The sequence below is a fragment of the Meles meles genome, chromosome 15 (genome assembly GCF_922984935.1).
Source record: "Meles meles chromosome 15, mMelMel3.1 paternal haplotype, whole genome shotgun sequence".
Lineage (NCBI taxonomy): Eukaryota > Metazoa > Chordata > Mammalia > Carnivora > Mustelidae > Meles > Meles meles.
The window spans coordinates 49,100,235-49,172,323 of NC_060080.1; the positions used below are offsets into that span (position 1 = coordinate 49,100,235).

Genomic DNA, 72,089 nt, shown 5'->3' on the forward strand with positions numbered 1-72,089 from the left:
GGAACACAAGCAGGGGGAGTGGAGAGGGAGAAGCAGGCTTCCTGCCTACAGGGAACCCAATGTGGGGCTTGATTCCAGGATACTGGGATTATGACCTGAGCCAAAGGCAGCTGCTTAATGGCGGAGCCACCCAGATGCCCCTGGGCCAAGGCATTTAATCAGGCTCTGTTGAAAACTTGCCTGAGAGCAATCATTTGATTTCTGCTTATTTATGCATCTGTCATTTATGTGTAGATTTTACTGTTTAGCTTTCAGAAGCAATCTCTCCAAACACACACCCTCTTCTGATTTTTTGTTTGTTTTAATTCTTTGTTTGAGAAAATTTTGCTCTCTCCGTGGCACTCAGCTCCAAGAGCCTAACGGACTCTTTCCACAACAATCGCCACCAGCACAACCTGCCCTCGGAAAGAGAACGCTTTGCAACTCCAGGCCCCGCCCCTGAAACTCAGCTCCGTAGACCAGATCGGAAAGGACAGAGCACGCATGCGCAGGGCGAAGGGGGCGCGGACGGCGCGCAGAAAGCACACCGCCGCCTGACCGTGAGCGGGAGCGTGCGTCGGAGGGGACGCCATAGACCCGGCCAGCGTGCGCAGGGAGGGAATGTGCGCATAGGGCCCGGACCTCGGCCATGGCTCATAGGCCGAAGAGGACCTTCCGGCAGCGCCGGGCCCACTCTAGTGACAGCGACGGCGCAGAAGAGCAGTCTTCTGAACCCGGGGCCCCGGAGGAGCAGACGGCCTCGGGCCTTACGGAGGAAGGGCAGCTCTCTGGAGGGGGACGCGTAGAGGCGACGGCCCGGCGTCTTCGGGGCCGGGGCCGGGGCCGGGTGTGGGCAAGTTCCCGGCGCGCGGCAAGAGCGGCTACGCGCACTGGAGGTGGCTTGAGCGTCCCAGGTGAGGCAGGGCATGGGGAGCCGGAGGTGACGCGAGGTAGGGGGGCGGGGAGAAGCCCTCGGGGTTCCCGGGAAGTTCCTGTGTCCCACTGCTGACCGCGAGCAGTCGCAGCGACCGTGAGCAAGACGGCCCGCCTTCGAGCACTCGCCCGCTGTTCGCAAGTCCACGTTGGGGGTGGGGGGGTTCGAATGGGAGACCAGAAAGAATCCTGAACGGTCTGTGGCTCGTCTGTGTTTGCATCATCAGGAGAACTCTGACCAGTTGTAGCTTTAGTGCAGTACTTGGCTGTTGTGAAGAACCTAAGTTGTCCCAGAGGTTTAAAAAAAATTCCTAATACTTTCAGGTAGGGTAAAGTTTTATGTACTTTTGAAAACATCCCAAACAATCAGAACAGTACATTAGACGAATCTAGGTGACAGACACTTGGACGTTTTCATTTGCTTGTTTTTGTTTTTCATCAGTTATTTGCAAGAACGGAGATTAGAATAACGCTGTATGTCCCAAAGTAGCATAATGGGTTGACGACCTTGTAGACTACCAATAATGGCTTTAATTAAGTACAATGTAATAGTATTGAAGTACCCTTCCGTTTTTAAATACAGAATTTAAGCAGCATAAAGTTGTTTGCATAAAATATGTTCTATTTTGAATTGGAGCTTAATAAAAATGCAGTTTTCGGTTAGTATTGAGGTAAAAAAAATTATCTTCCACTATTTTTAGTACAAGTGATTTTGGTGATTTCTTAATTATGACTTATATTTGTCTAAAGCTTTTTGTATTTTCCTACTCTGGAAGTCACCTGTTCAAACTTTAATAGGGAGAACAGAGTCCAGGAGTTGCCCCCCAACCTTTTTTTTTTTTTTTTTTTTAAGATTTTATTAGAACAAGTTGGGGAGGTCCTGGGAAGGCAGAGGGAGAAGGAGCCCCCACCCCAGCAGGGAGCCCCATGGGGACTCTCCCAGGACCCCGAGATCATGACAGCTGCTAAGGCAGCTGCTTAACTGACTGAGCCACCCAGGTGCCCCTAGGAGTTCCTTTTTGCTTACATTCTAAAACAGTGGTTCTCAAAACTTTTTGGTCTTAGTATCCCCTTTATAAAGGTATCCCAAACAGCTTTTGTTTATGTGTATTATATTTATTGATATTTACCATGTCAGAAATTAATATAAATTTTTATTCATTTTTTTCTAAATTTAACCATTACATGTAACGATAAATAACATTTTGTAGGGGGAAAAAAAAACTTTTCCAGAAAATAGAGTGACATTGTTTTCAGTTTGCAAATCTTTAATGTCTGATTTCATGGAAGACAGCCAACTTCTCAAAGCTGCTTCCACATTCACTCTGTTGTGATGCATTGTTTCATTTGAAATATGAAGGAAACCACAGGTATGTGTTGTAATAGGAATACCTTATAGCCTTTTTAGATCATTGAGGGTGTTCTGCTTTGATATGACAAAAAAGGATCAGCAAATAGTAGCTTGCTTCTTAAAGGTAGTTTGCAATGGCAGCTGAAACCATATCTGTCAGTTTTTTTATACTTCATTAAAATCCATTGGTCTGTTTGCACTTTCAACGGAATCTTTTATTCATGCATGATTGGTAACATCATGAATTGACTATTGGAAAGTATTGGTTCACTGAGTTTGCAAATGTTGGTACGTTTTATTACATAATATCCCCCAAAAATTCTGTTAATGTTACTGTGTTACTTCTGATAATGATCAGTGGTTTAGTGATGGAAAGATACTGAGTTCACAGTACAGGATGTAACTTTTCCAAAACTCTAGTTTTCACTTGAAATCTCTAATTCTTGACGTGATAGGCATGCTTTTGCTCATTTTTGAGAAAATTTGTTACTTATACATGTAGGAATAACTGGAGTTTGTCATTCTCTTAAGTAAAACAGTGTTGCTCCTTGAAGGCAGTGGCTAGTTCAGCTTGCAGCTGATCATACAGATGCTTCAGTGAGGCAACCATTGTGTTTCACTATGCCCCAGAAGTGCTGTATACACACTTCCATTTTGTCCTATAGAATATTTAAAAGATGTGGGGCGCCTGGGTGGATCAGTTGGTTAAGTGACTGCCTTCGGCTCAGGGTCACGATCCTGGAGTCCCAGGATCAAGTCCCACATCAGGCTCCCTGCTCCGCAGGGAGTCTGCTTCTTCCGTGGACCTCTCTCCTCTCATGCTCTCTCTCTCTCAAATAAATAAATAAAATCTTAAAAAAATATATATATTTAAAAGATGTGTACTCCAAGGTCAAAATTTGATAAAGTTAATAACTTTTTATCGCTTCATTTAGGATGGTAAATACAACTGTTTTTTTGGGTTTGTGGGTTTTTTTTTTTTTTTCCTGGTAATGCTTGGTGATGAAGAATACAGTGGCTGCCAGTACAGATTGCTGTCACTGTCTTGATCCATACTAATAAACCAGTTTTACCCACCACTGCTTTTGCTGCCTTATGTAAATAGCAACAGACTAAAAAGGGCAAATAACATGATAATATGTGATGAAAGTAGTTTTGAACTCACACACCCTCTGAAAGGGTCCTAGGGATTTCCAGGGGTTGGTGGACCATGATTTTGAGAACCGCTGTTCTGGTGTTAATCCACTTTGAGAAGAGGTAGGAGTTGTCATAAATAGTAGCAAAAAAAGATGTAATCTGTAGTTATATTACTTTGTATTCTAAGTTTTGATCTTACTCCAGATTTTTTTAATTCTATATAGGTATGTTAATTAATTCACATTTTGTTTATTCAATTCTCACAGTACCCTTATGGGTGTTAATCTCTTAACGTTATCTTTGCTTAATAGATTATGGACAGACCGTCCTTCCAAGTCCTTCCCAAATCTCACAGTAGAAACAAAGAGATCCATGATTTAATGGAGACCACAGTGCTCATTACAGTACTGTTTGCCACTAGCCATTGAAATATACCATAAATTTCAGAGTTGAATAAAATTGGATTAAAAGCCCTGCTTCTGCACTTAATAACTTTGTGAAACTGAGCATGTTATTTAGCCTCTCCAATCCCTAATGTCCTCGTCAACAATAGCATTTACTTTATAGTATTGTGAAATTCTGTAATTGTGTGAAATAGAACTTGTAAAACAGATTAAAGTGTGCCTAGAGTTATTAAGTGTACATCAGTTTTTTTTTCTTTTTGAACTTATTCACTACCACTATTTTTCTTCTTTGTTTTAAATTTTCCTTCACTTTTTGATGCCTTTTTCTCTGCCGTTCTCTTCCCTTTTCTCATTGCATCTTTTAAGAGAATATTTTATTAGATAAGTAGATCATATAAATAGGGTCAGTCTGTGCATTTATTAGATCATCCCCAGGTTTCAGAAAGAAGGGAAATGGAGAAAGATACTTAAAATACATGGAGAGAAATTAAAACACTATACATGTATAATGCTATGTGTTGTGTAGAATTTCAGTTACTAATTCCACTATCTTGACTCTTTCTTGTTTTATTCAAAAAATGTCCTGTTAGAATCCAGAATGGTTGATCTTTCAACAGATGAAGAGGATGAAACAGCTCATTCCTTAGAAAATAAGGATGATCAGAGTTCATCATCCAACAGCTCTAGCTCTCTGGAAGAAGAATTTTCATCAGTAGGTTGGTAAATTTTGTAATTGTGATTACCTTTATTTCTAATATCGGTATTTTCTATGCCAGTGATTCTTAATTATTGGTAACACAGCTGTAGTGAAGTATGGAGCAAGTAAATCATTGCCAATGATTGTCAAGTGTCAAAATTGACTGCTTTTTTCCATTACATGACATGTGCAAGGTCAGACACTTTTTAAGACCCAGAACTAGGATTCAGACTCAGGTAGTCTGCTCCAGAACCTGTTCTTAACCACTGTGCTGTACTTATGAATCACATGCCAGTATCTGAAGAATGGTAAGAATTTGTTACTGAGGATGTTTTGGGTATAGGATATAGCAAATGTAAAACTCTAGGGAAGTTAACATAGCATATGCAGAGAACTAAAAATAGTTGTTGCAATGAAAATATTTAGTTGGAGTTTAAGAAGGAAGAACAACAAAAACAGACAAATTGGAGTCAGATAATATAGCGTTTGGGAGAACTACTGAAAATTTTTTGCAAATAAACGACATGACCATTTTTAGAGAGATCAGTCCAGTTCAGGGGTTGGCAAATTACCACTTGTGAGCCAAATGTGAACCATCACATGCTTTTGCAAGTAAATCCTTATTAAAACACAGCCACTCTCATTCAATTATATATTGTCTATGGCTGCTTTTGCATTACAGTGACAGAGTTTAGAAGTTGTGACAGATACTTTATGGCCCACAAAGCTGAAAGTTTTTCTCTGGGCTATTACTTAAGCTCAGGTTTTTGTAACTTGTTTTGTGCTTTGGACTCATGTCACTCTCTTGAAGTCTGAAGGCTTCTTGAGAAAAATACGTAGCGTTATAAAAGAAACAAATTAACTTGAAATGTAATTGTTTAAATACATTTTTAAAGACTTGTAATAGGCCACCCAGGTGGCTCAGTCGTCTGCCTGCAGCTCAGGACATGATCCAGGGATTCTGGGATCAAGTCTCACATCAGGCTCCATGCTCAGCAGGGAGTCTGCTGCTCCCTCCACCCTTCCACACATCACATAATATCTCTCTCTCTCAAATAAAATCTTAAAAAAAAAAAAGACTTGTAAAATAGTGAAAGTGCTTTATTAACTTATTAAATAGCAAGAACTAGTAGCTCTTATAATTTTTTTTCTTATACAAGTTCACAAGGTACAGAAGTCCTTAGTGATGAAAACAAAATTAAGAATCGAAGCCTGGTAGATATGTGATGCCTTGTCTAGACTCTAGATATGGTGCTGTCCATTAGAACTTTTTGCAGTGATATAAAAATTTTATATCTTCATATAAAGAAGAGCTCTAGAAATGTGGCTAGTGCAGCTAAGGAACTGGATTTTGAATTTGGCTAAATTTAAATGGTCACATAGAGCTAGTAATCACTGTATTGTACAGTGCTGCTTTAGAAGATGAATTAGACAGTATAAGCCAGTAGTTGTAAAGTGTTGGCAGCTTTGCACACCTAAGGAGAGAAGACAGTGTTTGGCAATGCGTGAGATACTTTTTAATTATTTTATTTTTAATTTTTTTAATTATTTTTAATTATTGCTGTGACTGAGGTGTTGCTGGCATGTAGTGCCCTGGAGATAAGAGATGATAAATTTCTCAGAGTACAGGACAGTTCAGCACAGTGAAGAATTGTCCCTCCCCAGAGCTCGTTTCAGAAGTACTGAAAGTTGAAAATTTGTCCTGTTTTTCTTTCTTCTGGAAAAGGAAAGATGAAGGAATGTGAGAAGCTTGGGGATTGGTTTGTGGATCAAGGAGTGCATTTATTTTTGGTTCAAACAGTGCAACTATTAGAATGATCCAGTATTGGAATATCTGTCTTGAGATGTTGTAGATAGTGCATGTTACACGTGGGGCATGATAGTAACCTGTACTGCTTAGATGAGATGATGTATATGAAAATTATTTAACTTACAAATCTGCATGTTTTTATTATAAAGCAGTATGCTAACTTAATTCATTCCATGTTTGGCCAGCATCTGCTACGAGGTAATGTTGGATATAGATAGGACAGGATAATAACTGTTCTCTTGAACTTTTTTTTCTTTATTGTACCTTGAGAGAGAATTAGCTTTTTGTAGCACTGGTATTTTATTAGTGAGTCCATTGCCTGTGATTTATTAAACCCCATCAAGTCTTTGCAGATGAATCCCTTACACTTCCAGAATTTCTGCTTTTGTATTCATACAGTTGAATATTTGAACCTCCGTGTATCATCTTCCTCCTGATTTTACATTAAAATTTCCTAGAAGGCTATAAAAACATAGTGCTGCTCAGCTCCACCTCAGATCAACAGTCTGAATCTCTGGGATGGGGAGCTTAGGTACCAGTAGATTACCAAGCTTTCCAGGTGACTCTAATGTGCAAGAAGTGTCAAGAAATGCTAGTGGAACCTGTTGTGAAGGTTTTGAGTCTTAATTCTGCTTCAGGTTATATTTAGCTGTCCCTCCCAGCTTTAAAGACATGTCTTTTTAGCTTTGTTCACGTCACATTAAGATCATTAAACCAGGCAGGACAAACCACAGAGCCCTTAACAGATCTTTACAGGGCTTTGTAATCAGCATATTTTTTTGGAGAAATAATTCAACTAGTTAAGAATCCAGTGCACTATGTGATTTTCCCCACACATTTTAACATTATCCACAAGGAAAACATGCAACTGTTAAATTCTTTGGAAAGATGAAGAAACATCTCACCTGCATCATTTCCCTATACTAATCTATAAATTTGTACTAGTCCATAAAAACTAAGTCACTTGATTTGATATTCCTTGTTCTTTTTTTTTTTTTTTTTAAGGTTTTATTTATTCGAGAGACAACGCACACGAGTGGGGAGAGGCAGAGGGAAAATGAAAGAATCTTAAGCAGACTCTGTGCTGAGCACAGAGCCCAATGCAGGCTTGATCTCACAACCTTGAGATTACGACCTGAGCCAAAACCAAGAGTTGGACATTTAGCCTATTGAGCCACCTAGACACGCCTGATATTCCTTGTTCTTAATGAACATATGTTGGTTTTTAGTGATCACCTGTTACTGTTTTATAATTCAAGGGCTTGTTTTCCTTAGCACCAATGTCAACATCTCCAGGGATAAGACATCTTTTTATTTCTCAAAGAATTTGGAATAGTTTATGGTAAAGTTTAGAACATTTTACTTGGGCCTTGGTAACTTAACGTCCTTAATTATAATTTTGAAGTGCTTGAAATAGTGAAAAGTTCCTTTAATGTTTGGTTTACCAAGTATTTTGCTTAAGAAACTATTTTTTTCCAGGGCACCTGCGTGGCTCAGTGAGTTAAGCTTCTGCCTTTGGCTCAGGTCATGATCTCAGATCCTGGTATTGAGCCCCGCATCCGGCTCTTTGCTCAGTGGGGAGCCTGCTTTCTCCCTCTCTCTCTGCCTGCCTCTCTACCTACTTGTGATCTCTCTCTCTGTCAAATAAATAAATAAAATCTTTTAAAAAAAAAAAGAAAGAAACTATTTTTTTCCAGAAAGTAAAGATAAATTTCAGCTTAGATCATGCTTAAGAAAATTGTTTTGAATTAGAAGAGTACACATTAATATGGTTTATACACTATAAAGAAAAACTAAAACAAGGATGTATTAAAAGATGTCACTTAAATAGTTTTCACCTGGTAAATGAACCTGAATATTTTCTTTACACTTTTTAACTTCTTACATTTATTCATGTGGAAATCACCATAGGACCTTGGAGACTGATTTAGCTGTATGCTGGTTTTAGTCACTTTCTCACTCTCTCTATGCCTGGATGCCCTAAGGGGAGGGGCATCCTCTCCCTCTTCTTGAGTCAGACTGGCCTGTCCCCCTTCATCCTGACCTCAACAGTTCTCACTGACTAAGCCATCCGCAACTCTCTCCACATCCCCACCCTCACAATCTCAGAGCTTCTAGAAATGAGAAATAGTCCTCAACAAAAAGCCAGCAACATCTGATGTATAAGGGAGCTAAGAGATAAATTGAAGTGATATGAGTACATTTTCTGATACTTCTAGATTAGATTCATTTTCTAATTTTCTATTTTAATCTCTATAAAAGTAATTTTCTTTCATTATTGATGTAGGTTTTGAGCTGTGCAGTAACATTATCAGAATATGAAAAAAACTAGACACTGCCTTTTTTTCTATTTAAATATGAAAACTATGTATTTCTGTTACTGTTTGTTTTTCATTGTCTTCCTCTTTGTTCCTTTCAGTAAATATCCCTGATGCAGCTTTTATTCAGGCAGCCCGCAGAAAACGTGAATTGGCCAGGGCCCAAAATGACTATATTTCTTTGGATGTAAAACATACCTCTGCCATCCCTGGGATGAAGAAAAACAGTGGTGAAGATCCTGAGAGTGAGCCTGATGACCATGAGAAGAGAATAGCATTTACTCCAACGTCTCAAACCCTTAAACAAAGAATGGCTGAAGAAACAAGTATATACTTAATTTATTTACAATGTATTAACATTAAGGGATTTTTCACTTGAATATAATATTATGTTAAAATCTCCATAAAAACATAGTGTAGTGTTTACTTTAAAAGTGTTAGAAGTTGGTTTTTATTTAATACCAGTTTGGTCAGTGACATAATAGTCTCTGAAAGACATGTCTATTAAAATACTATTATCAAATAATGTGTAATAACGTTTACTATTATCTGACCTCCACTTGATCATTTTTGGCAGATTAAAAAAAATTGTACAGTGTCTTATTTTTGCTATTGAAAACTTTCATTGTCATCTTTATAAAGATATTTTTAACATGGAAGCATCTACAGGGATTTTACTGTCATTTATTAAAATCTCCCCTACTCTAATAAAATATTTCCTCTACCAATAATCCTTAGGTCTCAAAGGACTTTTTTCACATTTCACATTTATAAACAATATGTTTTACCAAAACTTTTGTTACTTCAAATAGGAATTTTTCAGAATGAGACTTTTGGTTTCCTTATAACCCAGAAATTATTTTTCAGTATTCAGATTCTAAAGTAGAATTTATAATCTCTGATAAGGAATAGCAAATGTTTCTTTTTTCCAAGGTTTTTTTTTTTTTCCCATATGTGAAACTGTAGTGTTTTCAGTGGGACGGTTTGGTGATGAGTACTGATTCCAGGATTCAAGACTCAGCTTCAGCACATTCCTCAGACAAGTTATGTAACCTCCTGATAGGAGTTCCCTCATTATTTTTAAAAAAAAAAGTGATAATAGTGCTTTCTTCTAGATTATTGTGAAGAATAAGTTAACACATGTAAAGGAACTAAGCCAGCGTGTTATAAGCCTCCCAAAAAGGCTACCTGATGCTATTAGAATGGAAAAATACGGACTTATTCTTGAATTTTTTTTTTCCTAGCACCCAGAAATGAAGAAACAAGTGAAGAAAGTCAGGAAGATGAAAATCAAGATATTTGGGAACAGCAGCAAATGAGGAAAGCAGTTAAAATAACAGAGGTAATAATTTTTTATACCAATTGTATTCATTTTCTGTGGCTGCTATAACAAATTAATCACAAACCTGATGGCTTAAAACAAGAAACATATATTCTCTCCTAGTTGTGGAAGCTAGAAGTCCAAAAACAAGGTATTAGGAGGGTTGTGCTCCCTTTGAAAGCCTAGGGGAGAATCTTTTTTTGCCTTCCAAATCTGGTCACCCGAGATGTTCCTTGCTTTGCACCTGCATAACCCCTCTCTCTGTCTCCTTCTTTATATAGTCTTCTCTGTGCCTCTACTCTCATTTTGTAAGAAAATTTCTCATTGCACTTAGGGCCCAGCTGGATAATACAAGATTTCTCATCTTGCAATATTTCACTTAATTAAAACCACAAAGACCCTTTTTCCAAATAAGGTCATATTCACAGGTTCTGGGGGTTGGGACATAGACATATCTTCTGTGAGGCCGCTCTTCAACTTACTATACCTTTTATATTATGTTCTTTTCCTACTAGATCATAAACACCTCCCACATTTTATAGGCCATTTGAGGGGACCATATTTTATCTTTAATTTTATAGTAACTGTGACATGGTAGGTACGTAAATGTAAAATTTAAACAAATAAATAGATTTAAAACAAAACTAATTAAAAAATACTGTTCTTGAAGTCAAAAGTCCTAGATTTGGGTTCTTACTGTACCACTAAAATATATGCTCCGTGTGGTCAAGAATTATTAACTATTCAGTCATTCCATTGTGTGTGTGTGTGTGTATATATACACACACACCACATCTTCTTTATCAATTCATCTGTTGATGGACATCAAGGTTCTTTCCATAGTTTCACTATTGTGGACATTGCTGCTATAAACATTAGGGTGCAGGTGCCCGTTCGGATCACTATGTTTGTATCTTTAGGGTAAATACCCAGTAGTGCAATTGCTGGGTCATAGGGTAGTTCTATTTTCAACATTTTAAGGAACCTCCATGCTGTTTTCCAGAGTGGTTGCACCAGCTTGCATTCCCACCAACAGTGTAGGAGGTTCCCCTTTCTCCGCATCCTCGCCAGCATCTGTCATTTCCTGGCTTAATTTTAGCCATTCTGACTGGTGTGAGGTGATATCTCATTGTGGTTTTGATTTGTATTTCCCTGATGCCGCGGGATGTGGAGCACTTTTTCATGTGTCTGTTGGCCATCTGGATGTCTTCTTTGCAGAAATGTCTGTTCATGTCTTCTGCCCATTTCTTTTTTTTTCTTCTTTTTTTTAATATTTTATTTATTCATTTGACAGAGAGAGACCACAAGCAGGCAGAGCAACAGACAGAGAGGGGGGGGAAGCAGGCTCCCCACTGAGCAGAGAGCCTGATGTGGGGTTCGATCCCAGGACCCTGGGATCATGACCCAAGCTGAAGGCAGAGGTTTAACCCACTGAGCCACCCAGGCGCCCCTTCTGCCCATTTCTTGATTGGATTATTTGTTCTTTTGGTGTTGAGTTTGCTAAGTTCCTTATAGATTTTGGACACTAGCCCTTTATCTGATATGTCATTTGCAAATATCTTCTCCCATTCTGTCAGTTGTCTTTTGGTTTTGTTAACTTGTTTCCTTTGCTGTGCAAAAGCTTTTGATCTTAATGAAATCCCAATAGTTCATTTTTGCCCTTGCTTCCCTTGCCTTTGGCAATGTTCCTAAGAAGATGTTGCTGCGGCTGAGGTCCAAGAGGTTGCTGCCTGTGTTCTCCTCAAGGATTTTGATGGATTCCTTTCTCACATTGAGGTCCTTCATCCATTTTGAGTCTGTTTTCATGTGTGGTTTAAGGAAGTGGTCCAGTTTCATTTTTCTGCATGTGACTGTCCAATTTTTCCAGCACCGTTTATTGAAGAGGCTGTCTTTTTTCCATTGGACATTCTTTCCTGCTTTGTCGAAGATTACTTGACCATAGAGTTGAGGGTCTATTTCTGGGCTCTCTATTCTGTTCCATTGATCTATGTGTCTGTTTTTGTGCTAGTACCATACTGTCTTGATGATGACAGCTTTGTAATAGAGCTTGAAGTCCAGAATTGTGATGCCACCAACTTTGTCTTTGTTCTTCAATATTCCTTTGGCTATTCGAGGTCTTTTCTGGTTCCATATAAATTTTAGGATTATTTGTACCATTTCTTTGAAAAAAATGGATGGTGTTTTGATAGGGATTGCATTAAATGTGTAGATTGCTTTAGGTAGCATAGACATTTTCACAATATTTATTCTTCCAATCCAGAAGCATGGAACATTTTTCCATTTCTTTGTGTCTTCCTCAGTTTCTTTCATGAGTACTTTATAGTTTTCTGCGTATAAATTCTTAGCCTCTTTGGTTAGGTTTATTCCTAGGTATCTTATAGTTTTGGGTGCAATTGTAAATGGGACTGACTCCTTAATTTCTCTTTCTTCTGTCTTGTTGTTGGTGTAGAGAAATGCAACTGATTTCTGTGCATTGATTTTATATCCTGACACTTTACTGAATTCCTGTACAAGTTCTAGCAGTTTTGGAGTGGAGTCTTTGGGTTTTCCACATATAGTATCATATCGTCTGCGAAGAGTGATAGTTTGACTTCTTCTTTGCCAATTTGGATGCCTTTAATTTCCTTTTGTTGTCTGATTGCTGAGGCTAGGACTTCTAGGACTATGTTGAATAGCAGTGGTGATAATGGACATCCCCGCCGTGTTCCTGACCTTAGCGGAAAAGCTTTCAGTTTTTCTCCATTGAGAATGATATTTGCGGTGGGTTTTTTATAGATGGCTTTGATAATGTTGAGGTATGTGCCCTCTATCCCTACACTTAGAAGAGTTTTGATCAGGAAGGGATGCTGTACTTTGTCAAATGCTTTTTCAGCATCTATTGAGAGTATCATATGGTTCTTGTTCTTTTATTAATGTGTTGTGTCACTTTGATTGATTTGTGGATGTTGAACCAACCTTGCAGCCCTGGAATAAATCCCACTTGGTCATGGTGAATAATCCTTTTAATGTATTATTGAATCCTGTTGGCTAGTATTTTGGTGAGAATTTTTGCATCTGTGTGATTCTTTTTTTATATTATTAATAAGAAATAGAAGGGTCACCTGGTGGTTCAGTGAGTGGAGCATCTGACTCTTGATCTCAGGGTTATGAGTTTGAGCCACACGTTTGGTGTAGAGATTACTTAAATAAAACTTCAAAAGAAATAATAAGAATTGGTAAATATTTGCTTTCCTTTTTTTCCTTCCTTTTCTTTCTTTTGTTCAGATGTATGTTATCTTAGGATAATAGGATAATAATATTATCTTAGGATAATGGCCAAGAGTGGTATTACGAATAAAGGACATGAACATTTTTATGGCATTTACTACATTTTTCCCTGTTGCTTTCTAAAGAAAATTTAGATGAGTCTGTAACGCCACTGATATTATGAGAATGTTTCATAACAGTCTTGCCAACTTAGGTGCAAGATTAGTTGCACCTAAAAAATGGAATCTCAAGCTGTTTGATTTGCATTTTTTATTATTAACTGTGGGTGTATTTACTGGTTCCTTTATTGAAGATCTACCCTATGCTACTGTGTCAGTTTCCTGTGATTGCTGTAACAAATAACCACAAGTGTTGTGACTTAAAACAACAGAAATTTATTTTCTCATATTTTGGGAGATGAGAAGTCTGAAATCCAGGTATTAGTAGGGCTGTACTCCTTCGAAAATCTCTAGAGGATAATCTCTAGACTCCTTGACTGTTCTAGCTTATGGCATCTGTTGACATGTAGCTACCTCTCTCTGTCTGCTCCATCTTCACATCACCTCCTTCTTTGCACCCCAGAATTCCTCTCCCTCTCTTATAGGATATGTGTATTGCATTTAGGACTCATCTGGATAAGCTCCTTCTCTCCAGATCCTTAATCATATCTTTTGCCATGTAAGGTAAAATTCACAAGTTTTGGAAATTAGGACATGGACTTATCTTTTTGGGGTTGCTCTTCAGCTGCTGCACCACTTAATAATGATAGACACTAGAATGTACAATCTTTATAGGGGAGAAACAGCTAAACAAAATAATTGTAGTGAAATCTTACAGGTTGTCTGACAGAACTTGTACAGGATCCTGAGATGGCACATAGGAGCAAGTGAGTGGTCAGTTTCATGAGTGAATAGGGAGACTTGGAAGAGCTGCTGCAGAAGTCAGTCATACTTAGATGGGTCTTTGAAAGATGCTTATAATGTAAGGGATTGGAGACAGTATATCAGGATGTGAAGACATAAGATGTGAAATAGTCTGACTAGTTTGAGGAGTTGCAGGAGTGATAGGAGCCGGATGGGAGGTTTGGTTAAAAATTAACATGAAAAATGATGATGCCTTGTGGAAAATATAAGAATAGTTAAGCCAGTGGTTTGGCTAATTATCTGGTCTACTTCTTTGCATATTCTTGTCTAAAACGCATTCTTCAGAACTCTTTTCCATGTTCTGTGTATGGTGGTGATAAGTTATGATTAGCCAGAGGACAGTAATATGAAATATTATGAGATGTACTAACTAGAACATGGTCCTCAACCCAATAACAAACCCAAATAACAATAATAGCTTAAACAGAACTAAAAGCTTTCCCGGAAACCCGCCAGAAGACTTCCATTTACTTTTCTTTGACTAGAGCAGTTAAGTGCATACTTCTGGAAAACATAATTTTCTGGGAGTACGTTAGATCATGAACAAAACTAGCTTTAAAAACACTGAGAAGCAAGGCGCTGGGGTGGCTCAGTGGGTTAAAGCCTCTGCCTTCAGCTCAGGTTATGATCCTAGGGTCCTGGGGTCAACCCACATCAGGCTCTCTGCTCAGCGGGGAACCTGCTTCTCCCCTTTCCCCCACCAACCCCACCTGCTTCTCTGCCTGCTTGTGATCTCTGTCAAATAAATAAGTAAAATCTTTTAAAAACAAATGAAAAGCAAGCTTTTGTGAAAAGTAAGATTTTGTAATTTGCCTCTTGCATGCAAAAATGACATTTTATTTATTTTTTATTTTTTTTATTTTTTAAAAAGTGTGAACGGGAAGTGGGGGACGGGGTGGGCCGGGGGGAAGATAGGGTGGTGCAGAGAAAGAGAATCTTAAGCAAACACTGCCCTGAGCCCAACAGAGGGCTCAATCTTGTGACCTGTGCCGAAATCAAGAGTTGGATGCTTAACCGACTAAGCCACTGAGGCGCCCCTAAAATTCTGTATCTTAAAACTGAGAATTGTAAAAACATTTCATTATAACTATAAAAAATGTCAAAGGCATGGAATTTTGAGCTGGTGAGACACTGGAATACCCAGTCTGTTTTCATGCTATTAATGTTTATAAGATTAATGAGTCTTTTAAAACAATACAAATTTTCATATTTTTAGGGACGAGACCTAGATCTTTCCTACAGCAGTGAACCTCAAACAGTAAAGAAGTTTGATACTTCGATTTCATTACCACCAGTAAATTTAGGAATTATAAAAAAGCAATTAAATACTAGGTAAGTAATTGATTTTAAAATATATTTGTCTTAGACATTTAATAGTGGGGGGAAAAAAAACTATGTTTTTCCTAATTAAGTACAAATATTAATATTAAACAGATTTGTAGGGAAAAAATAGCATCACCTGTATTATCACACTAGCACAACTGATTTTCTTTTCTGTGTGTGTCTTTTTTAGTATTTATAATAGATACATGCTACATAGTTAAAATCAATAAATATCAAATTCCGCTTTTTTTACTATTTTATAAGCCTTTATCAGTGTTGCTAAATGGCCTTTAATTCTTTTTTTTAATTTTTTTAATTTATTTATTATTTTTTTAAAAAACATATAATGTATTTTTATCCCCAGGGGTGCCGGTCTGTGAATCACCAGGTTTACACACTTCACAGCACTCACCATAGCACAATGGCCTTTAATTCTTAAAAGTAGTAAGTTGGGAGTGATATCAGGAAGATGGCATCATAGGAAGATGCCAGACCTCATTTCCTCATAGAGATACCAACTTACTATACAGTCTAAAAAGCCTTTTTGAGAATTCAGAAACCATTTAGCTCAAAGCCAAGAATAGCCACATTGAAATGGAGGAGAATCCATTTCTTTCTTTTTTTTTTTTAATTTAAATTCAATTAATTAACATATAATATACTACTAGTTTCAGAGGTACAAGTCAGTGACTCATTAGTTTTATATAATACCCAGTGCTCATTACATCACCTGCCCTCCTTAATGTCCACCACCAAAGCCATTTCATTTTAACCGCATCAACCACTCTTACAAGCCTGTACTGCTTGTGAGAGAGAAAAGGCCCAATTCACAGCTTCTCCATTGAGAGGGAAAAAAGAAGGGTGGAACAAACCTCCAACATTTTGGCTTTTGGAGGGACTGCCTAAGGGACTGTTTCTGTCCTCTCTGTCTCAGCTATAATGGGGAACTGTCACACCGTGGATGACTGGGGGCCACAAGGAGCAAAGGACAGCTCTGTTGTTACAGAGCCAGAAAGCGTGCCATACTACAGATGAACACCAGAGGGACCAAGTGACTACAAATGCCTTAAAAAAGAAACCCACAACCCTTCTAATAGGGAAATTTCATATAGAAGCCCAAAGAAGATACATCCCCCACAAAAGATTGTGCCTGCCCCCCAGGTCTCCAGCCAGGCTGATTGGTGATGTCCCTTCCCCATCTGAAAGTTTTTCCCTTAAGTGCATTTCCAAATGCATAAGACAACAACAAACCATAACAGGAGGCATAAACAAGGAAAACCTGGCCAAACCAAAGGAGCAAAATAATTCCCCAGAACCAGCCTTAAAGAATTATCAATTACTTGGTAAACAATTCAGAAAAATCTGATAGAAGCTGAAAGTGCTATAAGAGAGCACACACAACTAAAGAAAATTACAGAAACAGTATATAAACAAAGTGAAAATATCAACAAAGAGAAACTATAAAAAAAAAACCTGAGATTCTTGAGCTAAGCAATATAATTAGTGAGCTGAAAACTTCACTAGAGGAGATCAGCAACCTATTTGATCAAGCAGAAGAAAGAACCAGTGACCTCAAAGACTGGTCATTTAAAATTATCAAGTCAGAGGAACCAAAAAAAAAACCAAAAACAAAGATGAAAAGTGAAGAAAGCCTAGGGGACTTAAACAGTATCTGTCAAACAGAACAATGTATACATTATGGAAGTCTAAGTAGGAGAAGAGAGAGTGGGGCAGGAAGCTTATCTGAAGATATCATGGTCAAAAACTTACCAATCTGAGGAAGAAAGTGGACATCTGATTTCAGGCTTAAAAGATCCCAAGAAGGTTGAACCCAGAGAAGCTCACACTGAGACCCATAATCAAACTTTTAAAAGGCAGAAAGAGAATTTTGAAAGCCACAAGACAAAAGCACCTCATCAGATACTAGGGAGCCCCATAAGATTATCAGTAGATTTCTCAACAGAAACATAGGCTAGAAGGAGTAGGATGATATATACAATGTGCTGAAAAAAACTCCCACCCAGGACTATTGTAACCAATAAAAATTGTCCTTCAAAAATGAAGGAGAAATAAAAACTTCAGATAAAAGCTGAGGGTGTTCATTACCATTAACCTGCCTTACAAAAATTACTATCAAAAGTTCAGATTGAGAGGAGGCCAGCTGGTAATAGGAACAATGTCAAAACAAAATATAAAGCTGTCTGATAGGGACGCCTGGGTGGTTCAGTGGGTAAATAAAGCCTTTGCCTTCGGCTCAGGTCGTGATCCCAGGATCCTGGGATCGAGCCCCACATCCGGCTCTCTGCTTAGCAGGGAGTCTGCTTCCCCCCTCCCCCCCGCCTCTCTGCCTACTTGTGATCTGTCTCTCAAATAAATAAATAAAATCTAAAAAAAAAAAAAAAGGCTGTCTGGTAAATATATAGACAAATAGATATTCAGGTTCTACTGTAAGGGTGATGTGAAAATCAGTTTTAGTTCAGGTATAGAATTTAAAAGATAAACACAAAAAACTATAATGCTGTTAATACAAAATTTTAAAATGTAATTTGTGACCAATAAAAAGTGGAGGAAATAAAAGGGAATAAGTATAGTTTTTTATATGTGATTGAAGTTATCAGCTTAAAATAGATTAGAACTATAAGATATTTTTTGTAATCCCCGTGGTATGTACATATACACATGCACACATGGAGAGAACCTATAGAAGATGCACAAAAGAAAATGAGAAAAGACTGAGGACATGTCTCTATAAAGAATCCACAAAATACTAAGGTAGCAAGAGAAGAAAAGGCAGAAAATAACTATAAAACAGAAAACAGTTTACAAAATGGCAATAAGTAAGTCCTGTATTAGTATTACTTTAAATATAAAAAGATTAAACTGTATAATCAAAAGACATAGAGCAGCTAAATGGATAAAAAAAAATTAAGATCCAGCCGCATACTGTCTGTAAGATACTCATTTAGATTTAAGGATACATATAGACTAAAAGTGAAAGGACTGAAAATATATTCCATGCAAATAGTAAACTAAAGAGCAATAGTGGCATAGTTAAGAACTATTACAAGAGACAGAGAATGACATGGTATATAAAGAGATTAGTTTATCAGGAGTTATAATAGTAAACAATTATAAATATGCATCTTAACATTACAGTACCTATATAAAGCAAATACCAACAGCTGAAGAGAGAAATATAGCAATACAGTAATAGAACAAGACTTCAGTATCCCACTTTTCTATAATGGTTAGAACATCCGAACAGAAAATCAAGGAGGAAACAGTGATCTTGAACAAAATGGACCTAACCATACAGATGGAACATTCCACCTAATTGCAGCAGAATGTACATTGTTTTCAAGTACACATGGAATACTCTTCAAGAAAGATCAAATGTGAGGTAACAAAAGTCTTAACAAATGTTAGATTGAAGTCACACTAAGTATCTTTTCCAAACACAATGCACAATGGAAGGATGATGTTCATAAAGAACATTTTCATTGCTTTTTTTTTTTTTTAATACTTGGGACTTTTTTTCTCCCATCCAAGTACTAACCAGGCCCGACCCTGCTTAGCTTCCGAGATCAGACGAGATCGGGCGCGTTCAGGGTGGTATGGCCGTAGACTTGGGACTTTTTTTTCTAATACACAGTAGTACGTTCCAAGTTTTCTTCCCCTGTATCTTTGGTGTAAATCAGCTTTAAAGTAGTTTCATTCCATAATCATATTGCACCTAAGAAATGTCATAGTTGCTCATTTAAATGGTTAGATATAGAAAAGGACATTTTTATAGCATTGTATTGTGAAATAAATATAAACATATATAGATGTACCAGTTTTAGATACTTGGCTATCTATATTATAGGGAGTTAGCAAACTACCAGCCCACTCTCTATTTTTGTAAATAGAGTTTTATTGGCACACAGCCATACTTACGCCTTTATGCATTGTCTTTGGCTGCTGTTGAGTAGTAGCAATAGCAACCATCTAACTCCAAACCCTAAAATATTGACTGTCTTGACCTTTAGAGGAAAAGTTTGCCAAGCTATGTTCTAAGTCATTGTTTTTCAGTGGTGATATTAAATGAAGATTGCCTTGATTCAAGCCTTTTTGTAATAACCTTACTATTATTTGCTGTCCTGATAGTCCCTCCTTAATTGGAAGAATAGAACTAGAATTATACTCATTGCATCAAAAATTAGATATAACTCAGGACTTGGGGGTTTTTGTTTTTTGGCTTTTTTGACATTGTGTTGGAAACCGTTGTCTTGCATGAATTATTTAATAGTAAAAAGGTAGCAGACCACTGATAGAGATTAGCATTTCACTTTATCTGCATAGATTTTATTTTTAACTTTAGTATATTTTTTTTTAAGATTTTATTAATTAGAATGTACGAGAGCAAGGGGAGGATCAGAGGGAGAGGAAGAAAGAATCCCAAGCAGAGTCAGCTGAGCGTGGAACCTGACGCAGTGTTTGATCCCATGACCCTGAGATCATGATGTGAGCCAAAATTAAGAGTCAGATGCCAATCCAACTGAGCTGCCCTATTTTATTTTATTATTAACTGGGTTTTTTATTTTAATCAAAAAGTACAAAAGATACAAAAAGTACAAAAAGATACACAGAGAAAAGGAAGTCACCTTCCCCAGAGAAAACCTTCCTCTCAGTTTCCTATGTTTCATTCCAGAAGTAGTCTGTATATCTATACAAGCACATATATACTTAGATATTGCCCATATTTTAATACAAAAATGAAGCACACTGTATACTCTGTATACCTTGCTTTTCTCATGTAATATGTATTTATGAGCTTGTTATAGCCAATAATATTCCACTCAAAGCATTTTATTCATAATGTTTTCTGTCCATTATTGTCTTGACTTATTTCTTAACTGTCTCCATTCTTTACATAAAGCAAAGAAAAACTTTGAAAGACAAAAGCATTAGTCATTGTTCCAGGGAAATGGATAGATGACATTTGGTCTAAGCAAGTACTTACTGACTTTTCATTATACAGCAGGTTAGCTGGAGAAGTTGAATTTTTGGGAAAAAAAAGTTCAGTTGAAGACCACGTACTACAAATTTATTTCATTTGTAGTTATTTCTCTAATTATAATGTACTCACAGTGTTGAATATTAGTGGAAAACACATTCCAGATATTTTTAACCAACTGACCCAACCAGGCGCCCACATTCCAGATACTTTTAAAGAAAGAGTGTTTCTGGGGCGCCTGGGTGGCTCAGTGGGTTAAAGCCTCTGCCTTCGGCTCAGGTCATGATCCCAGGGTCCTGGGATCAAGCCCCGCATCGGGCTCTCTGCTCAGTGGGGAGCCTGCTTCCACCTCTCTCTCTGCCTGCCTCTCTGCCTACTTGTGATCTCTGCCTGTCAAATAATTTAAAAAATCTTAAAAAAAAAAAAAAAAGAGTGTTTCTTACTCCTCTGCGCCTGGGTGGCTCAGTGGGTTAAGCCTCTGCCTTTGGCTCAGGTCATGATCTCAGGGTCCTGGGATCAAGCCCCGCATCAGGCTCTCTGCTCAGCAGGGAGCCTGCTTCCCCCTCTCTCTGCCTGTCTCTCTGCCTACTTGTGATCTCTCTGTCAAATAAATAAATAAGATCTTAAAAAGAAAAAGAAATATGCCTCAACATGAAATTCTAATGGTAGATAAAACCATTGAATCAGGGGCGCCTGGGTGGCTCAGTGGATTAAGCCGCTGCCTTCGGCTCGGGTCATGGTCTCAGGGTCCTGGGATCGAGCCCCGCATCGGGCTCTCTGCTCTGCGGGGAGCCTGCTTCCTCCTCTCTCTCTGCCTGCCTCTCTGCCTACTTGTGATCGCTCTCTGTCAAATGATTAAAAAAAAAAAAAAAAAAACCACTGAATCACAAAACACGTTATACCAAATCATAACATGCTCAAATGGTTTTAATACCAGCTTATTCAAATGTTCTAAGAAGGACCACAAATTGTTCTTACAGTAACTCCTGATGGACTCCTGAGTTTCACATAAAAGACTTTGGATTGTTCTAGAAACTCACTAGTTCTGATCAGTCAACACTTAACAGCTTTCACCCTAAAATTACCCTCTGATTAGCTTGAGCACCTAAAAACCTGTAAGTGTCCTTTCATTCCTTTTCCTTTGAGACCTCTTTCATTGTGCCCTTCTCCTTTGCACAGAAAGTCTCATAGACCCAGGTTTATATGATTGTCAGTTTCCTTTTTGGTCTCTGTAAGGTAGCTTTGAAAAAATTTCATTAGACTGCTGTTTATTGTAGTAGAAATAAAAGTTGGAAAAACAGTTTTTAGTTTTCATTTTTCTTTATTTTGTTTACTTAGATTAACATTGCTACAGGATACTCACCGCTCACACCTGAGGGAATATGAAAAATATATACACGATGTCGAGAGCTCTAAGAGTACCATCCAGAACCTAGAGAATTCATCAAATCAAGCTCTAAATTTTAAATTCTATAAAAGCATGAAAATTTATGTGGAAAATTTAATTGACTGTCTTAATGAAAAGGTAATGTGGTTATAAATACAGTATTTCCTTTTTTATATAGAAATCCCCTCACCACGAGATTTTTTCCAAGTAAATCCTACAATTAAACTCTTTTCTCTAGGGTTTTCCTATACATTTTTTACATACCGCAACATTAAGTATATCCCCTCAGTGTTGGACAGTTAGGTTTTTTGCAGTTATTTTGGTATTATAAAGTTTTGTTTATAAATTTTTGTGTTAAAATTCTATCTGTTTAAGAAAAATTTCTAGAAGGGGAATTATTAAGTCAGTGTCTAAACATAGGCTTTCATTTAGGCTATATATATAGGCTTATATCTAAATATAGGTTTATAAAACATTGTTTAGTTATTTACCAAAAGGATTGTATCAGTTTTATTTTTAGCTTATTTCATTTAAAAAATGGTTGTTTTTACATATTTTTTCTTTTTTTCCTTTTTTAAAATTTTAAATATAATTCATTAACATATAGTGTGTTATTAGTTTCAGAGGAAGAGTTCAGTGATTCATCAGTCTTATACCCAGTGCTCATTACATCATGTGTCTTCCTTAATGTCCATCACCCAGTTACACCATCCCCAACCCCAATCCCTGCAGCAGTCCTCAGTTTGTTTCCTATGGTCAGGAGTCTCATGATTTGTCTTCCTCTCTAATTTCATCCTACCTATTTATTTTGATCTGAAACAACCCTTTGTTTTATTAACACTTGTAGTCTTTTTTTCTTGGGAATTATTTGTTGTCTGTGCCCTATTGTCTTTTTAGTTCATAGTGGGGATTTTTCTTTTTCTTTTTTCCTTATATGGTGAAAATTTCTTACTGCTTAGAATTTTTAAATGTTTTATCCTACTTGATGTAGAAAACAGTTTGTCTTTTGATTTCATTTGCAGTGTTTTTTTGGACATCCTGATGTTTTGAAATTTTTGCATTAATCAGATCTGTGAATCATTCTTTCCCTTTATAATTTCTGGTTTTGTTCTCTACATACTAAGTTCTTACATTAGGATCTTGGGTTGACTTTTCCTTTTTAAGTAGATGAATCACTTTAGAAAAAATACTTTCTACTTTCTTCATTGCTTTTTATTTATATTTAAAATGTTACCTAACAATTGGATTTTTTTCTCCTATTGTTTCAAATTTACTTTTTACTGTCCCTTGGTAGTTACTTTTTGAAGTATTTATTGTAATACCACTTTTTTCATTGATCCTTGAAGAATGATGCTGTTAAAATCTCTTGGCCTACACATTGATGTACCCATGGGTATGAGCTATTATGGAACATCATTGGATTGGGGGGGAATTGTTGCCCAAGAAATAAAAGAAACACTGATTTTAAATAATCACTTATTTCTGCTTAATAGCTTTTTTACCTGTCTTGTTAGGTCTCCTCCATTCTCCATTTTTTCAAATTAATCAGTTTCATCAGTCTGCCCCCTCAGCTCATGAAAAATAGCTGTATTCCTCATTTTCTCCTGCTCCTCATATCTCAGATAAAGAATCCTATTTCTTATCTATCCATTCTTAACCATGTTCCTGACTCTAGCCCATTTGCTTTCATTATTTGTGATATTTATAGCTGTTTTAGTACTGTAAGTTGATTTTCTGGTTTCACCAATATTAAAAGCATTGACAGCCACATTTGTATCTCACAATATTTTTTTAATTAAAATGTAATAGAATTGAAAATATTCCTTTATATAAGAATTGAGCATAAACACATGCTTATGTATTACTTTTTATAATTCATTATTGATGACCTACAAAATGTTACTTATATGTGTATTTCAGATTATCAGCATCCAAGAAATAGAATCATCCATGCATGCACTCCTTTTAAAACAAGCCATGACCTTTATGAAACGCAGGCAAGATGAATTAAAACATGAATCAACGTATTTACAGCAGTTATCACGTTAGTGTCTTTCATGTTCAATATAATTTATTATTCATTAAGCTGAATTATCAGCTAAAGAATAAAATATTTTTATTCCTGTACAAAAATATGCTTTTTGTGTATCTTCCCACTAACCTTTACCTACCCTTTCCTAAAAACCTCAAAATATTTAGAGCTAGGGCTTCAAAATGTCCTAAATTAAGTCTAAGACAAAAATTATAACTTCTAATCACTTAGTATTTGAGACAAGATATATGGTCCAATAATGACTGTTTTGAGAGGAGTTGACGTAAACCTATAAGCCTGTAGGATTCTGTAGAGTACAGAAATCTAACTTATTAAAGATTTCGTGGTCCTTCCACAGATTAGTTGTGGAGGTTAAAGATGTTTTGGTGGATTTCAGTAATTATCTGTGAGATTTCAAATAAAATTTGGATGCTACCTTTTAGTTCTCATGCTGGTTTTGTATTTTCAGAGATGGCTTCTTTGGATTAAAGTGCTGTCCAGGGAATAGTGAAAGAGATGAGATCATAACCAAATAGCTAATGAAAGCAAAGTGACTCTCAAACACATGACCTGTAGTTGGTTATAAATTATGGTACATTCTAAAGTAGAAAATAATATGAATAACATATTGGTAATACAAATAACTGTAGCAATTTAGGGATAGAAAAAAACTGGTGAAAACTACCGAAAAAGAGTGTGAGAGAGAGAAACTTGGTAGAATTTCGTCAGTATTCTCAAGTGCTAAACTATATTCACCAGCCAGGGTATCAGGCTAGCAAGCTCAATGCCTATTAATATTGTGATAGGGAGCTAACACTGAAATTTCATTGCATGATGAAATATGCAATTTAAGCATATTAAGTGTATTTATATATATCTATATGTATAGACACCCAAGATACAACTTTCGTTTAATAGTTTCTCACTATATTTCTTTTAAGAGTTTTTAGTATGAAATCAATTTTAATCATTAACAGGCAGAACTGAGACATCAACAAATGAAAGCTTGGCTGTAGATGAAAAAACTCAATGGATTTTAGAAGAGATTGAATCTCGAAGGTAACTATATAGCCTGAAGACTTAAAGCATCATTGAGCCTTTATTTTTCACTACTTAAACATAGTAAACCCATATGGTATAATTAACCATAACTGAACGTTAGCTTGTGAGAATGATATAAAACCAAAATTAAGTTAAACGGTGCTCACCCCCCAGGGTTTAAAGACACACTGGTGTTTTGGGTCAGTCAAAAGGAAAAGGTAAGATGGCATGTATTGGTCCAGGAATTTCTCATAACTACAGCCAGTCATTATTATATTGTTACTCCATCTTTAAAGTCTGGGTAGCCCATGGGAATGTCCTGTAAGAAAAAGAGGGAGAACCACCAATTCAGATTAATCCAAAAATATTAGCATAAAATTGTGTGATGTATATTCTGGGAATTCTTTTTGTTTTAAAGCATTTCTTTTTAGCAGGAACTGTTTGTTTTTAATTTGTTCTTGGTGTATTGCAAAACATAGATCACAAAGAAGACAAGCAAGGGCACTTTCTGGGAATTGTGATCATCAGGAAGGGACATCTAGTGATGATGAACTGTCTTCAGCAGACATGAATGACTTCCAAAAAACCCAAGGTCAGTTATCAAGTTTCTAATATGTCTTAATTTGAAATATTAAAATGGTAGGAAATGCTTTACTGTGCTTTCCCTTAAATACATAAGGGCAATATATATATAAAATAGCTGGGAAATTTCAGGAAAAAAGAATACATTTTTTCTTCCTTTTTAGACTTTTCTTGGGGTACCTGGCTGGCTCAGTAGCACATGTGACTCTTGATCTTGGGGTTGTGAGTTTGAGCCCCCCTTTGGGATTAGCATTTATTCCAAAAAAAAAAAAGACTTTTTCTGTCTCTGATAAAATGGGATAAAGTGGAGGAAAAAGTGAGTGTTCTGCATCTTTACAGTTTTTTCCCTCAGTCTTCCTCATCTTTTACAAAGGAACCATGGACATTTTTGGTTTTGTTTCTTTACTACATACTTTCTATATTGTCATTTTTTGAAAGTTAAATTTAAGGGCTCCTGGCTGGCTCATTCGCTAAAGCATGCAACTCTTGTTCTCAGGATTGTGAGTTCGAGTCCCACATTTTGGGTAGAGGTTACTTAAAAATTGTAGTGATAAGAGAAGGTAAAATATTGTGTATTTGTAAGAATTTGGGCCTTAGAGTTAAATAGATAGGTTTGAAGAAAGGCTGTATTCTGTGTGATCTTAGGCAGATCCATTGACCTCCCTGAGTCTCATGTTGCTTGTTTCTTGTCTGTAAATAGGGTGGTAATACCTGCTTTTGTAGAGAAGATGCTAACGTAACAGGGACTCTATAAGTGGTGGAGTTTCTTAGTGTCGATATGGCTATTAAAGTGTTTTTCTTATAAAAACTAATTTATGTTAATATCAAAGGAAAGTTTTCAGCTCAGTTGATCATATATATCGTTGACCATGACTGTTCATAGAAAACAAAGGTCACAAACTTAAAATGTATTATATACAGAGATTCATTTTGTTTACAGATGACATTTCACAGGATCATAAGAAGATTTTTGAAGATGTACATGATGATTTTTGTAATATCCAGCATATTTTGTTGAAATTTCAACAATGGCGAGAAAAGTATCCTGATTCTTATTATGAAGCATTCATTAGTTTGTGTCTACCGAAGCTTTTAAATCCCTTAATCCGAGTTCAGCTGATTGATTGGAATCCTCTTAAGGTATTTAAGCTTAACATATAAAGGAAATAATTCTGTTGTGTTCATTATTTAAATGCCCTTGTTATCAGGTTAGCTTTAAAATACACAGAGTTGGAATTGATAATTAGGGCTTTGGGGTAATAGTTTGCATTCATCTTTTTTATTTTTGGTTCCCCCTTTATTTTTAAGGCTGAATAGCACTAAACATCTGCAAAGGAAACTTTTTTGTTTTTTAGCTTCTTCTATGATAAGTTTAATATCTTTTTAAATTATTTTAAAATGTAAAGGTAGTGTTAGCTTTTGGCCTGAGGAATTTGACATACGTACCAAGAGTTCTGAAGTTGGAGATGATATATTGGTAATAATTTGGTTTGGAAAGCTGAATTGAGGAGGGGGAGTGGAAATGAGGATTGGAAGAGTAAAGAAGATTTAAACAGGAGACAAATTTTTTTCTAAAAATGAGTAAGGAGAAATCGTAGTTCAGGAGCTAGAGACTACACAGAGATTCAAATCCTAAATTAAAAGATAGGAACTTATCTTGGTAAATAATGGGAGGAGTAACATTATGAGAGTAATGTTTTAGGAAGCCCTAGCAGCAGGCTAACTTGGAGAGAAGGGAAATAAGAGGTGGATGTAATACTGAAAGGCTACTGCTCTACACCAAGTCCAAGGTAATGAATTCCTCACACAGAATGGTAATGACAAAGGAGAGAGAAGGGTTGATTATACAGAGAGAGAAACACCAAGAGTCATAACCATGGAGAAGAAACTGATGGTTACCAGAGGGGAGGGGGACAAGGGAGTGGGTGAAATAGGCATGAAGATTAAGCAGTGCACTTGTCCTGATGAGCACTGGGTGATGTATGGAGGTGTTGAATCACTATATTGTATACCTGAAACTAAGACAACTCTATGTTAACTATATTGGAATTAAAATGAAAGAATTAATAAAATACTGAAAATAACTCTGACACATCATCACATCAAAAGGTTGCCCCAGTGTTTTGATTCTGGGTTATTAGAACAGTGGTAGTTCCATTAATAGGAATGGGGACTTTCCAGAGGGAAAAAGATTTTGAAGGAAGTTTTACTGATAGTTTTACTGATAGTAGAACATCCATGTGAATATATCTAGTAAGGAAACAAATGAGAAAATGAAGGAATAGAGAACCAAAGATAAAGATTGAACAAATTAAAGGAGACAGAGCCATGTCTTTTTATCTTTCTCTGTCCTAGTCATGCATGCCTGTTGCTGTGTTAGGTTCAGGTCCAGGCAGTCTTCATAGTACAGGAGCTAAGCTTATCCCTAAGAAAATAAGTAGTTGGTTGGACAGCAGCATAGTTGTTAACCGCTCAGCTGATCTGTTCATTCATTCAACAAATAATAATTTGCCATCTGCCACTTGCCTATTAAGCTAAACCACCTGTAAAAAACACATTTGTGCCTATGAGAATTGAGGGAGCCAGAAATGAATTTTGCATGAGGTAAATGAATTTTTATAAACAAATTCCAGGTTATTTTAAGTACTATTCTTACAAATGTATATTTTGTTCCCAAAAGTAAAGTGTGGCAGGTTCTGAACACAGTGGGCATTTTTGGAGAATTTGTCATACAAACAAGGGATAGAATATAGTTTCTTGTCATACTGTTTAGACATCATGTCTTAGTCATGTCATCCTGCCTAGTCTTGGTGGTCTAGTGCTAAATACAGGGGCTTAAAATGTGGAATTAATCTTTTTTGATTCTCAGAAAGGCACCAATGATTACTCAAAAATATAACTATTCTAAAGTAATGTTTAAGAATGTATTGATAATTTTGATAATTTTATTTATAAGTGTGATGCCATAGGTTTAAAACAGATGCCATGGTTCACATCTATAGAAGAATTTATGGCTAGCAGTATAGAAGATTCAAAGAAGGAAGATAGTTCTGATAAGAAAATCTTGTCTGCTGTCATCAACAAAACAATTATTCCTCGACTTACAGGTACTACTGCTTTGTAATCTTGGTAAAATTAAATTATTCTCTGGTAGAGTCTAAGATCATTAATTTCTGTTACATTCACAGATTTTTTTTTGAAGTTTTTGAACACAGGGAAATGTAAAATGCAGTAAAAATCAATAGATGTCATAATCGAAGGTAATTAAGCAGTGCTTCTTTGCACAAGTGATTGGCTACCAGACTGCTAGTATTTTTCAGCCTTTAGCATTTATGATATTAGTGTTACTTTAATAACATCTGAGTCATTTATTAGTGATATACTTTCATTCCTACTGCAGTAGGATTTCTTCCTTTCGCTTGACTTCACCCCATTTCTTCTCATTTCTTTCTTTAAAAAACCTTACTACATCTCTCTCACATCTGCACTTAGCATTGATGCTTGTTTGTGCTTCAGTCTGAAGACTTGTTTCATCTGAAGTTGTACTTGATAAGGAACTGTTTCACCATGTCCCTGAGAACAGATTCAGATAGCAAAGGCTGCAGAAATCTTAAAAAGTGAAACAACCACTTTTGTATTGCTTCTTAGCCAATTTGGCTAACTTTAAAGATTCTCCTCCATGTATCTTGCTGTACCGTCATGGTTGTATTAGAAAGTTACTACTTTTACCTAGCTCTGTTAATGGTAGCACAGACTATGTATGCCTCATATAAGTACTCTTTTAAAAACTCCAAATACATCACTTAAAATTAAACAGTCCCTCAAATAAATGGAATTAAGAGAAACTAATATTATATATTTATTCTCAAGCTCTGTCCTGGATCCTCTTGTACTCTTCATGAGTCCCACGGGTAATCTCATGCACTCCTTTAGTGACATCTCTATCTGTGCTGTTCCAGGTGGTAACTAGTAACTAAATGTGATTATTAAAATTTTCAACTAGGTAAAATTAAAATTTACTTGCTTGGTTACACTAATGACATTTTAAATACTTAATAATTGTATATATGTAGCTCATAGCTATCATATAGTACAGATATAACATGTTTTTTCCATCATTCAGAAAGTTACTTCAGATACTGCTGCCCTATGCAATTTTAAATCCAAAAGAACTGGAGGAAGTCAAGATCTCTCTTATCAAAGTACCTTCCAAGTACATCCACTTGGTGGTCCAGCAGTCACCTCGCAGTGCACATGTGAAGTCATACTTACCATCTTTGCTGCAGATATATTCCTCTTGTGTTCTTGTCGAGAAAGTGGCATCTCCATCTACCCATGTATTCAAACCAGAATTTTCGAGTCATTTACTCTTTCCTTTTTCTTGCTTCCTTATATAAGCAATAGCCACATTTGGTTTGGGTCCCCCCAGCCATTTTCTAATCTGTTTTCTAATCTATATAATTTGTGAGTCTAAAATGTGAGTCTGGTTCTGTCATAACTCACTTAAAACACTTTCATCATTCTTAACTCCCCTTGGGATGAAGCCTTAACTCTTTAACATGGCTTTCTTGGCCTTTCAGAATCACATCTCTGCTTAGTAATTCTCTAGCCCCATCTCTTGCTAAGCTCTATTCCTTCTTTTCCTCATCCTTTCCTCTACTACATTTTAGCTATATTTTTCCTAGGCCTTTGTATCTTCTATGTTCCATCCATTAGGCAAACCTCCCAGCCCCACCTCTTCCTCCTGGCTAGTTCCTCTTCATCTTTCAGGACTCAGTTTAGACATCACTTTTAGGAATTGGTTTACGCATACCTTTCTGGGTTCCTGTAGCATTCTGAACTCATACTTACGGTAACACCAACACATTGAATTATAGTTGCTTATATAAATGTATTTGTCATGAGACAAAGTTGTTCAAAGGCAGCTACCTACCTAATCTTATTCATTGCTGTGCCTCTTGTATTGAACACTAGGCACATAGTGGGCTCTCAGTATTAGTTGACCAAATATTTCTAAGGTTATTTGAAACCTAAACTTCTACGGGCTCCTGGGTGGCTCAGTCATTTAAGCGTCTGCCTTCAGCTCACATCATGATCCTGGGTTCCCGGGATCAAGCTGTGCATCAAGCTCCCTGCTGAGTAGGGAGCCTGTTTCTCCCTCCTTCTGTAGCTCCCCCTGCTTGTGTTCTCATGCACTCTCTCTGTCAAATAATTGAATAAAATATTTTTTAAAAAGAAGAAGAAGAAACCTAACCTTCTAGATGCTTGAAAAATCAGTATATTGTCTTTTTTTTTTCTTTTTACCTATTTCACTTTTTCTATTATTTAACTTCTATTTTACAAAGGTCTGCCTGGTATCATGCACTGTTATTGACTCAGCACATACATTAGTGAACAAAATAATAATCCCTTTCCTCCTGGAGCTTACATTCTGCAAAAAAAGACATAACAAATAAAATATAGAAAATGTTAGTTATGAGGGCTGAGATGAAAAAGTAAGAGAAAGGGATACAAATTATTGAAGAGGAGTGCAATTTTAAAAAGACTGACCAAAGAAGGCCTTCCTAAGAAGTTCACAATTGAGTAGATTCTGAAAGGAAGAAGTGGGCCATAAGAATATCTGGGAAAACAGAATCCACGACAGTGGGAACAGCAAATGCAAAGGACCTGAGGCAGGAGCCAGCCTGATTTTCTTGAAAAATAGGTCATTGTAGCTATAGGGGAGTGAGGATGGGCAGAGAACAGAAAGAGGTTAAGAAGATGACAAGAGCTGGGGCACTTGGGTGGCTCATTTGCTTAAGTCTCTGACTCTTGGTTTCAGCTCAGGACATAATCTCAGGGTCGTGGGATCAAGCCCTACATCAGGCTCCACACTTGGTATGGAGTATGCTTGAGATTTTATCTCTTTCTTTCCAAAATGACGATCTTTTTTTAAAATGACATGGGCTACATTATATGGATTCTTACCATCATTTGTAAGAACTTCACTTTTTGTTGTAAGTGAAAGAGTGAGAAGTAATTGGTCTGCCTAACATTTTAACAGAATCACTGTGGTTATTGTGTTGAGAATGAACTGTAGGCAGACCACTTAGGAAGCCTTTGCAGTAATCCAAGCAACAGATGATACTGGCTTAGGCTAGGGTGTTAAAAGTGGAGGTTCTGAAAAGTGGTTGAATTCTGCATACATTTCAAAGATAGCACTAACAGAATTTTCAAATGGATTGGTTATGTGGAGCAAGAGAGAGAGGAATTCAAGAGTGACTGCATGGGTTTGGGCCCAACATTTGAAAGGACAGAGTTGCCATTTCCTGAAGTGGAGGAGACTGAGAGGAGCATGTTTAGAGTGAGGAGGTGTTATCAGGAGCTTAGTTTGACAAATGTTGAGTTTGCAATGCCTGTCATCCAAGTAGAGATGTCAACTAGGTTGTTGAATACATGAGTCTAAAGGAGAGGGCCAAGTAGCAGACATAAATTTGTAATATATCAGCACATCAATGACAGAGCCACAAAACTGACTTTAAATACTAAGGGTATAAATGTCGATAGGAAAGAGAAGGTAATTGACCTGAGTCCTGAGGTACTCCAGCATTTATTAATCAAAGAGATGACAGGCAGCCAGCAAAGGAGACCACAGAGATAGGTGGGAAATCAGGAATGCTATCCTGGATGCCAAGAAAAGAAATGTTTGTAAGGGGAGTGGTGAACTGTTCTAGTTGTTGCTGATAAATCAGATGGGGACTAGAATCAACCATTAGGTTTTGCAATGTGAAGGTCATCTCCAATGGTAGCAATAGTTTAGGTAGAATGTTTGGAGATAAGGCCTAATTGAAGTGAATTCAGAGGTTAATAGGAAAGAAATTAGACAGTTTTGACGGTTTTTTGAATTTTGTTGTAAAGTGAAGGAAAGAAATAGCAGTACTAGAGGGGAAAGAAGGATCAAGGGAGGGATTATTTTTAGTATAAGAGAATAATTGTTTGTAGGCTGATGGGAAAGATCTGGTAGAAGTGATGGCAATACCGAAGTGAAGAGGGCAGAATTCTGGGAACAGTATCTTCCAGCAAGCCAAAGGCATGGAGAAGAAAAGGTTGGCCTTCATGAGGAGCTTGGGGGCTTCAACCATAAGAATGGAAGACAAATTAAGAGTATGTGGGCATGGATGTAGGTAGGTGTGTAGATTCTGCAGTAGTTGTTTATGGAACTTTTCTTCTGTTTTCTCATCAGTTGAAGAAGTATCAATATGAGGGTGAGAGCAAGGGAAGAGAAAAGAAAAGGTAAACAGTTGTCTAGAAGAGTCAAGTCCATTAACTGAGAGAGCAAGGAGGGAAAAAAGGACAGGAAATGATCATCTGAATAAGAGGGAGGAGGAACAGGCCAGGGAAACATGATTGCTAGGCAGCATGAAGGGCTCACTGGGGTTTCACAGTGATAAGTTGAAAGTATATTTTTTTCCAGCCATGACTTAGCCACGTGGTTGGAGCCACAGACTCGGTGACAAGTAGATTTAATTTAACTAGGGCTGTGGTTGAGTTAAACAAGTTTAACAGAGCCCAAAAAGGACAAGGAAGTTGAGGATATATGCAAATACATAATGGTAATGATTGGCATGGATTTTAAATTACATAGGATGGGAGTCTTTGCTAAAGTCCTCAGCTGTTTATACATGAAAAGCAAAGCAATCTAGTAAATAAATTGTACACTACTGAAACTTTTGTTTCAGACTTTGTAGAATTCATTTGGGATCCCTTGTCGACCTCACAGACAACAAGTTTAATAACACACTGCAAAGTGATTCTTGAAGAACTTTCCACTTGTGCAAATGAAGTTAGTAAAGGCAAACAGGTAATAATTTCTAGAGTTAATAACCTTCTTGATTTATTTATAGGTTAATGTAATTTTGTTCTAAATCTTTGTTTACAGAAGATGCAAATGAAGTAATTGCCAAATAACAATTTGGGGAGAAATAGGTTTACTTCTGATTTATAGAAACTAGGTTTGACCATTTCTTCTTTTTGATAATAAGATGAAAGAATATACTTCATATTTATGAACACTCTAACAGGGATGACAGTCATTATTAATTATAGGATACACATACATGTAATAAGACCCAGATTATTATATTACTAGTTTATTCCTCTCTGTTCAGTGGTCTGATTTTTGTTCCCATGGTCCAGCCAGCCATTTTTCAGGTTTGTGAATATTTGGACCTGCAGAGATGAACAGGCATAAATGCATTAGTGCAAATTTGTTCTTTCTAAGAGGGAAAAATAATTATTTACTTTTTTTTCAGCAATAATCTGGTATTATTATGGCTTCACTTTAATAATAATTTTAAAATTCAGTTAACATTCTTTATATTAACTAGCTACTTGTAATCGGAAAAAGTTAAGAGCAGTAATCTCTTTAAGGATTCCAAAAGTTCAGTGAATATGAAGCACCTGGCTGGCTCAGTCAGTAGAGTTTATGAGTCTTGATCTTGGAGCCTGAGTTCAAGCCCTACATTTGGGTGTAGATTATACTTAAAATTTAAAAGAAAAAAAGTTCAGTAGGATAGATTTTCATCTTAACCATTATTTAAAATTGAGTTTTATTCAACATAAGACCTGAGAAGAGACCTTTTAGAGGCTTTGATGAGAATGTGTTAAATCTTACTTTTATTGTGGTACTCCTTTTATCATTCTGTTTTTTTATGAGAATGTCACGTATTCATACAGTTAAGTTAGTAAATCAAATATATATTGAGCTTTAATGAAATTGAGAGAGACTGACAGTCTGGAGAGCATCCAGAGCAGAATAAGCAAAGTGGTTGAGAAGCAAGGAGGTATGTCACATTCGTATTCTGAACACCATTAAATTTTAGCACTGGGAATTCTTATGAAGGAGGGAAGCTGTAAGAAGTAAGAGGGAGAAGAGGGAAACCAACATGATTCTGTCTTTAAGCAACATGTGATCTTAAAGGAAATAAGATGTGCATAAATTGTTATTTAAGGGGCGCCTGGGTGACTCAGTTGGTTAAGCTCCAACCCTTGATCTCTGTTCAGGTCTCGGTCATGAGTTCAAGCCCCGTGTTGGGCGTGAAATCTACATTAAAAAGGAAAAAATAATGTATTTAAAATAGGAAGTGAGAAGTGGGGGAAGACAAGGAACAATTATTTAATTCCTGCTATGTACTTTGCACTCTCTTGGCCCTTGTTCCTGTGTCATCTTCGTTCTAGCTGCTCTATTAAAAATGGGTGATAGCTTCATTTTACAGATGAAGATACAGTCTCAGAAATTGGTTCATAGTAATACCTTGAATTAGAACTAGGATGTGAACCTTCATCTTATTTTAAAGCCTAAGGTCGTGTCACTGACCACATTGCCTCCCCTCCCCTCCCCCAACCTGTGCAGCCCAGATAAAATACTGTGAAATGTTTAAGGCGGCATTTGAGCCCAATGGAAAGTAAAGGATTTGACCATATAGCAACTGTGATGGGGGAGAGAGCATCTTCACCTTGCTCCAATAGGATAAAGACAACTTGAAAATCATTTCAGAAATTAGAGCTATTTAACTTAGAAAAAGATACACATGAAGATTCTTTATTTGGAGAAGGAGTGGGTTTATTCCATGTTGTTACAGAGCATAGAACCAGGATCAGTAGATAAGAGCCACAAGGAAGTAAATATGGAATCTTTTATATATCTGCTCTCTGTATGGGACTATGTAAGTGTAACCTAAATATAAATAGTGCTTTACTATTTATTAAACACTTTCACATTGTTTCATTTGATCTTCACAACCTTGTAGAATGTGTTGACTTTAACTGCATTTTACAGATGAAGAAACTGGGGCCCAGAGGGCCATGTCCCTTGTAAAAGGTCACTTGGGTCTTAAGTGGTAAACCTGGTACTTTGTCATTTTTAATAACTAAAATCTTTCAAAATTGTTACAGATCCACTCAGGAAGTTCTTATACCAGCAATTTTTATTCTGGAAACCCTCCCACAATGAATGTGGAAAATGGGTTCTTTGTGTAATTAGTAGGAGACTGGACTGCATCAGGATTTTTCAGCTTTAACGTCTTGGCATTTGGAGCAAGATAATTCTGTGAAAGTTGTCCTGTGCTCTGTAGTGTGCTTAGCAGTTTCCCTGGCCTCTGACCACTAGATGCCAGTAGTGCTCCCTTAGTCTCAACAACCAAAAATCTCTCCAGACACTGCAAAACTCTCCGAGTGTGGCATAGTCACTCGTACATAAGAATCTCTGAACTACATAGTATTCCTGGCTACTGAGACAGTTGGCCTTGCCAGTGAGATCACTCTGTTTTTTCAGTGATGTGTAAGAAATTGAAGAGAATGAAAAAGATTGTAGAATAATGGACTCAGCATAGTTCTTGTTTTCAAAGTAAGAAGCAAATGATTCTATAAGCTAATACCTGGTTGAGAATAGTTTTGATTCTTGATAAGATTCTAAAATAGATTATTACAGAGGTAGATTATGAACACCTAAAAAAAAAAGTAGTAATTACTATAATCTGTCACTGATAGGGTTCCTAAATGCAGGTCATTGCTTACTGAAGCAAAGTCTCCCATATTATCTCAGTTACTTTCACTGATGAGTAAGGTACTGTGCAGGTAGAGTAGGTAGTATATTTATGTTATGATTGTTCCTGTGTATTAAATGGGGAAAGATAAGCTTAGCAGTGTACACTTAGGTACAAGAAACTGGTAAGAGTATGGTTATAGAATACTGGACCAAGAGGAATGTGGATACCTTTGGGGGGAATCTTTTAGTATTAGGTATCTTCTCAATATTTGCCCTGTTCAATATTGAACTGGATGAAGATGTAAAATGCCTGCTAATAAAATTTGTCAATGGCACAAAGCTAGGAATTCTGCACAGACTTATAGATAGTAGAATAGTATTCAAAGGGATTTCAAATACTGAGAAAATGGACTAACTCTCAAAGTATACGGTGTGAAAGGAATGTATATTATGTCCTACCCCTGTATTCAGACATTTGACTGCATAAATAAAAGATAGGAAAGAAATGGCCTTGAAGCAGCATCGATAAACCAGAGAGGGATATAATCAACGGTAAACCCAATATGAGTCAGGAGTGTCACTTGAGTAACAGAAAGACTAAGGGGAGTTCTTTCTACTGGGTGTGTGCTGTTTTGAATAAAAATGTTAATATGTGCTCTGCCTACAGGTAAGACTTCCCTGGGTGTGTTATATTTAATTCTGGGTGTAAGTGTATTAAATCAAAAGTGTCTAAGATGGTATGGGAAAGAGAAAATGTAGAAAAGTAAAATATCAGTCTTAGAATCTGAAGAATTATCATGTGAAAGGAAGATTAGATTTTTTCTTTATGATCTTAAGAAGTAAATTAGGACCAAGGAGTGGAAGGTACAGGAGAAAAGTTTGTTTCTCATTGTTAACTAAAATATAATAGTTAATAACTATCCAGAGTTGTGGGTGGCCTCAGGAGATCATGATTCATGATCTACATGTTTTTTCACTACATGTTTTTAGGCATAACTTGGTTGACCAGTTAGCGGAAATGTGAAAATGTTACCAGGTATTTATATTGCTAGTTTTCAGATTTCTTTTATCGACAGAACTTTTTTCACATAAAATCTTACACACCCCTATACACGAACATACAAAAGCAAAGCTGCCCTTGCTGTAATGAGTACCTGTCCTCACTCTCCCATGAGGGCCTTAATGTCTGCCCAGGCCACCCAGGATTATCTCCGTGCATATATAGAGCAGTGTAAAAACTACTAGCTAAAGCTTATAAGAGTCCTTTCAAAGCTAGTTTAAAGAATGTATACAGAGCATGTGTGTATGTGTGTCTGTGGTCGTTAAAACTTTACTGTTTGGAGAACTTTTCCCCCCTACCAAATAATGTATTTGAATACTCGAAAAAGTTAATGAGCTCAGAGTTTAAAAATATATGAGTTTGGGGGCGCCTGGGTGGGTCAGTGGTTTAAGCCTCTGCCTTCAGCTCAGGTCATGATCTCAGGGTCCTGGGATCGGGCCCCGCATCAGGCTCTCTGCTCAGTGAGGAGCCTGTTTCTCCCTCTCTCTCTGCCTGCCTCTCTGCCTACTTGTGACCTCTCTCTCTGTCAAATAAATAAATAAAATATTTAAAAAAAAAATATATATATATATATATGAGTTTGTTTTAAACAAATTTTTGGAAATAATGTCAAATTACAGAAAATTCTCATGAGTAAAAATAGCATACTCATAGACCCTTTACCCAGATTCACCTGTCATTAATATTTTGCTCCATTATGCTTTATTATCTGCTGTTCCGTTGTATATATACACAGTTTGTTTCTCCTGAACACTTTGTGAGTAAATTGCTTATTTGTTAAGAATAAAAAGTCTGGGGGGAAAAAAAGAATAAAGTCTGTTACATAATCATGGGACACTTACCATTTTCAGTAAACTTCATATACTTGGTCTACCATCCATATCCCACTTCCAACATTTAATTCAATAATGTCCTTTATAGCATTTCTTTTTAGAGAACTGTTTTTAAGAAACACAAATTTAAACAATATGGAAATATTTGTCAAGGCTGGCATTCGAAATGATGTATTTTAAATGGAAAAGAACTTTTATACAATATTGTGTGTAATATAGCTCCCAAACTGGAAACGATGATGAATATCCCATCATTAGTATTCATGTGAGCGAATATGCCCTACAACAATGAAAATGCACTAGCTACAGCTGTGTGCACCAACATGGGTGAATAAAGTTCTCTTGTTACCTAATTGATAGTGATTTTAACACCTGATTCTGTTACAGGAGAGTACAAATTTGTACTATACTTTTAAAATTACTACTTTTTGGTAAATAGATTTCTACCTGTGGCTATCACTGATGCTTCTAAATTTTTATATAATAGGACTTACTTAAATCCATTGTTGTGAGAATGAAGAAAGCAATAGAAGATGATGTTTTTATTCCTCTGTATCCAAAGAGGTAAGAGCTTTTGATTTTTAGATTATATGAAATAGCTAATCATGTAACACAAATTTAAAAATGTAGTGCAAAAGAAACTAAATTAGGTGTTCTCTAGGGGTGCCTGGGTGGCTCAGTGGATTAAAGCCTCTGCCTTTGGCTTGGGGCATGATCCCAGGGTCCTGGGATGGAGTCCTGAATCGGGTTCTCTGCTCAGCAGGGAGCCTGCCTCCCTTCTCTCTGCCTGCCTCTCTGCCTACCTGTGATCTCTGTCTGTCAAATAAATAAATAAAATCTTTTTAAAAAAAATTAAGTGTTCTCTCAAATATACATACACCTAATAAGGTGCAAATTGGGATTTCAGCAAAATAATTCACTTTTTCATGCCATGTATGATACCTAACACACTTGGACTTTTTTTTAAGAACATGGCAGATGGCATCGCAGAGTGGTTAAATCCAGATTCTGGAGCCCAGATTTACTCTTACTAGATATTTGACTTTGGGCTTGTGTGCATCAGTGTTTTTGTATGTAAAATGAGGTTTTGATGCCTACTTCACAAGACACTGTGAAGATGAAGCACATGCTCAGAACAGTGCCGGGACAGAAAGCTAGAAACTCTCTGTGAATTATGGATTTACTTTAGGAAACAAGTAGGGTTTTTTTTGTTTGTTTTCCTTGCCTGAGGAGATATTTTTCCTAGATGAAAAATGTTGCTATAGCTGTTGCCAAAAAAAATTACTGCCTGTGCTCTCTTCTAGGATTCTTAAGTTTTCAGGTCTCACATTTAGGTCTTTAATCCATTCTGAATTTGTTTTTTTTTTTGTATGGCATAAGAAGGTGGTCCAGTTTTCCAGCACCATTTGTTAAAGAGACTATCTTTTCCCCTTCGAATATTCTTGCCTTCTTTTATTGTAGAATCAATTGATCTATTATAAGTATGGGTTTATTTCTGGATCTTTATTCTGTTCCATTGATCTATGGGTCTATTTTTGTGCCAGTACCGTACTGTTCTGACTATAGCTTTGTAGTGTAACTTGAGATCTGGAATTGTGACACCTCCAGTTTTGTTCTTTCTCATGATTGGTGTGACTGTTTCGAATTTTCTGTTGTTCCATACAAATTTTAGTATTATTCTAGTTCTGTGAAAAATGCAGTATTTTGATAGGGATTGCCTTAAATCTTTAGATTGCTTTGGGTAGGGTGGACATTTTAACAGTATTGGATCTGCCAATCCACGAGAATGCAATTAACTTTCCATGTGTTTTATGTTGTCTTTAGTTTCTTTCATCCATGTTTTGTTTTGTTTTTTTAAAGATTTTATTTATTTATTTGACAGAGAGAGATCACAAGTAGGCAGAGAGGCAGGCAGAGAGAGAGGAGGAGGCAGGCAGAGAGAGAGGAGGAAGCAGGCTCCCTGCGGAGCAGAAAGCCCGATGCAGGGCTCGATCCCAGGACCCTGAGATCATGACCTGAGCCGAAGGCAGCGGCTTAATCTACGAGCCACCCAGGCGCCTGTCATCCATGTTTTATAGTTTGCAGAGTACAGGTCTTTCACCTCATTGGTTAAGTTTATTTCTAGGTATTCTTCTCAGTACAGTTACAAATGCGATTGTTTTCTTAATTTCTTTTTGCTACTTCATTAGTGTATAGAAATGCAACAAATTTCTGTATATTAATTTTGTATCTTGTGACTACTGAATTCACTTACCAGTTCTAGTAGTTTTGGTGGAAAATTCAGGGTTCTATATGCGGTATCATGAAGCAAGTAGTATCTGATGCATATTTATACATTTGCTAAAAAGACATCAGTTTATAGTACTGGATCATGAACTAAAGTGATCCAGTGAGCATTCACAGGATGAAAGAGCTTCTGTGGAAAGAAAGGAATTTCTGAGCTTTCTGACTAACTTAATTGTGAAGAGATACCTGCATGTAAAAATTATGCCCTGTTAAAGTTTGTTGTATAATGTTTAAATAAGAAATCTATTCATATGGTTCAGAAGTATGAGTAGTATGAGTATGTATATTTTAATTTATATTTAAAACGGAGTCTTACTCCCTCCCTTCCTGCCCTCCATCCAGTTTTTGCCCTTCCTCTTCCATACACATATATGCTGCCATAATAATCACTGTTAGTAATTTTTTTACCTTTCCATAATTTTGTAATTAGAATTAAATACTTATATATGCTGTAATCTTATTCCCACCCCATCATTCTATAGCAGAGAAGGTACATTTGTAACCATTATCTTGTACCTTATTTTGACTTAGTATATCTTTGAGATCACGTCATCACAAGAGTAGTTTCCTCATGCTTTAAGCTGCATAATTTGCCTTCATATAATGTACTGTAACTGGTGGGCGTGGGAGTGGAAAACCATTACCAACAGTGCTGTGAATAATTTTATAGCCCCGCCAACCAGTACGTGTGCAAGTATACCTGCAGAAGGCATTCTCAGAAATGGGGTTGTTGGATCAAAGTGTACATGTAATTGTAATTTTGATATCAGAGCACTCTACTTACATTCTGTTAATGTGTTAAAGTTTAATGTGGTTGGTTAAAAAAAATGGAGTTTTTTAAACCCTGGTTCTGTAAGATTAACAGTTTGCATTTTGTTCTTTCTTGGTTTCAAATTAGCACTGTAGAAAACAAAACATCACCACATTCAAAGTTCCAAGAAAGACAGTTCTGGTCAGGTATAAAGGTAAGCAGAAAAACTACAAAAATAAAATTTTTCTCGTTTACTAGTATGTGGTAGAGCAGAGATTATCAAACTTCTGTAAAGGACCAGACCAGATAGTAAATATTTTCTGCTTTGAATGTCCGTTGAACCGTTCAGCTCTCTGCCTTGTAGTATAAAAGCAGTTATAAACAATATGTAAACAAATAAGCATGGTTGTTTCAGTAAAACATTACTTATGGACACTAAAATTTCAGTGTCTTAAGTTTCACATGTTACAAAATACGTTTTTTTTTTTTTCCCAATCATTTCAAAATAATAGGTCATTCTTAGTTTACCGGCTCTGCAAAACCAGGCAGCAAGCTAGATTTAATCCATAGTTGGCCAACTCCTAGTCTAAAAGGTGAAGTCATTACTAAGTCAGTGGTAAGAGAGATGGTAAAAAGTTGGGTTCAGAAGATACTTAGGATGGAGCACTGAAAAGACTTGATGACTAAATTATAATTACATATGAAGACTGGGGTGCTAGCCAAGTTTCTGACTTTGGCAGCTTGGTAACTTGGAGAGGATACAGGAAGAACAGGCTTGAAGGAAAGATAAAGGTCTGTTTCAGATGGTGAATTGAAAATCTATGGGGGAAGATATAGGAATAGATAGACGTCTGGACTGCAGGAGGCAGATCTGAGTTGGAGATTGAATATCAGCCACATGGAGGCAGGATTGGGAGGAATGGCATGAAGCGTGAGAAGAAGGCTAACAACACAACCTTGGGAAACAGGGACATGAGGCAGGCAGAGAAAGTGAAGTCTTCAAATAAGTGTTAGAATTTATTCTGAAGGGGCGCCTGGGTGGCTCAGTGGGTTAAAGCCTCTGCCTTTGGCTCAGGTCATGATCCCAGGGTCCTGGGATCGAGCCCCACATCGGGCTCTCTGCTCCGCAGGGAGCCTGCTTCCTCCTCTCTCTCTGCCTGCCTCTCTGACTAGTTGTGATTTCTCTCTGTCAAATAAATAAAATATTAAAAAAAAAAAAGAATTTATTGTGAAACTTAGGGTGGTTACAAGAGGGTGGCATCATGAAAACTAAGCAAAGGGTTTTTTTAAGAGTGAAGACAAAGTATTAAATACCACCCAAGAGACTTGAGAGAAAGACTGAAAATGTTTACTGGATTTGACAATTAGAGGGTCTTGGGTGACCTCAGCAAACTTAGTTTTTAATAGGGTGAATCCATATTTGTTAGGTGGTTGAATCAGGGAAAACACTTTCCAGAAAGAGGGAACAATGTCAGTAATGACACAAAGTGTAGAAAAGATTGCATGTTAGAGTAATAAATATAGTACTGGAAAGAAAATGGAAATCATAAAATTCACAGATATGGATTTAGAGGATGGAAAGGCAACCAATATTAGTTTTATTAGAATACCATTTTTTTTAATCTTATGTATCAGAGCAGTGACAGTTTCTCAGAATAACACGTTAGTAACAGTGACACGGACTTTAACAGCAGTCCTTCATGAATCTTTGGGTCCTGTGGTCTTGCACCCGATGACCCCAGACTCTGGGAGTGTGAATCGAGGAGGAAGATTATTGATCTGGAAAGGCTCCAGTGAAGTTTGAGATGATGTTGAGTGATAGTCCTAAAAAATATGATGAGCAAATATATGGAGGTTGTAAAGAAGTAGGTATTTGTTCAGAAATGTTTTCTAGTGATTATAAAATTGATAGACCAACGTTTTATGTTTGTTGGAAACTACTACCTTTTTCCTTTAGAAGAAACAGCTGCACAGTCACTTAATACTTTATTTTAGCTCTTCCACAATATTCTTCTTTGGAATGGACTCCTCCCAGATGACACCTTGCAAGAACTAGGACTAGGGAAGCTGCTAAATCGTTACCTTATTATAGCTCTTCTTAATGCCATACCTGGGCCAGATGTTCTTAAAAAGTGCAACCAGGTCAGTGTAATTTTATTTTTTAAAGTTCAGTTAATACAGTCTGTATTGTGGGGCACCTGGCTATCTTAGGGGGTAGAGCGTGTGACTCGATCTCAAGGTCATGACATTGGGGTGTGGAGATTACTTAAAAAGTTTAATTATTCTGTTACAAAATAGGTTTTAAAGTTGTTGTGGTACTCATATTAATTTAATAGACTAGAAACCCAAAAGCAACCAACCTCTCAGTATTTAAGGATTTGTATACTAGTTTGAATTATCTCCAGCAGGGAAAAGAAAAATTATTCAATAAATTGTGCTGGGCCAGTTGGTTAACTCTTTACAAAAAGAATGTTAAATCCTCAACTTTCACTAAATACCAGTATAAATTTTAGATAAAGTATAAAAAGAAACTAAAATACTGTACTAAGAGGATAAATGTATCTTTTTGAACTTAAAAGCAAGAGAAGAAATCGTGAAAAAAAGATTTGATGAAGGTATAAAACTTCAGTGAATTTAAAAACACTTAAAAGGTATCAAGATTATTTGATCATTGTTAAAACTGAAGGATAGTTTTATTGGGGTGACCATACTTATTCCTTCTCCTTTTCTATAATTAAAAGTTAAAAGGAGAACTGAGAAATAAGTTATAATCCATAGAAGGATTAATATCCACATGTTTAAAAAAGCTCTTTAAAGTTAGTAAACAGTTCAGATATTCCAGTTAAAAATAGACAAAAGACATGCAACAGGAAATTCACCAAAAACAGAATATGGAAAAATAATTTCTAAACACATGGAAAAAGATGAAAAGTACTAATAAGAGAAATGCAAAAATAACATAGTAAGGATATTATTTTTACCAGTTATGCTGGCCGGGGTTTATTTATTTATTTTTTTGTGGGGGGGGGGTTTGCTGTTATTTCCTAGTTCTTATCATAAGCATGAGGAAACAACTGCTCATTATTTCTGGGGCACCTAGAAATGGGTGATGCCAGGGTTCCGAGAAACAGTCTTCACTGGTGGAATGAGGGCTAGAACTCGATAGATGGGTACAAACCTTTAAAGTTCATACCCCTTGACTTGGGATAAATTCCTTGAAGTAAAATTGTTGAGTTAGAAATCAGAGATGCACATGTAGAGTTATGAGAAAATTCGATGGAATAAATTTGAGATCTAAGTGACTTTATTAAGGATCTGTGACTGAGGCAGCATTCCATCTAGCAAGTAGAGAGATCCTCTGAGGAGTTGTAAAAAATGAAAGGGTTTCATAAGAAAGAAGGTGAGACAAGAGAACTGTTAGCAAAAGGATTATTTCAAGCTGGGACAGGGTCTTACTGGGGAGAGGAAAATGGCACGGTTCTTATTATACAGACCTCACTATAGTGCCTATGCAGAAATCTGGTGATTGACTGTTTAAAAGTGACATTCCTGGGATGAGTTGAAACTGCAGTTCAGGTCTTGGGTTTGCTATTGTAAGGAGCAAATGACCCTATTTGGGGCTTGTTTCTTCATCGGAGTTTAAGTACAAAGAATACTGTAGTATTTATAAGAGTTGGAAACAACTCTCTATCCAAAAACATTGTCTATTCATTCAGATAAGTCAGTTTTAAGAATATAGAAAAATGTTTATAAATTTAAAAACAACATAAGAAATTAGATAGCAGTTCCTAACCCATCATGATTTGGGGGGGCAGTTGTTTTTATATCACATAGTTTTACACTGCATTATCTCCCAAAAATTGAATTCATCGTCCATGCTATAAATTTCAGGTTCAGTTTAGTCCCCTTTGACCATGAGTCTACTACCAGAAATAGAAGAGTGGCAGAACATTCTCATCCTTTTAAGATATATAAACTTTGTCAAAGAAAAATTCTCAAAATTAATTCTACCATAACCATAAGGGGTTAAATGAGATGGACTGATGTTAGCAAAAAGCCTTAAATAACTGTTACTAAAAACTGACCATGTGTTTTAATTAACAGATAGCAGCATATTTACCAGAAAAATGGTTCCAAAATTCTGCCATGAGGACGTCTATTCCCCAGCTAGAAAACTTCATCCAGTTTTTGTTGCAGTCTGCACATAAATTATCTAGAAGTGAATTCAGGTAATTTTGCATATTTGTATCTCCATAAGTGTAGTTCAAGGATTCTGTTTTACACTCAGCAGTTTTTAGAAAGATTTATACTTATTACTCTATTTTTTAAAAGTCTATGGAGACTACCACTATAGAATTAGTATTTTCATGCACAACCTTTGGAATCACTATTTTATACTCACACCTCATGCCTAATAGTTCATGTTTTTAAATGTGAATCTCTTCTAAAATAAGCAGTTCCAGAAAACTATCACACAGGAGAATTTAGGAAACTATAAATCAGAAGCCTCTTACTAATCATGTTTTTTATTTTCCTGGCCATTTTAAAATCTCAACTATTGTTCAAGTACAGGTCTGCAGCCTGCCTTTTACCTAGCAATAGCTAGAATCTCTTTTGGATGTTTCATTAACAGCACTAAGTGTTTAGGGGCTTCATTAACACCACTAAATGTACAGTGGTGTTCTGGTAAACCACTTCTCCAAAAGTTTAAAATTTTTTTAAATAAAAAGCACAGATTTGTAGCATTTCCATAGGTAAATATTCCCACCAGGGCTCCCACCATCATAGCCCTTACAAGCTGATAGCCCCACACCCACCGTAACTTTAAATCTACCATCAGGTTTCTGTTGGTAGATTTAACTGCTTTTTAATCATTCCCATTAAAATTTGCCAGCATACATCCCCTAATAACTATAGTTGAATGATGTATGGAGAAGGTAACATCTGAATATTTTATGCTATTTTAGATACTGGGTTAAAATTTTTGTTTCAGATTAAAAACTAATGATTCACTATGCTTTCAAACCTTTTTTTGTTTTTCAGGGATGAAGTCAAAGAAATAATTCCTATTCTAGTGAAAATAAAAGCTTTGAATCAAGCAGAATCCTTCATAGAAGAGTATCACCTAGACGATCTGAAATCAGTAATTAAAGAAGTTTGAACAAACTATGGGAAAGTACTAACATGAGATTTTAATATAATCATACTTGCCTCCTTTGCTTGGGGGCCAAGTGGAGCAGGACTCCATCTTTCCATTCCTTCCCTTACCTTTTGGTGTCATGAAAGGCTGCCCCCCTGTGGGGGTTGCAGGAATTAAGCACAGGGGAGCATTAAGAGTTTAACATAGTCCCTTTGATTCTTCTCACTTTTTCAGTTGAAGAGAGAGATTGAAGAAACCTTGTTGTCTGGGCCTTGGTGAGTCTTCTGAACTGCACCATAAAAACATCTGTTAGTTTTCTTCATTTTAACGATCTCTGTTTCCAAATAAGTTAAAATGTAAAACTTAAATTGGAATGAATTATTTGCTAAGTATTAACTGAGTAAAGGCATTTTAAGGTTTATTGATAACTACTGTAACAGAGGCCAGTGAAACCGCCCTCCCCCCAACCAACAGGATAGGTCGTACCTTTTTTTTTTAACTCCATGCAGATTTAGTAGCTGTAAAAAATCTTATTTTAATATTCATTCTGGCTATTAGAGAATAAGTACTTTTTTTATTCTTTTTGGCTATTTGTAATTTTTTTTTAATAACCCATTCACCTTAGGGATTTGTCAGAACCTTTTATATTTTAAAGATACTGTTTTCCCTGTCCTATGTTATAGTTTCCTCATTGCCATTTTTATTTTAATTTTGTGTATGATGTTTTTAGTGTACTAAGGTCATAGTTGTTAAGTACTTGACTACTCTTTTGTTACTGTTTTTTCATTGGTGGTAGGTAGGCTTAGATAGGAAACAGTTATTTTAAATACTCAGAACAGGTTATAAACTTCCTAATAAAATATTGGTGTAATTGAAAAGAAATTGTAAAAATTACTAGTAAATTCTCATTTTAAGAACTCTTTTCTTAAATCTGTTTGTTAAATAACTCAAGAGCAACCCTGAATATGTATTTTATAAATTATTGCCCCAAAGATAATCAGGAAATCTTTGATTATATAGGATTTGAGTATGTGGCTTCTGCCATTATCACCTCTAGTTTTGAAGTTGTATATATTTTAACAGATTGATGTATTATTTCTACTGCAGTGAAGACTTGTGATTCACTAGTAGGAGTAGTTTAAATTTTCTTTTAGTTACACAAATTATATAGGAATGGAATCTCTTCTAGAAATTCAAACCATTACTCAGAGGCATTTAGCATTCCTGCACAATTACTGTCCCAGAGGTGACTGCTGTTTTAATGTTATCCTTTCAGACCTTTTCTCTACTTACAAACATATGTGTGTTAACATAAGTGACATTGTTATTGCATATGAACTTTCTAATTTTTATTAATAAAATGTGTATTTGAAAACTTTCCTAAGATTTCTGCATTTTCAATTAAAGATGTCTTAGATATGCTTCCTATGTTTTTAATTTGAGGAAAGAGATTTCTCTTTTTGTAGAATGGAAAATTTTAGAACTGCTTTCAGAAGTACAAATTGATTTAAACTCCCAGTAGTTTAACTACCTTTCATTATACTGGACTTCATTATACTTAGAGTTTGAACCTCAAGATTTTTATCCATCATATACTCTGAGGATATTTAAAAACATACGTGAAACTTGCTTTTAATTCAATCCCCAGGCCAGGTTTTTTTCTTTGTCCCCTGTGACTGTGGAATGGATGGAATGAAAGGGAGGAACACAACTAGCAAGAATAAAATCTTGAGAAATTCATACCTCAATTCTCTCCCTGGGTTTTTTACCCTTTTCACATAAAGACTGTGAAGTTTTTACAGAATCAGAAAGATGACTTTAAAGCTCTTGGTCGTTAGGAACCCAAAAATGCCTTGAAAAAATACCTCAAAACAACTGATTTTTTGCATTTCCTAGGCCTGTGACAAAATGTTTATGTAGCTATATCAAGTATACCATATATGATAAAAAACCTGAAAAAAGCTATTACAGACCAATATTCTTCATGAACATATAAATAAAAGTCCTTCAAACATTAGCAAACTGAACCTAGCAGCATGTAAAAAGGATGATAATACATCTTGACTAAATAGGTGTTCTTCTAGGAGGGCAAGGTTTAACATTAGAAAGTCCAGTCAGTATGATTCACCTATGAAGAGAGTAACAGACAAAACTATATGATCATCTCAGTTGCAGGAAATGCACTGGACACAATTCAGCATGCCCTCACAATACAAACCCTGGGAGTATAAATTCCTTAGTCTGATAAAGAGCATCTGCAAAAGAACATCTACGCTTAACATCATATACGTCATGGTGAAATATGAAGCAAACCAAGGATGTCTGCTCTCACCATTTCTGTTCAGCATTGTTCTGTAGCCATAGAATTAGTCAAGAAAAAAAGCATAAAGATTGATACATGAGAGTTGAATAGTCATTCACAAATGATATGACTGTTTACATAAAAAAAAACCTTATGCTCTCCACAAAAAAAGAAAACCAACAAGAATAAATGAATTTGGCAAGATCTTAGAAAATCAAAGCCCAGGTCATGCTGGTAATCTGACTGGAAACAGATTCTAAAAACTAGCATTCCAATAGCAGCAAAATCATGTTACTTAGAAACAAATTTCTAGAAAGATATGCAAGAACTCTGCACTAAAGAGCAAAACATTGCTGAGATGTTTTTAAAACAAAGGGAGAGACCTAGCATGTTCATGAAGTGGAAAACGCTCTTTGGTTAAGGTGTCAATTCTGCCTAAATGTATTTATAGTTAGCTATTCATATCAAAATTTCATTAATTTTTTTAAAGATTTTATTTATTTATTTGATAGATCACAAGTAGGCAGAGAGGCAGGGTGGGTGGGAGGGGCAGGCTCCCCGCTAAGCAGACAGTCTGATGTGGGGCTTGATCCCAGGACCCTGGGATCATGACCTGAGCCGAAGGCAGAGGCTTTAACACACTGAGCCACACAGGTGCCCCATAATTTCATTAGACTTAAAAAAGGTTAATATTTTTAAAAGTTATATATAAGATGGCAGAGGAGTAGGAGACTTAAATTTCATCGGGTCCCAGGAATTCAGCAAGGTAGTTACCAAACAATTCTGAACACCTACAAACTCAACAGGAGATCGAAGAAAAGAATAGCAGCAATTCCAGGAACAGAAAAGTGACCACTTCTGGAAGGTAGGATATGTAGATAAGTGAATCCAAGGAGACATACAGAAAGAGAGACTGCAGTGGGGAGGAGCCGGCTCCCAGCAAGCGGTAGAGCAGTGGAGCACAAAATCAGAACTTTAAGAAGTCTGCTCTGCAGAGGCATGTTGCTCCAGCGGCTAAGCAGGGGTGGAGCCCTTGCTGAGACAGTGTGTTCTCAGGACCCGTGGAGTCACAGAAACCAGAGGTGCCTGAGTGCGGCAGAGCTCCCAGGTATTGAAGCAGGAAGCCAGCTGCAGAGACAGAGCCGAGGAGTGTGCTCTCAGCTTGGGGATGCTAAACTGTGATCCAAGGCACAGTTGAGGCACTACTCTTCAAGCAGGGACCCACAAGTGGCAGATATAGGGAGGACCCTCCCCCAACTTCCTCCACTGGGAGGAGTGGCATAGGAGCCCACTGCAGGAATCTGCTGGGTTTGGAGACCAATTGGGACTATGCACCAGAGATAGAAACGCTCAGTCACAGGCCAGGTGAGCTCGGAGCACAGGTAGAGACCAGGGAGATGGGAGGGATTGACTGGTTTCCTCCGAAGGCACACTGAGGAGTGGGGACCCGAGCTCTTGGCTTCTCCTGGTGGAGATTGGAAGGCCACCATCCTCTTTCCGGTCTTCCAAAGCTCTACGGAAAAGATTCGGGAAATAAAAGTGAGAGCAAAACCAAGATTATTTAGCCTGACCCCTGACAAGGGCAGTTCAATTCCACCTCGGGCAAAGACATTTGAGAATCACTGCAACAGGCTCCTCCCCCAGAAGATTAGCAAGAACACCCAGCCAAGACCAAGTTCATCGATCAAGGAGAACCGTGGAACTCCAGAGTCAGGGGAGTGCAACAGGTAGAATTCATGGCTTTTTCCCCATGATTCTTAGTCTTTCAAAAATAAAATTTTTTAGGGCACCTGGGTGGCTCAGCGGGTTAAAGCCTCTGCCTTCAGCTCAGGTCATGATCCCAGGGTCCTGGGATCGAGCCCTGCATCGGGCTCTCTGCTTGGCTGGGAGCCTGCTTCCTCCTCTCTCTCTCTCTGCCTGCCTCTCTGCCTACTTGTAATCTCTATCTGTCAAATAAATAAATCTTTAAAAATAAATAAATAAATTTTTTAAACTTTCTTATTCTATTTTTTTCATTTTTTCTTGTTTCCTATTTTAACCTTTTTAAAACTATTTTATCTTATCAATACCTTTTTTAAAATCTTTAAATTTTCATTGTTATGGTCATCTATCCCTTCATTGTATTCAACCTAATTTTTTGTATACATATAAGTTTTTCTTTCTTTAAAATTTTGGGATACAGTTTCTTCTAACAGATCAAAATATACCCTAAATCTAGCATATGGCTTTGTTCTAGTCTCCAGCCTAATCACATTCTTTTTTCCTTTTTCCTTTTTTCAACCAACTCTTATCAATTCTTTTTAGAATCTTTTTTGATTTTCATCTTTACAATCATATTCCATCCCTTCATTGTGTTCACCCTTATTTTCATATATATATGTTTTTCTTTCTTTAAAAATTTGGGAGTAGTCTAACATACCAAAATACACCCAAAAATCAAGTGTGTGGCTCTCTTCTAATCATATATATGTATTTTTTCCTTTTTTCTTTCTCCTTTCGTCTCCCCCAAGGTTCAGGTCTCTTCTGATTGAGTTAGTGTATAGTTTTCTGGGGTCATTGCCACCCTTTTAGTATTTTGTTCTCATCTATTCTTATCTCATCTATTCTTATCTGGAAAAAATGGCAAGGTAGAAGAACTCACCAAGAAAAAGAACAAGAGGCAGTACCAATGGCTAGGGACCTAATCAATACACATGTAAGATATCAGAACCAGAGTTCAGAATGACAATTATCAAGATGCTAGCTGGGCTTGAAAAAAGCATAGAAGAGGGCGCCTGGGTGGCTCAGTGGGTTAAGTCTCTGCCTTCAGCTCAGGTCATGATCTCAGGGTCCTGGAATCAAGCTCCGCATCAGGCTCTCTGCTCAGCAGGGGGCCTGCTTCCCCTTCCCCTCTGCCTGCTTGTGATCTATCTCTGCATCAAATAAATAAATAAAATCTTTTTAAAAAATAAATAAAAGCATAGAAGATACTAGAGAATCCCTTTCTGGAGAAATAAAATCTAACCAAGTTGAAATCCAATGAAGTTGACATCAAAAAAGCTATAAATGAGGTGCAATCCAAAATGGAAGTTCTTTACTGCTACGATAAATGAAGCAGAATTAGTCATATAGAAGACCAAATGATGGAGAATAAAGAAGGGGGAAAAAAAAAGGAGAAACAATTACTGGACCACAAGGGGAGAATTTGAGAGATAAATGATACCATAAGATGAAACAGTATTAGAGTAATCGGGATCCCAGAAGAAGAAAGTGTGGGGCAGAAGGTATATTGGAGCAAATTACAGCAGAGAATTTCTCTAGGTTGTGGAAGGGAACAAGCATCAAAATCAGGAGACACAAAGAACCTTCCTTAAAATAGGTTCACACCCCGTCATCTAATAGTAAAACTCACAAGTCTCAGTGACAAAGAGAAAATCCTGAAAGCAGCTCAGGACAAGAGGTCTCTATACTCAGAGCACTAAATTAGAAATATAAGCATCCAAGAATACTATATCCAGATAGGCTGTCATTAACAACAGAAGGAAAAAAGCTTCCAGAACAAAAGAAAAAAAAAAAAAAAACACTAAAAAGAATTTGCAAACATCAAATCAGCCCTACAGGAAATATTGAAAGGGGTCCTCCAAGCAAAGAGAGAGCCTAAAAGTAACAAAGCAGAAAGGAACAGAGACAATATACAATTAACAGTCAACTTACAGACAATATAATGGCACTAAATTCTTACCTTTCAATAGTTACCCTGAATGTAAATGGACTAAATGTCCTAATCAAAAGACACAGGGTATCAGAATAGATAAACAACAACAACAAGACCCATCAATATGCTGTGTGCAAGAAACTCATTTTAGACCCAAAGACACCACCAGATTTAAAGTAGGGGAGGGGGTGAAAAATAATTTACCATGCTAATGGACACCAAAGGAAAGCTGGGGTGGCAATCCTTATATCAGATGAATTTGATTTTAAGCCAAAGACCATAATAAGAGATAATAACAGACATTATGTCATACTTAAAGGGTTTATCCAACAAGAAGATCTAATAATTTTAAATATCTATGTCCCTAACATGGGAGCAGCCAATTATATAAACCAATAAATAACAAAATCAAAGAAACACATCGACAATAATACAAGAGTAGGTGACTTTAACACCCCCCTCACTGAAAGGGACAGATCATCTAAACAAAAGATTAACAAGGAAATAAAGGTTTTAAATGAAACATAGACCAGATGGACGTCACAGATATATTCAGAATTTTCCATCCCAAAGCAACAGAATACACATTCTTCTCTAGTGCACATGGAACATTCTCCAGAATAGATTACATCCTGGGTCACAAATCAGGTTTCAACTGGTACCAAAAGATTGGGATCATTCCCTGCATATTTTTAAACCACAATGCTCTGAAACTAGAACTCAATCACAAGAGGAAAGTTAGAAAGAACACAAATACATGGAGGCTAAAGAGCATCCTACTAAAGAATGAATGGGTCAAACCAGGAAATTAAAGAATTTTAAAAAATTCATAGAAACAAATAAAAATGAAACACAACTGTTCAGCAAAGGTGGTCCTGAGAAGAAAATATATAAAAATACAAGCCCTGGGGCGCCTGGGTGGCTCAGTGGATTAAGCCGCTGCCTTCAGCTCAGGTCATGATCTCAGGGTCCTGAGATCGAGCCCCGCATCAGGGTCTCTGCTCAGCAGGGAGCCTGCTTCCTCCTCTCTCTGCCTGCCTCTCTAACTACTTGTGATCTCTCTCTCTGTGTCAAATAAATAAATAAAATCTTAAAAAAAAAAAAATACAAGCCTTTCTGAAGAAACAAGAAAGGTCTCAAGTACACAACCTAACTCTACACCTAAAGTTGCTGGAGAAAGAACAACAAAGAAAGCCTATACCCAGCAGGAGAAGAGAAATAATAAAGATCAGAGTAGGGGGAGGAGTCAAGATGGCGGAGAAGTAGCAGGCTGAGACAACATCAGGTAGCAGGAGATCAGCTCGATAGCTTATCTAAACATTGCAAACACCTACAAATCCAACGGGAGATCGAAGAGAAGAGCAGCAATTCTAGAAACAGAAAATCAACCACTTTCTGAAAGGCAAGACCGGCGGAGAAGTGAATCCAGAGTGACAGGAAGATAGACCGTGGGGGGAGGGGCCGGCTCCCAACAAGTGGCGGAGCAACGGAGCACAAAATCAGAACTTTTAAAAGTCTGTTCCCCTGAGGGACATTGCTCCAGAGGCTAAGCTGGGGGTGAAGCCCACACAGGAACAGCGTGTCCTCAGGTCCCACAGGGTCACAGAAGGATCGGGGGTGTCTGAGTGTTGCAGAGTTCGCAGGTATTAGACCGGGGAAGCCGGCTACAGAGACAGAGCTGAGGAGTGAGCTCTCAACTCGGGGTTATCTTGGACTGTGATCTGTGGCACAGGCCACTGCTCTGTGAGCGGAGACCCTACAAGATCTAGGATGACCCCCCGGAAGAGCTCAGTGATCTATGGGGTTCGGAGACTCCAGGTGGGGCTGTGTGGCAGAGACAGAAGTGCTTGGTCACAGGCTGGGTGAGCCCAGAGCATGAACGGAGGCCAGGGAGACGGGAGTGTTTGAGCGCTTTTCTCTGAGGGCTCACTGAGGGGTGGGGCCCGAGCTCTCAGGTCCTTCGGGCTGGAGATCGGGAGGCTGCCATTTTCATTCCTGTCCTCTGGAACTCTACGGAAAGCATTCAGGGAACAAAAGCTCCCGAAAGCGAATCCCAGCGGATTACTTAGCCTGGCCCCTAAGAGTGGTGCAATTCTGCCTCGAGCAAAGACACTTGAGAATCACAACAGGCCCCGTCCCCAGAAGATCAACAAGAAATCCAACCAAGACCAAGTTCATTTACCAAGGAGAAGAGCGAAATTCCAGAGGAGGAGAAAACAAAGCATGGAATTCATGGTTTTCTCCCCATGATTCTTTAGTCTTGCAAAATTAATTTTTTTTTATTTTTTTTCTTCTGCTAAATTTTTAAAAAACTTTTACATTTTCCTCTTTAATGTTTTTTAACTAGTTTATCTCAACAATACCTTTCATAAAAAAAATCTTTTTTGAACCTTCATTATTATAGTCATATTTTATCCTTCATAGTATCTAACTTTATTTTTTGTATACACATAGGGTTTTTTCTTCTAAAAAAAATTTGGGATACAATTTCTTCTAATAGATCAAAATACACCCTAAATCAAGCACAGGGCTTTGTTCTAGTCTCCAGCCTGAGCAAACTCTCTCTACTTTCTTTTTCTTTATTCTCCCAACCAACTTATCTTATCAACTCCTTTTTTGGAAATTTAAAAACAATACAAAAACTTTTCATCTTTATAGTCAAATTCCATCCCTGCATTGTGTTTACCCTTATATATGTTTTACATTTTTTATAATTTTGGGAGGTAGTTTCTTCTAAGACACCATAATACTCCCAAATTAAGTGGGTGACCTTGTTCTATTCACCAGTCTAATATATATTTTGTCTTTTTTATATTTTTTCTTTATTTGTTTTCTTTTTTTAAAATTTTTTTCTGAACTTCCTTTTATCCTCTTTCTTCCCCCCATGATTTGGGGTCTCTTCTGATTTGGTTAAAGCACATTTTCCTGGGGTCTTTGCCACCCTTTTAGTATTTTATATACTCCTTCATATATTCTTATCTGGATAAAATGGCAAGGTGGAAAAACTCACCACAAAAAAAAAAAGAAGAAGAAGAAGAAGAAGAGACAGTACTGAAGGCCAGGGACCTAATCAATACAGACATTGGTAATATGTCAGATCTAGAGTTCAGAATGATGATTCTCAAGGTGCTAGCGGGGCTCAAAAAAGGCATGGAAAATATTGGAGAAACCCTGTCTGGAGAAATAAAAGCTCTTTCTGGAGAAATAAAAAAACTAAAATCTCACCAAGTTGAAATGAAAAAAGCTGTTAATGAGGTACAATAAAAAATGGAGGCTCTTGGGGCACCTGGGTGGTTCAGTGGGTTAAAGCCTCTGCCTTCGGCTCAGGTCATGATTCTAGGGTCCTGGGATCGAGCCCCACATTGGGCTTTCTGCTCAGCAGGGAGCCTGCTTTCCCCCACCCCCTCTGCTTTCACCCACCACCTGCCTCTCTGCCTACTTGTGATCTCTGTCAAATGAATAAATAAAATCTTAAAAAAAAAAAAATGGAGGCTCTTACTGCTAGGATAAATGAGGCAGAAGAGGGAATTAGTGATTTAGAAGACCAAATGACAAAGAATAAAGAAGCTAAGCAAAAGAGAGACAAAAAACTACTGGACCACAAGGGGAGATAAGTGATACCATAAGACAAAACAAAAGTAGGATCATTGGGATTCCAGAAGAAGAAGAAAGAGAGAGGGGAGCAAAGGTATATTGGAGAGAATTATCATAGAGAATTTCCCTAATACAGCAAAGGGAACAATCATCAAAATCCAGGAGGTGCAGAGAACCTCCCTCAAAATTAATGAGAATAGGTCCACACCCCATCCTCTAAGAGTAAAATTTACAAGTCTTGGCAACAAAGAAAATCCTGAAAGCAGCCCAAGAAAAGAAGTCTGTAACATACAATGGTAAAAATATTAGATTGGCAGCAGACTTATCCACAGAGCCCTGGCAGGCCAGAAAGAATTGGCATGATATATTCAGAGCACTAAACGAAAAACACAAGCAGCCAAGAATACTCTATCCAGCTAGGTTATCATTGAAAATAGAAGGAGAGATAAAAATCTTCCAGGACAAACAAAAACTGAAAGAATTTGCAAACACCAAACCAGCTCTACAGGAAATATTGAAAGGTGTCCTCTAAGCAAAGAGAGAGCCTAAAAGTAATAGACTAGAAAGGAACAGAGACAATATACAGTAATAGTCACTTACAGGCAATACAATGGCACTAAATTCATCTCTCAATAGTTACTCTGAATGTAAATGGGTTAAATGCCCCAATCAAAAGACAGAGGGTATCAGAATGGACAAAAAAACAAAATCTATCAATATGCTGTCTACAAGAAACTCATTTTAGACCCAAAGACACCTCCAGATTTAAACTGAGGGGGTGGAAAACAATTTACCATGCTAATGGACATCACAAGAAAGCTGGGTAGGCAATACTTATATCAGATCAATTAGATTTTAAGCCAAAGACTATAGTAAGAGATGAGGAAGGATACTATATCATACTCAAAGGGTTTGTCCAACAAGAAGATCTAACAATTTTAAATATTTATCCCCCTAACATGGGAGCAGCCAACTATATAAACCAATTAAAAACAAAATCAAAGAAACACATCAACAATAATACAATAACAGTAGGGGACTTTAACACTCCCCTCACTGAAATGGACAGATCATCCAAGCAAAAGATCAACACGGAAATAAAGGCCTTAAATGACACACTGGACCAGATGGACATCACAGATATATTCAGAACATTCCATCCCATAGCAACAGAATACACATTCTTCTCTAGTGCACATAGGACATTCTTCAGAATAGATCACATCACGGGTCATAAATCAGGTCTCAGCCAGTACCAAAAGATTGAGATCATTCCTTGCATATTTTCAGACCAAAATGCTCTGAAACTAGAACTCAATCACAAGAGGAAATTTGGAAAGAATCCAAATACATGGAAATTAAAGAGCATCCTTCTAAAGAATGAATGGGTCAACCAGGAAATTAAAGAAGAATTGAAAAAATTCATGGAAACAAATGATAATGAAAACACAACAGTTCAAAATCTGTGGGACACAGCAAAGGCAGTCCCAAGAGGAAAGTATATAGTGATACAAGCCTTTCTCAAGAAACAAGAAAGGTCTCAAATACACAACCTAACTCTACATTTAAAGAAGCGGAGAAAGAACAAAAAAGAAAGATTAAACACAGCAGGAGAAGAGAAATCATAAAGATCAGAGCAGAAATCAATGAAATAGGAACCCCCCCCAAAAAAAAAAACAGAACAAATCAACGAAACTATGAGCTGGATCTTTAAAAGAATTAATAAGATTGATAAACCCCTGGTCAAGCTTATCAGAAAGAAAAGAGAAAGGACCCAAATAAATAAAATCATGAGTGAAAAAGGAGAGATCACAACCAAAACCAAAGAAATACAAACAATTACAAGACCATATTATGAGCAACTATACGCCAGCAAATTTGACAATCTAGAAGAAATGGATGCATTCCTAAAGACATATAAACTACCACAACTGAACCAGGAAGAAAGAGAAAACCTGAAGAGAACCAAAACCAGTAAGGAGATTGAAGCAGTCATCAAAAATCTCCCAACAAACAAGAGCCAAGGGCCAGATGGCTTCCCAGGGGAATTCTACCAAACATTTAAAGAAGAATTAATTCCTATTCTCCTAAAACTGTTCCAAAAAATAGAAGTGGAAGGAAAACTTCCAAACTCATTTTATGAGGCCAACATTACCTTGATCCCAAAACCAAAGATCCCATCAAAAAGAGAATTACAGACCAATATCCTTGATGAACAGAGATGCAAAAATTCTCACCAAAATACTAGCCAATAGGATCCAACAGTACATTAAAAGGATTATTCACCACAACCAAGTGGGATTTATTCCAGGGCTTCAAGGTTGGTTCAACATCCACAAATCAATCAATGTGATACAATACATTAATAAAAGAAAGAACAAGAACCATAGGATACTCTCAGTAGATGCTGAAAAAAACATCTGACAAAGTACAGCATCCTTTCTTGATCAAAACTCTTCGAAGTGTAGGGATAGAGGGTACATACCTCAATATCATCAAAGTCATCTAAGAAAACCCACAGTGAATATCATTCTCAATGGGGAAAAACTGAGAGCTTTTCCCCCAAGGTCAGGAACATGGCAGGGATGTCCATTATCACCACTGCTATTCAACATAGAACTAGAAGTCCTGGCCTCAGCAATCAGAAAACAAAAAGAAATTAAAGGCATCCAAATCGGCAAAGAAGTCAAACTATCACTCTTTGCAGATGATATGGTACTATATGTGGAAAACCCAAAAGACTCTACTCCAAATCTTCTAGAACTTGTACAAGAATTCAGTAAAGTGTCAGGATATAAAATCAATGCACATAAATCAGTTGCATTTCTTTACACCAACAAGACAGAAGAAAGAGAAATGTACCCAAAACCATAAGGTACCTAGGAATAAACCTAACCAAAGAGGCAAAGAATCTATACTCAGAAAACTATAAAGTACTCATGAAAGAAATTGAGGAAGACACAAAGAAGTGGAAAAAGGTTCCATGCTTATGGATTGGAAGAACAAATATTGTGAAAATGTCTATGCTACCTACAGCAATCTACACATTCAGTGCAATCCCTATCAAAATCCCATCCAGTTTTTTCAAAGAAATGGAACAAATAATCCTAAAATGTGTATGGAACCAGAAAAGACCTCAAATAGCCAGAGGAATATTGAAAAAGAAAGCCAAAGTTGGTGGCATCAAAAATTGAGACTTCAAGTTCTATTACAAAGTTATCATCATCAAGACAGTATGGTACTGGCACAAAAACAGACACATAGATCAATGGAACAGAATAGAGAGCCTATAAATAGACCCTCAACTTTATGGTCAACTCATCTTCAACAAAGCAGGAAAGAATGTCCAATGGAAAAAAGACAGCCTCTTCAATAAATGGTGTTGGGAAAATTGGACAGCCACATGCAGAAAAATGAAACTGGACCATTTCCTTACACCACACATGAAAATAGACTCAAAATGGATGAAGAACCTCAATGTGAGAAAGGAATCCATCAAAATCCTTGAGGAGAACACAGGCAGCAACCTCTTCGACCTCAGCCGCAGCAACTTCGTCCTAGGAACGTCACCAAAGGCAAGGGAAACAAGGGCAAAAATGAACTATTAGGACTTCATCAAGATAAAAAGCTTCTGCACAGCAAAGGAAACAGTTAACAAAACCAAAGACAACTGAAAAAATGGGAGAAGATATTTGCAAACGACATATCAGATAAAGGGCTAGTACCCAAAATCTATAAAGAGCTTAGCAAACTCAACACCCAAAGAACAAATAATCCAATCAAGAAATGGGCAGAGGACACAATACAGACATTTCTGCAAAGAAGACATCCAGATGGCCAACAGACACATGAAAAAGTGCTCCACATCACTCAGCATCAGGGAAATACAAATCAAAACCACAGTGAGATACCACCTCGCACCAGTCAGAATGGCTAAAATTAACCAGTCAGGAAGTGACAGGTGTTGGCAAGGATGCAGAGAAAGGGGAACCCTCCTACATTGTTGGTGGGAATGCAAGCTGGTGCAGCCACTCTGGAAAACAGCATGGAGGTTCCTCAAAAAGCTGAAAATAGAGCTACCCTACAACCCAGCAATCGCACTACTAGGTATTTACCCGAAAGATATAAACATGGTGATCCGAAGGGCATGTGCACCAGAACATTTATAGTAGCAATGTCCACAATAGCCAAACTATGGAAAGAGCCTAGATGTCCATCAACAGATGAATGGATAAAGATGTGATAGGTGTACACACACACACACGAATACTATGCAGCCATCAAAAAATGAAATCTTGCCATTTACAACAATGTGGATGGAAATAGTATTATGCTAAGCAAAGTAAGTCCATCAGAGAAAGACAATTATCCATATGATCTCTCTGATATGAAGAATTTGAGAGGCAGGGTGGGGGTTCGTGGGAGGAAGGGAATGAAACAAGATGGGACTGGGGAGGGAGACAAACAATAAGAGACTCTTAATATCAGGAAAATAAATGAGGGCTGCTGAGGGGGGTGGTTGGGAAGGGACAGGGTGGCTGAGTGATAGACGTTGGGGAGGGTATGTGCTATGGTGAGTACTGTGAATTGTGTAAGACTGATGATTCAGATCTGTACCCCTGAAACAAATACATTATATGTTAAAAAAAAAGGAAAAAAGAAAAAAATTATTTAAAAGTGTAAAAACCTTAAAATACCAAACCAGTCTTGGACACATTGCTGCTTATCTGACATCAAAACTTATTATAAAGGGCCTGGGGCGCCTGGGTGGCTCAGTGAGTTGAGCCTCTGCCTTCAGCCCAGGTCATGATCTCAGGGTTCCTGGGATCGAGCCCCGCATTGGGCTCTCTGCTCAGCAGGCAGCCTGCTTCCTCCTCTCTCTCTGCCTGCCTCTCTGCCTACTTGTGATCTCACTCTGTCAAATAAATAAATAAAATCCTTAAAAAAATAAAGGGGGAGCCTGGCTGGCTCAGAAGAGCATGCCATCTTGATCTCAAGGTTGTAAGCTCAAAGTTAGAAAGTTAGAAAAGAATACATACCTTATGATTCAACATATAGCAAATATAAGAACAGACATAACCAACCATTTTGGATGTAGAGATTTCTTAATAAACTTCAGAAAAACAGAAAGAAAGTTTAAGTAATCAAGACTGGTATTAGAATGAGAATAGATTAATATATCATAATCAAGAGTCCAGAAACAGATCTACACATACACAATTTTTGACCAAGATGCCAAGTTAATTCAGTGGGAAAAGGAAAGTATAACTGTTGGTGGAACACTGAATATCTGTGTGAAATAGAAAGCCTTGACCCTCACTTTCTACTCAGACGTGCTCATGTACATGCTTCATACACACACACACACACACACACACACACACACACACTCATGGATTTAAATGCAAGACCTGGAAACAAAGGTAGAAAAAAAAATTATCTTTGGTCTTGAAGTAGGTAAAGATTTCTTGGGTTGGACACAGAAAGCAATAACCAATTAAAAAAAAATGGACAAGTTAGACTTCATCAAAATTCAAAATTTATGCAACCTCTTAGATCCTCTGGAAAGTATAAATTAAAATCACACTCATACACCATTTTACACCCACTAGAATAACTGAAAAAGACTAACATCCACAAATGCCAAGAATGTGAAGCCACTGAAACACTCCTACGTTGCTACTGAAAGTGTAAAGTGGAACAACCACTTTGGAGAACTGTTCATCATTTTCTTAGTAAAGTTAAATACTCATTTACCATCCAGTTCAGAATATCCATTCTAAGCATTTATGCAAGAAAATAAAAAATATGTTGGGGGGCCTGGGTGGCTCAGTCTAGCATCCCATTCTTGATTTCAGCTCAGGTCATGATCTCTGGGTCATGAGATCGAGTCCTGCATTGGGCTCTGTGCTGGGCATGGAGCCTGCTTAAGATTCTCTCCCTTTACTTCTGCCCCACCTCTGGCTTGTATATTCATGCATGTTCTCTCACTTTCTCCAAAATAAATAACTAATATCTTGAAAAATATGTTCACAAAAACATGAGTATACATAAGTATAATAGTGTTGATATGAGCCTTAGCAATAGGTGAAAACAGAATGCATAACTGGTATATTCATAACATAGAAAACTACTCAGGATTAGAAATGAGCCAAGGCATATAAGAACTAAATCACAAAACATCATTAAATGAAAGAAGTTAGAAAATAATACATGCCTTATGATTCAACATATAACAAATATAAGAATAGACATAACCAAAATGATGGAGGAATGAAAATAGGAATTTTCTGGTAGTGATGGAAATGCTCTATAACTTGATTTGTATGATGGGTACATGGGTGTATTGAGTTTCTAACTCATTGAATGGAAAACCTAAGATCTGTGTATTTTACTAAATGTTATAGTGATGCATCAATTTTTAAAAATACTTCATAGATCAGACAAGTGTGCAGAAAAGTGAATGACCTCAGACAGTTATCAATGGGCTGAATACCATCGAAGCCCATACTAATGGCTCTTCATACTTTCAAAGGTCATTAGTCGATGTTAATGGAGGAAAACGAATAGGGATATCCAGAGATATTTCTGTTTTTGACATATATAGTCCATTAGACTAGTAGTTTTTAAGCTCTTTGTACCAAAACAAACCTAAACCTAACATATTTCCATCAAGAATAATACTTTAAAACCACTGAAGGAAAAAAAAACCCCGAAGGATTTGCTGTTAGGGATTCAGGCTGATCTGCTAACCAGAAAAGCCCGGGAAGACTCTTTAAGACAATCAAAGACTAATTTATGTTGACAATATTCTCTCAAATAGTCAAGTCTCATGGAGTTAGTCTGGAGAAATGTGAATTAACGTCAATAAAGGTTTTCCAGGCTTTTTATTAAATGTAAAGGGAGGATTAAGGTTGACTATTCAATTGAGTACTTTCATGGAGATGGTATTGAGACAGAATTAAATAACTATAGACCCACCGTTCCCAAGCTGAGCAGGAATGCCAGGGGTTCTGCTGTAACTCACAGGGCACTGCTGGGATTTTTAATTTTCAAGAGGGACAGCAGTACTCAACACCAGTCACAAACCACTGGGACTTCCAGCCCGGGGTTGTTCAGTGTCAACATCAAATCATGTTACATTACTTATAAGACAATACGTATCTGTTAGCTGGGTTACCAGAGGCTGCTCTCGTTAAAGACAGATGGAGACGAACCTTGAAAATTCCCTAAGCAGGCAAAACCAGTTTCGTTCTGCAAGCAAAGCTTAATTTAGCTTATTCTGCAAGACTGCCAAGACCTGTGCCGGTTTTTGTTTACACCTCTGGAAATCATAAGCAAAACCTGAACTGTTCCAGGCTGATAGGAGGTCACCACTGACCAATTCATTATCATGTAAGAAAATTCTAATATAACCAATAACTGAAGAATAAAGTCACTGCTTTACCTATATAAACTGTTTATAACAACATACACCTGAGGGGCGCCTGGCTGACTCCACTGGAAGAGTGTGCCGACTCTTCATCTTGGGATCATGAGTTCGAGCCCACAATGGGTGTAGACATTACTCTGTTAACTAAGGAAGAACCACTAAGAGTTTGTTCATTGAAAAATGCAGAATAATAGACACATTTGGGGTTACTTTTAAGATTTTACTTTTAAGTAATCCCCGCACCAACCAAGGGCTCAAACTTACAACCCTGAGATCAAGAGTCACAGGCACTATGGACTGAGCCAGCCAGGAACCCCCATTTGGACTTCTTATAGCTAAAGAGAGAAATGCATAGGGAAACCACTTCCCTGCTGTGTTCAAATTTTCACAAACACATCTAGAACTTTTAAGTCATAAAAGATTAATACAGATCATTAAATTCTGTAAGTATCTGCCTGGTAGGGTGGCCACCCATCGTGGTTAGCCAAGGCTCAGGGGTTTTTCAAGATGCAGGACTTTCCGTGCTAAAATCGGAGAAGTCCCTAGCAAACCAGGACAAGTTGGTCACTCTACTGCCTTCATTGGAAATGACCCAAGCAATTTGGTTAGAGGCCGAAGTAAGAGCAAAAATGAACTGCCTTGAATTTCACCTCAATTTTGCCATTTCTATAAGAAGCAAAATGTTAAGTGCAGTGATTCTCAGAATCACTACATTAGAATATCAGAAGCTTTTAAAAAACATCCCTTACTGTCCCATCGTATTCTGACATAATCTGGAGACTTTAAAAAAAGAAAAAAAAAAAACCTGATCTTACGAGTTCTGACTCAGGCAGTCCTAAGGTTTCACATTAGCCTCCCTACCTACCATCTGCGCTGCCTTACACAAGCTGCTTACCTCTCTGAAGCCGTCTCATTTGTAAAATGGAGCAGAAGCACCCCTCTCACTAGGTTTTGTGAACAAGAGACCTGAAATGCCTTGCACGGTGTCTGGAACATAGCAGATCTTCTAATGGGTCTGAGACTAGCCTATCCCTGAAAACTGAAAATTTAAATACATCATTTTTCTTTTCCTAATTAGAAAAACATAACGGTTTGAATGCTGTGCATTATATAAAAGACTCAGGGAGTTCCTGGGGCGCCTGGGTGGCTCAGTGGGTTAAGCCTCTGCCTTCAGCTCAGGTCATGATCCCAGGGTCCTGGAATCGAGTCCGGCATCGGGCTCTCTGCTCAGCAGGGAGCCTGCTTCCCTTCCTCCTCTCTCTCTGCCTGCCTCTCTGCCTACTTGTGATCTCTGTCTGTCAAATAAATAAATAAAATCTTTAAAAATAAGTAATAAATAAATAAATAAATAAAAGACTCAGGGAGTTCCTGCTTTTAAGCAATTGTTCTACCACAACGCTAATGGGAGATTTTAAAACACACACTTGAACAAAATGGTAGGGTAGGCAGAGTCAAGGTCTTGTCCTCCCACAGAAACATTAAAAAACAAGCAGGAATGATCAAAACCAACTTTTTCAGAACTCTAGAATCACTGCTTATAGCAACCAAGCAAACATGGGATCAAAAAAAAAAAAAAAAAAAAGAGGCAACTTTAAAAAGGCAGGAAGCCAACAAAATACCAACTTAAGTCATTCCAGACTGTGCACCCCCTCACAAGAAGAATTAACAGGTACTCATGGAGAAGACACCACTGAAGAATCCTAGGACCCGGACACGAGGCTGAGGCACCCCCTCTCCCACCCCACACAGAGACCAAGACCACATTCAAAGAGGAAGGGGAACATCTACATGCTCACCACGTTGCCCCCTCCTCGAGGGTGGGACACCCCAACAAGAGGTCTTCCCTGAGCCTACGGTTCCCGAAGTGGGAAAAGAGAACACAGGACGAACATCTGGCACCCCCCAGAACACTGGGTCACTTACTGGGAGTCCCACCCCGTCTGACCTTACAGGAAAAGCCAGCTCAGAATCCCTGGAGTTGCATATCCCAGCTGCTCTTGAGCAGAGAGCAGGCAGGCAGAGCTGGTCATCCTCAGATCAAAGCCAGTGGCACCATTCGACCAGAGAATTTGGGGTGCAAGTCAGCTTGAATCAAGACCACCAACAGCCCTCTTGTTGAAACTGAGAACTGATGCTCCGGCTCTGCCCAGGAAGATAATTTATACCACCACGAGAATAGCTCCTGGCCCCTCCTGACCAAGAGAGCCTGAGAGGATGCTCAGAACTAGCTTTCCTGCTTTGTCTAGACAGGGGGCTAAATCACAGGCCCAATCACTGCCGCACAGCTTCTGGCCCCAACCTAGTAGAAACGCTAAGTAGGAACACGTGGGAGGCTGCTTGGAGCTAGATCTGCTACTCTACCTGGGCAGTGAAGCTGGTGGATAGCCCTCCCCACTGCTGAGTGGAGCTCCTGAACCCCGCCCGACCAGAAAGCGTGGCTGGAACACCTGGAAAGCTCCACAGCCCATCAGCACTGAAGCAGAGACTCTGGCAGGGTCTGCTGGCCCCATCTGGCCAGGGAATTCAGTGTACGGTCTTGCCTGATTTAGGTTCCCAAATAAGTTGCTGTGTAAGGACCTGGGTGGGACCTGTTCTGCTGCCCCGTGAGGACAGGGAAACTAATTTATAATCCTACCTCCTGCTGAGTATAGCACCTAGTAACCCTGACCAGAGAACCCAGGTGACCAAAGAACCTAGGCAATCATGGAGTCCTTCCTACATCTGCTTCATCAGAGTAATAAGCCAGCAGTCCTATCTGACTATTCTCAGCCAGCATCCCACCCCCACCTCAGAGCTCCAGCAGCGGCCTCACCCCAAAATAGACCCTTATAGCAAGTCCCACCTGCCCAAGGATGTTACCAGCTGACAAGTCCAAACACCCAAACTGTGAAGACTAGTGAAGAATTTCCTCTGCTAAAACAATCTTATAAAGTCTGGAAGAAAGATTGCTTACTCAAATGTACAGATACTAAAAGAAAGAATCAAGGATTACAAAATACCAGATAAACTTGACAGAACCAAAGGAGACCAGTAAAACACTAATAACTGACCTAAAGAAACTGAGGTCTATGAACTGAACTCAGAATAAATAATCCCCTTAAAGAAACTGAGTGAACTACAAGAACACCCAGATGACTAAAGGAAATTAGGAAAACAATGCATTAAAAAAGTGAGTAGTTCAACAAAGAAAGGCCAAACAGAAATCTTAGAGCTGAAAAATACAGGGACTGAACGGAAGAATTCAATAGGAGCTTTAAGAGCAGACTCGACTATGCAAAAGAATCAGTGACTTTGAAGACAGAACATTTGAATTATCCATTCAGAGGAGCAAAAATGAAAAAGGAATGAAAAAGAGTGAAGAAAGTCCATGGGGCTTATGGGATACAATCAAAAGAAACAATATCTGTATTATGGGAATTCCAAAAAAAGGAAAAAGGGATAGAAAGTATAGTTGACCCTTTAACAATGCAGGGGTTAGGGGTGGCAACCCCTATGCAGTTGAAAATCCACATAAAACTTTCCACTCCCCCCAAAGTCACTACTTAATACCCTACTGTTGACTGGCAGCCTTACTGATAACATGTCAATTAACACATATTTTGTATGCGTTACATGTATTTAATACAATACATACATTGTGTTCTTCCAATAAAGTAAACTAGAGAAGAACTACCATAAGAGCCGGCATTTCCGCTTGTGGGCATATATCTGAAGGAAACAAAAACACTGTCAAAGAATTACCTGCACCTGAGTGGCTCAGTGGCTTAAGTCTCTGCCTTCGGCTCAGGTCATGATCCCGGGGTCCTGGGATCAAGCCCCGCATTGGGCTCTCTGCTCAGAGGGGAGCCTGCTTCCCGCTCTCTCTGCCTGCCTCTCTGCCTACTTGTGATCTCTCTGTGTCAAATAAATAAATAAAAATCTTAAAAAAAAAATTACCTACACCCCCACATTTATAGAAACATCACTGACAATAGCCAAGACATACAACAAAAGGGCAAGTAAATGGATAAATGGATTAAGAAATTGTGTTACGTATGTATGTACACACACACACTCACATCATACCCAGAGTATTATTCAGCCACAGGAAAGGATTTCCTGCCATTTGTGACAATACAGATGGTATTATATTATGCTAAGTGAAAAAGAGAAAGACAAATACTGTATCTCACCTAAAAGTGGAAGTGAAACAAACAGATTATAAGGAGATCAGATTCACGGTTACCAAAGGCAGGGGTGGGGTTGGAATGGGGAAATTTGATGAAGGTGGTCAAATGTACCACCTTCCAGGTTATAAGATAAATGAGTACGGGGGATGTAATAAAGTACCACACAATGGTTATAAACACTGAACTATGGTAAACTTGAAAGTTGAAAGATGTTAAAACTTCTCAACACAAGGAAAAAAACATTTTTTTTTCCTTTTCTTTTTTGGGTATATGTATGAAATGATTGATATTAACTAAATTTGTTGTGGTAATTATTTCATAAAATATGAAAGTCATATCATTATGCTGTATACCCTAAACTTACATAGTGCTGTATGTCAACTATATTTCAATAAAACTGAAAAAAAATAAAATGATAAGAAAACTTTGTGGCATTTTTACTTGCCCTTTTGATACGGCAGCAGTCTTGAAAATGGCAGCTATATTCTCAGCTTTCAACTTGGGCTACTGGACTTAGTGCAAGCCTGGATAAGTGTTGAGGGAAAACCAGAAAAGAAACAGTTGGCAAAGACTGGGAGAGGTATTCGTTCTAGCTCCTGACTTTCAAGGAAATGCTATCTAAACATAAGTTAAGAGATAGACTTCAGTGATCACACACAATAAGGGATCAAACCTTTGCAAAAATACTTCGGGAACATCAGTAAACAAATGGACTATAGTCCAATAATCATAATAAAAGAAACTCTGGGGAAGGAAAGGGAATATCTGATTTCCAGAATCACATTATAATATTTACATGTCCAGTTTTCAACAAAAAAAGTAACAAGACATTCAAAGACACTGGAAAGTATGGCCATCAAAGAAACAAAGTAATTGAAAACATCCCTCAAGAACCACAGACATCAGAATTAAGACAAAAACTTTAAAACAACTGTCTTAAATATGCTCGAAGTGTCAAAGGGAACCATGGACAAGCAACTGAAAGAGATCTGAAAAGGGATATACAAACAAAATGAGATTATTCATAAACACACAGAAATTATAAAAATGAACCAAACAAATTCTGAGGCTAGAAAGTACAAAAATTGAAATTAAAAGTTCACTAATCGAGTTCAACAGCTAATTGGAGCAGACAGGAAAAAAGAATCAGCAAACTTGAAAACAGGTCAATTACAATGACCAAGTCTGAGGACCAGAAAGAAAATAGAAGAAAAGCGAACAGAGCCTGAGAAACTGGTGGGCCACCGCCAAACAAACCAGCATATACGGATTATGAATGTCCCAGAAGGAAGCAGAAAGAATATTTAAAGAAATAATGGCCAAATACATTCAAAATATGATGAAAAACATGAATGTGCAAATCCTGGAATCTCAATGAACCCCACCTGGAATAAAGGCAGAGGACCGCTCCAAGACCAAGTACAATGAAACCGCTGAAAGACAAAGGCAGGGACAGTCCTGAGGGCAGCACAGAAGCAGCCCATCATATCAAAGACCCCCACTAAAATTAACAGCCAATTCTCATCAGACACCACAGAGGCCAGAATGCAGTGGATGCCATATGTAACGTGTTCAAAGAATAATACGATCAACCAATAATTCTGTATCTGACAGAACTGTCCTTCAAAAATGAGGGAGAAATGAAGACTTTCCCAGATAAACAAAACCCAAGGGCACTCACAGAAATCAGACCCGCCCTACAAGAAATGCTAAAGGGAGTCCTTTGGGCAGAAATAAAAGAACAGTAGGTAGTTAACTGAAATCTGCATGAGAGAAATAAAGATCTCCGGAAAGGTAAATACAGGGGAAAATATAAAAGCTAATATTGTGTGTATTTTGTTTTATCTCCTACATGATTGAAAAGACAAATGCATACAAAATAATTTTAAATCTGTTGCTGAGCACACAATGTAGAAAGATGAAATTTGTGGCATCAAGGATATAAAGGAGAACAGAACTTTATCGGAGCAGAGATTTTATATGCTGTTAAAGTCCTTGGTATCAACTCCAACTAGATGATTATATATTTAGGATATTAAATGTAATCCCCACAGTAACTACAAAGAAAATATTTAACAAATACATACATACATAAATGAGAAGAGAATCAGTTCACTCCAGAAGATCAACGTAACACAGAAAGTGGTAGTAATGGAGAAAAGAAACAAAAATGGTATAAAGGAAATAAATAAGATAATAGCAGAAGTCCACGCTTTTACTAACTGATTTAACTGTAAACATACTCAACTCGGCAAACAAAAGGCAGAGATTGTCAAAACAAATAAAAAGCAAACAAAAGCACAAGATGCAGCTATATGCTGTCTACAAGAAACTCACGGATAGCACCAAAGACACAAATATGTTGTGTGTGTGTGTGTGTGTATTTTTTTTCCAGTAAACTGTGCCCCCGGTGTGTGGCTTGAGCTCACGACCCTTAGATCAAGAGTCACACGCTCTACTCAGCCAGGAGGCTCCCCAAGAAAGATACTCTATGTAAACAGTATAAAAGAGCAGAGGTGGCTTTTAGTAATACCAGATAAAATAGACCGTAAGCACAAAATTGTTAAAAGAAACAAAAGATATTACATATTGATAGAAGTCAATTCATCAAAAAGATGATACAATAATTTATGCACTGAACAGGGCCCCCAAAATCTTTGAAGCAGACATTGATAGAATTAAAAGGAAAACTAGACAGTTCTGCAATAATTGTTGGAAACGTCAATATTCCACTGTGAAAAATGGATAAAACACTGAGAAGATCGATAAGGAAACAGAAAGACTTGAACATTATAAATTAACCAGGCCTAACAGTCATTTATAAAACACTCCATCCAAAAACACAATACACATTTTCCTCAAGTGCACAAAAAAACACTCTCCAGGATATGTTAGGCTACAAAACTTCCAATAAATTTTTCAATAATTTCAAAAGACATATGAAGTATCTTTTCTGACCGTACCAGAAAGATGCTAGAAATCAGGAACAAGAGGAAAAGTGAAAAATTCACAATTATGCAGGAATTAAATAGCACCAATCGGTTAAAGAAGAAATTGGAAAGAACACTGAAATACACATGAAGCAGTAATTACATTCCAGGGCACTTAACTGGAGTATAAAGAGAACAGGAACATAGTAGCTCAAAGAGATAACGTGCATGTCAGTATTCAACGCAGCAAGTGATGACCAAGTAGTCATCAACAGATGAATGAATAAACAAAAAATACAGTATATTACACGACAGAATATTATTTAGCCAAAAAAGAAACTCTGTTATGTCACAACATGGATGAATCTTGAAAACATATTCAGCGAAATAAGCCAAACACAAAGTACAAACATTGTATGATTCCACTTAAAAGAAGTATCTAGAAGAGACTAATAAAAATAGAGTGGGATTTACCAGGATCGTGGAGAAAGCGGATAGAAAGAGTTATTACCTGATGGTCAGAGTTTCTGTTGGGAGGAGGAGAAGTTCTAGAGGTGGAGGTGTTGGCTGCATGACACGATGAAGGTAATTGATGCCGCAGAAATCGTACATATAAAAATGGTTAAAATAAAACAATGAATACTGTGTTGCTGAAAAATAAATTAATTTTTAAAAAATGGTTAAAATAGCAAATTTTATGTTACATACCCTTCAACAAAATTTGTATCCAATATACATTAAATACATTAAGTTTTGCTTTGTTTCTGGAGGCAAATTGGCAAGCATTTTAAAGATGCTTTTACAGAGTGAAAACCATGACTCGCTGTGCTGTTATGAATGAGCACAGGTACTAATGAGTGTGTCCCATTTGCATGGCTTTAGATCTTGAGATGAATCATTCATTTGCTCTTCTACCAAGGTTGAAGTGTGTTTACCGAGGCAAAAAAAAATGAAAAGGCTTTTTAATGGTTGTCTTTTGACAAATTAAAGAGAAGAAAAATATTCAATATAGACTCCTGCTGAAACTTTACTTTGTAAAGCTATCTCAGCAAGTCATCCACGTACAAGGTACATATGCAGCTTCCTGAAAGCAGTCAGACCGCCATGGAACAACTATTCATGGAAAAGATCAAGGAATGTTGAGAGCCCCAAAGCCCCAAAGGTTAATACCTAAACACTTCTTTTGGAGAAGATGTCTATTATTGAAAAAAAGGGTTACATAGGTTAATTTGTCAAATGAATTATTCAAATGACCATTAAAATATACCACAGGGAAAGAGACTGGACAAGAAAACAGGACAAGACAACCAGTAGAAAACACAAGGTTATTAATGAGGCATAAAACCACAGGACAGAACAGTATAAGAAATAATCAGAACAGAATTCTGAAAGTTGACAAAGCACATGGATTGACTGGCAGACTCAAGAAAGGCCAATGAAGCCAGCAGTGGAGAAATGTGACAATCCACCTAGTTTGCCCCTCAGAACTGTCCGGTCAGCAGATCCAGTCCCTTGGCAATGGGGGGTTAAGGACAGTGGTTAAAATAAGAACTTAACGAAAACAAGTAGTTATAACCTCCAAGTAGGAGGTTATATCCCTAATATCCCTTCCCCTACTCCTCATCATGGCTTGCTGGGCCAAAGAAAGTTTTCTGCACTTCAGACACTGTGTGAGTAGCAAGCCACAAGTGTGTTAGTAGGGAGGGGGGAAGATGGGCAAGATGGCCACATACACATACTGTGGCAGAAATTCCATCCGTCTTTCCCCGTAAAGTTTGCACAACACTGGCAGAGAGATCTTTCCCATCCAGGAAGGAGATGGAAGCCTCGACTCTGGAGAATCTGACCAAACCAAGACCTTCACCTGGAGAATGCCACCCCCCCAAAAAGTCC

The 72,089-nt window shown here is 37.4% G+C and overlaps 1 protein-coding gene across 10 annotated transcripts; it reads left to right on the top strand.

The window, feature by feature from the left end:
• Positions 1 to 520: 520 nt before the first annotated feature.
• On the top strand, positions 521 to 47,448 carry GCFC2 (GC-rich sequence DNA-binding factor 2). Of its 10 annotated transcripts, none has more exons than XM_045979299.1 (17): positions 521 to 893; positions 4,395 to 4,520; positions 8,731 to 8,955; positions 9,874 to 9,971; positions 15,336 to 15,451; positions 21,777 to 21,963; positions 23,746 to 23,869; positions 24,835 to 24,916; positions 25,378 to 25,490; positions 26,421 to 26,620; positions 28,437 to 28,587; positions 33,199 to 33,320; positions 38,386 to 38,462; positions 41,083 to 41,149; positions 42,931 to 43,077; positions 45,040 to 45,164; positions 45,979 to 47,448. In XM_045979299.1, exons 1-17 carry the CDS (start codon positions 629 to 631, stop codon positions 46,094 to 46,096), a joined length of 2,343 nt encoding a protein of 780 aa, XP_045835255.1. In that variant the 5' UTR covers positions 521 to 628; the 3' UTR covers positions 46,097 to 47,448. The 10 variants fall into 10 exon arrangements, 8 of the variants coding, with proteins under 8 accessions (XP_045835255.1, XP_045835256.1, XP_045835258.1 ...); XM_045979301.1 differs by lacking the exon at positions 521 to 893 and adding an exon at positions 1,093 to 1,236; XM_045979300.1 differs by lacking the exon at positions 42,931 to 43,077.
• Positions 47,449 to 72,089: the final 24,641 nt, after the last annotated feature.

Bases quoted from the DNA above. Each gene is read 5' to 3' on its own strand.
- GCFC2 (XM_045979299.1), top strand. From the start codon at position 629: ATGGCTCATAGGCCGAAGAGGACCTTCCGGCAGCGCCGGGCCCACTCT. The intron at 4,521-8,730 runs GTTGGTAAATTT...TGTTCCTTTCAG, and splicing joins AGAAGAATTTTCATCAGTAG to TAAATATCCCTGATGCAGCT. The intron at 28,588-33,198 runs GTACTACTGCTT...CTTTTGTTTCAG, and splicing joins AATTATTCCTCGACTTACAG to ACTTTGTAGAATTCATTTGG.